Consider the following 72,089-nt stretch of genomic DNA (forward strand, 5'->3'; position numbering starts at 1 on the left):
TAATTTCACAGTAATTACAAATGTATTTAAAGTTATACTTGTGTTCAATACATTGACTTCTGAGGGCTTAATTATTTGAATGGAAAAACTTTACTTATATTTTTCTTTTAAACAAAAGAAACTTCACTTTCCCTGATAGAGACTTCCCAATAAATACAATTCACTAAATTCTCAGTCTAGAAATAAAACCCTTCACTCCATAATGAACACATTTTTTTTCTGAATAGCAGATGGAATCACAGGACCAGAAAAGACTGCATGGCTTATGATATTCAGTAATTACAGACATCAATAAAGCAGATATTTAATTAGAAGTACTTACAGAACATACATTGTGTAAAACATAAAACACGTGTACATTGCTGAATACATTATCAAACACAAAACCCAGACTGTGTGATTTATTGACACCAAACTTTCAATGTCTAAACAAAGGCAAAAGGTACTGCCCACCTAAATCCGTGTCCAGACAGCTTAAAAACTGTCACTATTTCAAAGTTACTGAGAATCTTCTGATCGCAATAAAACCAGAAGTTACTAGATACTCAGTGTACCTGTCATCAAAATTGCATAATTATGTGCCACAGTATGTTTTTACTGTTCATTAATTGTTGTCTCCTTCTCAGATATTTTGGCCATATATGGATGGTTCTTACCCCCTGAAGCTGTATGATAGGTTTCCTTTCTCTTCCCAGAAATCTTTATCATACCTTCTTATACACTATTAATGACAAAAATAAAAAAAAAAATGTTCTTTTCATTTTGGTTGCAGTTAAGGAAACAACCTTCCTTCTTCATAAATGCAATTACACATTTGCTTAGAGTCTCTTAACATGAGTACAAGCCTTCTATAGATCACATACTGGATCTAAAAAATCATAGAATCATAGAATGGTTTGGGTTGGAAGAGGCCATCTAGTCCAACCCCCCTGCAATGAACAGGGACATCTTCAACCAGATCAGGTTGCTCAGAGCCCTGTCCAACCTGACTTTGAATGTTTCAGGGATGGGACATTTACCACCTCTCTGGTCAACCTGTTCCAGCGTCTCACCACCCTCATTTTAAAACATTTCTTCCTTGTATCTAGTTAAATCTACCCTCTTACTTAAAGCCATTATCCCTTATCCTATCACAACAGGATCTGCTAAAATGTTTGTCCCCATCTTTCCTGTAGGTCCCCTTTAAGTACTGAAAGGCTGCAATAAGGCCTCCCTGAAACCTTCTCCAGGATGAACAACCCCAAGTCTCTCAGCCTGTCCTCATAGGAGAGGTGTTCCATCCCTCCAACTATTTTTGTGTTGTCCTCTGGACCCGCTCCAACAGGTCCATGTATTTTCTGTGCTGAGGGCTCCAGAGCTGGACACAGTACCCCAGTTTGGGTCTCACCAGAGTGGAGTAGATGGGCAGAATCACGTCCCTCGATGTGCTGGCCATGCTTCTTTTGATGCAGCCTAGGATACAGTTGGCTTTCTGGGTTGCGAGTGCACATTGTTGGCTCATATCCAGCTTTTCATCCACAAGTACCCCCAGGTCCTTCTTGGCAGAGCTGCCTTCATCTCTTCATCCCCCAGCCATATTGATACTGGGTGTTGCCCCAACCCAGTTGCAGGACCTTGCAGTTGGCCTTGTTGAATCTCATCAGGTTCACATGGGCTCACTTCTCAAGCTTTTCCAGGTCCCTCTGGATGGCATCCCTTCCCTCAGGCGTGTTAACTGCATGTCGTGGTTTAGCCTCAGACGGCAACAAAGAACCACGTGCCGCTCGCTCGGGCCTTCCTAATACAGGAAGAATCAGAAGAAAAGGCAAGACTCTTGGGTTGAGACAAAGGCAGTTTAACAGGACAGCAAAGGGAACAAGCAAACAACAACAATAACACGGACAGAGGCATATACAAACAGATTACGGGACCGCCGCTCCCCGCCGCTCACCGACCGGACCCGGGACGCCCCCGCCCGCTCCAAGCGGGGACTTCCTGCCCCCTCCCCCGGCAGCTCAGGGTGGGCATGGCTCACATGGCATGGAATACCAGGGAAAATTAACCCTATCCCCGCCGGAACCAGGACACTGCACCACTCAGTTTGCTGTCATCTGCAAACTTGCTGAGGGTGCAATTCACCCTGTTGCCTATGTCATTGATGAAGATATTGAACAGTCCTGGTCCCTATAGGGACCCCTGAGGGACACCACTTGTCACCGATTTCCATCTGATCCGTTGAGCCCTCTGGATGTGGCTATCCAATCAATTCCTTATCCATTGAACAGTGCACCCATCAAATCCATATGTCTCTAATTTAGTGAGAAGGATGTTGTGGGGCACCAGATGTGTAACTTGGATAATGAGGTGAAGTCTCTGTGCTCAAAGAATAACTAAGACTGGCCTTGCTATCTCTTGTGCAACTCAGGGCAGTGGGGACTCATCTGGCTATCACAGGATGCAGATAAGGATGGGGTCCTGTGTCGGTAGGACAGCCCTGTTTTTTGTCAGCAAAACAGGAAGATAACAGGAACCTGTGTAGTTCTTTGTTTCTTCGACAGGCTACCACGTCTGATGACTGACCTTTGCCTCATTACCTGTGAAATGCATATTAAAGTTGACAACCCTGCATATGCTAATCAAGATTATAGAGATCATGCTAAACATATATGACTATAGCACTCATCTCTCCACCCAAATCATACTACACATCACCTGGAGGAGGGAAACCTCATAATTTTGGGGATAAAAAGACAGAGAAAATGACTGTCAAATTGGGAGAGAACGTCGATACCTGATGGACCAGTCAATGGGCTGTGTTCTCTTCCTCACCCCAGGCAGGGCCGCCTTTCTGGGTAAGTATTGTGCCTTTCACCCTCTGATGAATGTTACCCTTGTGCTGTTGTATTATTCATATTTTTGCTAGCAATATTAACCTTAATTAGTAGTGCTATTGTAGTTAGTGAATTTATCAACGGCAATCTCATATTTTTTCTGTCTCTTTCAATAAAGTAACTAATTTTGATTTTTTTGTGAATCTGAGTCAGTGAAAGTCCTTTGCTGGGACTCTGATAGACAAATCAGTGAAAGTCCTGGGACTCTGACAGACATATATTGAAACTACAGTCCTTTTAAAGTGACACCAGGCAGCTCCTGCCTTCCTACAAAATGTGTACAAGCATGCTTCTAGTAATGTTAAAAAACATCAGTGCATTTTGGTTTTATTAATTCCTAGTTATTGACAGTCTCTGGTATTTCCATCCTCAGTAGGTGCAACTCTGTTATGTTGTTTTCAGGTGTGAATGTGCCTTACACCTGTTATCCACCTAGAGTGGGTGTTTTAGCACACCACTGGTGCACTCAGGTGATTTCCCACCTGCTGGAATCATGATTGAAGTCACTTCTGGGGCCCATCTAGGGCATACCACCACCAATGTAGATGCAAGGTTCTCCAGCACTTAGCTCTTTTGGATATAATAGTCATTCCTCGGAACGATAAAACAGACACAGACTACATCCCTGGTAAACATACTACACGAATGTATGGTCCTAGAACTATAATAGATGATGTCATCAAGCAGTGGTCCTTCCCACTTGGCAATGTAGCAGTTGGTTACGTAAGTGCAATAAAAGAGAAGCCAAATTATGCACTGAGAGGTAAGGAGTACAAAACCTCTTAATCCAGTTTGGTTAGCAGAAGAATACCCAAAATATTAGGTATTAAGTGTAATATGAATAACAAATAAGGACATTTACAGGAAGTATATCTAAGGACATGTGAGGCAATGAGTTCCTTGCATCTCATTATCCTGACTGAAGGGTCACTGAGTAATTTTAGCTGGTTTACAGTGAGAACTGTTCTTGTAATAATTGATAGTTCATGAGCAATATATGTCCACAGATTCTGTACTTAAATAGATCTCCTTCCCTTGTATTTTCCACTCAAATCAATCATGTTTTTCAACACTTATTTTGCTAGATTAAGCTAGCCATAGATTTTTACTCTCATATTATAGAACAGATTCTCCACTCATCTTCATTTCTTCCAGTTCAAACTTGTGCTTGCTGAATGTAGGTGACTAGAACTGAATACGACTATACATAGACTAACAATGTCTTCTGCAGAGATATTACTAAGATTTCCATGCTTTTTCTTTTCTTTGTTTCTACTCTTTTTTTTTTTTTTTTTTTTTACCTGAAGTTCTAGAACTTCACTGAGAAAACTGCAGTACATGGATGGTTTGTTGACATCACAGTTTCTCTTCTTCTGTCATGGCCTCTAGAAAAAAAGCCTTTAGTTTACAGTGATTTTATGTACTCCAAATTACATCACAATTTCTGTTATATCAATTTCCAGCTTGATTTGTTTTTTCCAGAGTCATGATCTGCTCTCCACAATATCGGTCAAACTCTTAAACCTTGAGTTTTACATGGATTTCAAGACCTATGCCTGGCAACATAGCCAATTATGAAAACATTAAATATTTATTGCAAGACTGAACTTAAGTGCAGTACAATCTCTCCTTCATTTCCGTAATCTCTATTTAACACCCACCAGAAAGTCTCTTTATACATTTTATAATTCTTTTATTAACCCATGGAAGATCTCCGACTTGAATAATAATTTTTTTAAAATAGTATCATACTGTTTACATCTCAAGTCTTTTATATTAACCTTATCTCAGAAATTATCTTATTAGGAAAGATACGTAATAACTCTACTGTGAAATATCTTTAACAAACCATTTGTGTTTCATATCATTGTTGATTTCCTTCAGCCTCTGATAATACTGATGTCTTTGATAGAAACTGTCAAAAGAAAAAAAATTCATGATCCTTAGAATGGAGTAACAGACTTACACTTGTCTCATTCTGCTTAATTCTTTTTTTTCTCAGTAATTTTTTTCCCCCCTATTCTCTTGCTATATTGTTGGAGTCTGAAAGTGTTACTTAATTTGTTAGTTCATTTAGTAGTCTAGATATAGATTTTTCAAACATCCAATACAATCATTGCAAGCAGCCCAAAGTTTACTCACAGCTCACATATAACATTCTAATACCCTTTTCTCATTGTCTTTAAATTACTTTTCCATTCATGTTATGCGCATCATCATCCTTATTGAAAACAGAACCAAAAGATGTATTTAGTATGTTGGCAACACTTATATCATTCCTGTTCTGTGTCTTTTCCTCCACAAACTCTGGTCCATTTCTCTTTTCATCCCCTTTCCATATATGTCTGTGGAGAACCTTTTATTTTCTTCCTTTATTTTCCTTCCTTCACTTTATTTTCTTCCTTTAAATTTTACTTTTTGAACTTCTGTGATAGAGCTGTCCTGATCATAGACTCATGGAATCACAGAATGGTTGTGGTTGGAAGAGACCTCTGGAGGTCCTCTGTCCAACACCCCTGTAAAATAGTGTTTCCTGATGTTCAGAAGGAACCTCCTGTGTTTCACTTTGTGCCCATTGCCTCTTTTCCTCTCAGTGGAGACCACTGGAAAGAGGCTGGCCCCATCATCTTTCCATACTCCCTCCAGGTATTTATAAACATTATCAAGATCATCCTAAGGTGAACCCCTTCTCTAGTATAAGAAATCCCATCTCTCTCTGCCTTTTCTCATAGGAGAGATGCTCCAGTCCCTTCGTCATCTTCATGGCCCTTTGCTGGACTCTCTCCAGTATGGCCAGTTCTGTCTTGTACTGGGGACCCCAGAACTGAAGAGAATACTCTAGGTACTCTGGATAATCTCTGTTTTTTATCTTTCCATTTCAGATTATCTATTTTAATTCCCTTTTTGAGTTGTTTATTCCTCCTAGTAATCTTTTAAACAATAAAATCTGTACAGATTTAGCGATTCAGTACCTAAAGGGGCCCTATAGGAGAAACGGGGAGGGACTGTTTATGAGGGAATGTAGTGATTGGACGAGGGGTAACTGCTTTAAACTGAAAGAGGAGAAATTTAGATTAGATAACATAGTAAAACAAGGTCCCAGGTATTAAATTTTTCCTACTGAGTTGGCTGAGAATGGACATAACTCCTGGCTGTCAATGAACCCTGTGAAAGCTTAGACGCAGACTGAGTTGTAAACCAGATGAGAGAAGCCAATAATTTCTAAACGTAATCATGTTTTGTAAACTATTGGGCACCTATGACTCTTAATAACTTTTTCTTAATGGTTGTCTATAAGCTCTTTCTTTCATTTAACTTAATAATGAGTTAAAAATAATGAACCAAAACCCAGAAGACCTGTTCCTGATGACTAGCTTGTTCCTGTCATTGTAAATTGACAATTATTTAGTATGGTATATATCTGAGTGACTGAAATCTTTTATGAGACTCAAGCTTTGACATTTACACAATTTTCATTAGGAGAAAAATTCTCCAGATATGTCCTAATTTGGAAAGTTTTCTGAATTTTTCAGCTTCTATTTCCCACTACTCATTTTTATGCTATTATTCTCAGTCTAATCTCCTTGAACCAGCTTACTAAAAACTCTAGGATACACATCATTAACCTGATGTGTACAAATATAATAATTCAGTGTTTGATGACTCATGATTATTCTCTTGATCAGCTCATTGGGGAATGAACTGGATAACTTTAGAGCTAAAGAATGCATTTTCTGGTCTCACTAGTGAAGAAAGAAAAAAAAAACAACGGATTATATACCCTGTGGATCAAATATTGAGAGAAAATCAATAGGCACAGAATACTCGATTAAACTGCAGGTTAGTATGAAAATTACTTTCAAGAAAGTGGTACAAAGACATGATCTAGAGGAAATCTCTTATCACTGTAATCTAGAACGATCTATCACCTAAAAAGTACTCCAGACTGGTCTGTTAGTCATATTTCGTTCTGGAGGATTTTATTCCATTTTAGAATCTATGTAAACACTGATACTCTTTGTGAGCACAGTATGAGGATTATCATAATTTTTGCTCCAATCCGCCACTCTGAGGAATTTGATCATGCATGTTCTTGTTGTTTTTTTTTCTCTCTTCTTGTTCCATCGTCAAACAGTTCATTATTATATGTAGAGATACTGAATGTCCTGTGTCTGTTAGATATTTTTTCTTATCAACCTACCTCTCCTTGTGTGAGAGAGCTGTACTTTTAAAATTTTCTTCTCTTAGTTGAAAAAATTCCCTGAAGCAACTCAAAATGTAATATTTTCAAAGGTTAGAAATATTTTTTCCACACAATTAACACAGAACTGCATTTTTATAGATTTGCCCTATGCTGGCACAAACTTTCTTAAAAGACTGCTTTGTATGAGCTAAACACATTTCTGCTATGGTAACTTTAACTTTCGCTAACATCTGACAAGAATAGAGGGTCTCTTTTGCAGTGCAATGAAAGGCATATATTTTTTATCCAGAAGAAACTGTTCCTGTTTACAAGATGATATTTATTCCAGACTCTTCTAGGAATTATTTTTCACTTTTGGAAGATTCTGACTTTAATTAGATGCACTACTGCGTGTTAAACACTTGACAGAGATAAGTCCATCCATAGTGCACCTCAGCACCATGCTGAGGATTCTATTTGCTCTTCATCTGTTGGAACCAAGAGGGCATTGGTGCTACATAGCATCAACGAGTCTAAAACTCACTAATGTGCATAGGTAGGGCTTTTAGGTAGAGTCATACTGAGGCTGAGGTTTCCTCCCTACAGTCTCATCTCCTGCATCATCTTAGTGATGTACTTTTCCAGTAAACTTCTTGCAAGGCACCTACAAGTCCTCCTATTCAGCGCTGTACTTTCATCTTCTTTATCATGTTTGTTCCTTCAATAAAGTCCCAGGGATGTGCATTCATCTCTGCATCTTTGCTATGACTCTGCTAGCAGCAGTAGGCTTTCCTGGGACCTAAGAGCCCTCTTACTTTCCTGTTATGTCTCAAAGGGTTCTGCAGAGTGACATAATTTCTGAGCTACTAATACTGCTTCAGGATGTATAACATTTTGTTGGTATTTTAAATTTGGTCTACTGTTCCTCTCATTATAATGATGATCAAATCTGATGCTTTTGATGCTACAGAAATGTTCTTTATCTGGAAGCATTATCTGAAGATATATTTCATGATAAAATGAATCCAAAGTACAAACACAACTGTTTGAACATTCATAAATAAGATTTTCAGCTTACAGGTCACCTTTACCTCCAGTGTTAGCATTTGATATTGATCTTCTTGTCCTGTACCCACAGCATATCTATCTCTGTTTCACGTGCTTTCAGTCTGTACAGTTAGCATCCTCCTTTACACAGGTCATGCAATGTGTAACCAAAAAGAATGTCACTTATGTATATTAAAGTGTTTGTGACGGTAATTCCAAATGTTCATGATCACATACTCATGAGTCATCTAAATGCACATTAAAAGCCTAGAGAGATCAGGGGAAAATAAACTGAGCAAAACATTGTATTTACCTCCCTGAAAAGGTATTTGCAATACTGTTACTCTGCACTTACTTTCCCTGTAACTGCTCTTTTCTGTCTCTGTGACAATGGGAATATGTAACCTAAGTTGTTTACTTTCAGGTTTGGAGATTTCCTCAATTTTACAAGTATCTATTATAAAGCGGATTCAATTTATGCTAGTTACTCTTTGTCTTACACTTTTAACCATGTTTAAAGGATAGTATAGAAAAGGATAAGAGGGATAGAAGGGTAAGGGATAAAGGATAATATGGAAAAAGACCATGTTAAAGGGTTTGCATTTTCAAGACACCTTAAGATTGAACACCTTACTTATACATTATAGTTGCATTCATATATTTTTAGTAGTTGGTTTTTTTTTTGGTTGGTTGGTTGGTTGGGTTTTTTGTTTTGGTTTGGTTTGGGTTTTTTTTGTTTGTTTGTTTGTTTCTCTTTTTTAATTTTAAGATTTGCAATTTAGTCAGATCACATTTGGTTAGACAGATGCTAAGCGTCCAATGGAAATGATCTTCAGTAAAAGTTGTTTGAGATTTTTTCCTAACCTTGATCTGAACTGAATTATGATGATGATGTTTATAGTAGTAGTAATAGCATTAATACCCTCTTTTCTCTAAACACAGTCTGCATTTCACTGTAAAACTTCTATGTTTGGTGTTCCTGAGATTCTTCTGCTTGGCTTCTTGCAGAAGATTTAAAGAAATCCTACAGAAGGAGAAGAAATCTAGATGTAAAGTTAGAAGTGGAATGTACTTAGCATTCACTAATAGACTTGATGTCTGGTACAGTAAATCAAAGAATCACAGAGTGGTTGAGGTTGGAAGGGACCTCTGGAAATCATGTAGTCCAACCCCCTGCTCAAAGAAGGATCAGCTAGAGCAGGTTGCCCGAACAAATGTCCAGTCAGGTTTTGAATATTTCCAAGGATGGAGACTCCACAACCTCACTGGACAACCCATTCCAGAGTTTGACAAGCCTCACGATAAAAAGGTTTTTTATTTTCTTATGTTTAACTGGTATTTCCTGTATTTTAATTATTTAATTATTTAATTTAATATTTAATTTTTTAATTTAACATTTAATTATCTCCAAATTCTTTACTGCCCCAAATCAGGTATTTATACACATGGATAAAATCCCCCTGAACCTTCTCTTCTTCAGGCTGAAGAGTCCCAGCTCTCTTGGCCTCTCTTCATGTGAGAAATGCTCCAGTGACTTAAACATCTTAGTCGCTCTTTGCTGGACTCACTCCAGTAAGTCCATGATTCTCTTTACTGGGGTGCACAGAGCTGAATGAAACACTTCATTTGCAGCCTCACCCACAGTGAGGGGAAGGACCGCCTCCCTCGACCTGCTGGCAATACTTTTCCTAATGCATCCCAGGATACCCTTAGCCTTCTATGCTGCAAGGGCACACTGCCATCTCCTGTTCAATTTGGTGGCCACCAGTGCCCCCAGGTCCTTTACTACAAAACCGATTTCCAGGTGGTCAGCAACAAGCATTTACTGGTTAGTTCGGTTATTTCTCCACAGGAATTTCCCTGAGGAAATGTGCGTTTCATTTTGCTGAACTTCATTAGATTCCTGTCTGCCCAAGTCTCCAGCCTGTCCCTCTGAATGGCAGCACACTCATTGGGTGTATGAGCCACTCCTCTTGGTTTTATGTTATCTGCAAACTTGCTGAGGGTACATGCCATCCTATTCTCTGGGTCATTAATGAAGACATTAAACAGTATTGACCCCAGTATCGATCCCTGGTACACACGACTGGTGACTGGCCTCCAGCAGGACTTAATTCTGCTGATCACAACCCAAGACCTTTAGCATCACACAGTACTCAGTGTATGGCTGCTTAGATACATTTAGCTGAAGCTTTCTCATCATTCCTAATGCCACAATGGTGTTTAATTTTTCACAAGAAATAAACAGCTAATTTAAAATACTTTGAAACACTGTTAATCATACTTGAAGTATCTAATTACACACAATAATTTTGTAATGTTTTAAACATAATGTACTTATGGAGTAATTAATTTATTTGTGTGGAAGTAAATTTAATCATATTAATTCTATAAAGACAAATTAAAGCACCATATTTCTTCATTATACAAATATCCAAACCCAGAATTGAAATAACCCCTAATGTAATTAGAAGTAAATGCAGCATTTTCCAAGAGGAAAATTACCATCACTAGCACACAATCTTGCCAAGTTATTATCATAGTCCCTAATTCTGAGCAAACTGTCACAGTTTGGGCTGGATTGGCCAATGACAAGATGACAGATACTCTCCCCCACCTCTCATCCCAAGGAGACGAAGGAGGAAGATAAAGGGATTTATGAGTTTAGAAGAACTAAACTATTTTAATGAAATATTAATAAGAAAATAAAAAGGATATAATGAAATAGATACAATATAAACAAATATATACAAACCCATATCAAGCTCCCAGGGAGATGTCATTGGCAGGCACTGGGGAAACCCCAGACTGGACCCCAGAACACATTGACGTGTTGACACATTGTCAAAGGCAGACAAACAGACAGGGTCCTCCTTAGGCATCAGTCATTGAAGAGAGCCACTGAAGAACTGTTGAAAAAGAAATTAACCCTCTGATCCCTCAGCTTTTATACTGAGCATAGCAGATGGGATAGAATATCCTCTTGGTCAGTTTTGGGTCCCCTGTCCTGTCCACTCCTCCCCAGAGGTGCATCCCTCCCCAGGGTAAACAACCAAGTCAGATGACCCTGGTTGCCACAGCAACAAGTATAAGCAAGAGACCCTCTCACTGAACAGAAAGTTGGCTCTGCTCCACCCCAAACCAGGACAGTAAACACATAATAAAATTCCAAGGGAAGAAAAAGATTAGAGAAAGCAGCTCTAGCAGAGCAGTCTCATATACTTCAACAGAAGCTGGAATATATCAGAATATCAGGCTATCAGTATATATGAACTTCTTTCTTTTCGTGGATATGGGAAGATATGAGTTTAGGCGCAAGTTCTGTGTAAGTGTCTCATAGCGCACACAGCAAGGTGTAACAGGTTACCATGAGGAAAACTGGTGGTTCTCCATCAGCTGGTCACCACATAGGTAGTAAAGAACAAAGGTAGAGACTTTCTCCTGTAACAACAAACTGTCTTATGTTTGCATAAGGGTTCTCTCCTTCCAGGTCCTGTCTGACAGCCAAACATGGGCAACCACAAGTTACTGCCCTGGTTCTTTGTCCAGAAGACAATTTTTGGCTCTGCATGAATATTTTTTTTTTTTCCACTGCAGTCACAAACTCCTCTGTCTACTGTGGGACTCAGCCCTGATGATTTCTTACTGCAGTGCAGACAAAACTGCAAGTTGTTGAGCTTTGCAAATCATGGTTAGAAGCATTGTCCAAGGAGCCAGTTGCACTTCAACTCTGAGTGGGCAGAGCAGGAGAAAAAGGAAGGTGGAAAATGGTAGCTGGAAGTTGAATGGCACAGAAACACTAATTGTATATCCAGTATGGAAAAAAAGTAATTGAAATTTACCCACATATCCATTTTATACCTAGCTGCAAGAGTTACCTTGCACAAAATCCAGGTTCAGGGACAAGAACCATTCACTCATACTGGTGATGCAACAAAGTGACTACAGAAATACTGTACTGGGTGTAACTTCTAGGCTGGCTGGGTAGCCAGTGGCAGCAGGATGCTCTCTATGGAGGAGGCTCTGAGCTGCTTTGGGCCAATCACAGCCGGCTTTGGTGGGCTCTGACACTGCTGTAAACACCCAATCTTGCACCAAAACTGCAGCAAGGCAGGGGAGCCCCCAGCGCCCTGATTCATAGCTGTGTTGGAAAGAGCAGCAGTTACTGGAGGCATGAGAAAATGAAGGAGAAAACACCTCCAGAGAAATAGAGGAGACACGCGGGAGGAGACACTGTTGGGAACACAGCTGGAGCTGCACTATTGAAAAGAAGTACTCCATGCCAGAGGAGCTACCTCTGATGGACTGCAGATGATGCAGTCAGGGCAGAGACACCGCCAAGGTGAGTGAATCATACATACAAATGGGGAAGCAGCAAGGACCAGCAGAAAGAAAACAATGCTCACTGACCGCACCCTCCCACGTGCCAAGAAGGACTGTAGACGGAAAAGTGCAATGTGAGATGAAAGCAAGGGAGGTTGAGACCTGGAAGGGGAAGAACTCAAATTGAGCACAAGGAGGAAAGATATTTCCTTGTTAATGTTTTCTGGGTTTTTTTCTCAATATATGAATCAATAATTACAGTTTTGCATTAATTAGCAATAAATCAATTGGGGCCTACAGGAAGGATGGGGAGGGACTCTTTATCAGCGAGTATAATGATAGGACAAGGGGTAATGGCTTCTAAACTGAAAGAAGGTAGATTTAGATTGGATATTAGGAAGAAATTCTTTACTGTGAGGGTGGTGAGACACTGGAACAGGTTGCCCAGGGAAGTCGTGGATGCCGCGTCCCTGGAAGTGTTCAAGGCCAGGCTGGATGAGGCTTTGAGCAGCCTGGTCTAGTGGGAGGTGTCCCTGCCCATGGCAGGGGGGTTGGAACTGGATGATCTTTAAGGTCCCTTCCAACCTGAACCATTCTATGATTCTACGAATCTATGAAATTAAGTAAAATTCCCCAAGTTGAGAACACTTTGCCCACCACACCATACCCAAGGTGCCTGGCCTACCATAGACACTGCAGAAGAGGACACAAATCTGGAAAAAGCTACAAGACTGTTGTTGAAAACTGTTAGAAAGACAAACCGTTTTGTTCAGTAACAGGAAACTTTCTGGTTTGCTTTGGGTTCTTTACCAGTGAAACAAGCCCAGTCATAGATGGAACCAGAAATTAGCAATGTGAACCATCAGGTGGCAGAAACATTCAAGAAGATGTAGAGCAACAGGAAGCTGTAGGAAATAAGGCACTACAGACTTTGGGTTGGTGATCTCATAACATCTGGTTTGTCCAACACTGGATGGAAGAACCAAGCAGGGAAACCAGGCAAATACAAGACAGAAATGTTGTCTTTCCCCCCATTCTAATGTAACCTTGCATAATGTTTCCTCTTACCTAAGGTAAATTGAAATCTGTCCTTGCTTTCAGTGAGTGATCAATTGACCTCTAGAGGTCACATCCCACGTAAATGATTCTATGGTTATAGTTTTTAAAATAGTCTTAGTTTACAACACTTACGACAATCATTATATGGAATTTACATAGATAGTCATGTGATTTAGTCTCACCTCTGTCCCTGGGAAGGTAATGGAGCGACTCATTCTGGAAGTCGTCTCCAAACACATAGAGGAACAGGAAGTTATTGGAAGTGGTCAGCATGGATTTACCAAGGGCAAATCATGCCTGACCAATCTGATAGCTTTCTATGATGTTATAACGGGTTGGCTGGATGAGGGGAGAGCCGTAGATGTCATCTACCTTGACCTTAGCAAGGCTTTTGACACTGTCCCCCATAACATCCTCATTAGGAAGCTGAGGAAGTATGGGCTAGACGAGGTGACAGTGAGGTGGATCGAGAGCTGGCTGAGTGACAGAACTCAGAGAGCTGTGATCAGCGGCACAGAGTCCAGTTGGAGGCCTGTAACGAGTGGTGTCCCTCAGGGGTCAATACTTGGACCAGTTTTGTTCAATATATTCATTAATGACCTAGATGAGGGGACAGAGTGTATCCTCAGCAAGTTTGCTGACGATACCAAGCTGGGAGGGGTGGCCGACACTCCAGAGGGCCGTGCTGCCATCCAGCGTGACCTGGACAGGCTGGAGAGCTGGGCAGAGAAGAACCTAATGAGGTTCAACAAAAGCAAGTGTAGGGTCCTGCACCTGGGAAGGAAGAATGCCAAACACCAGTATATGTTAGGGGCGGACATGCTGGGAAGCAGCTCTGAGGAGGAGGACCTGGGGGTCCTGGTAGACAGCAAATTATCCATGAGCCAGCAGTGTGCCCTTGTTGCCAAGAAGGCCAATGGCATCCTGGGCTGCATAGGGAAGACTGTGGCCAGTAGGTCGAGGGAGGTCATTCTCCCCCTCTACTCTGCACTGGTGAGGCCACAACTGGAGTACTGTGTCCAGTTTTGGGCTCCCCAGTTCAAGAGGGACAGGGAACTACTGGAGCGAGTCCAGCGTAGGGCAACCAAGATGATTATGGGACTGGAGCACCTCCCTTATGAGGAAAGGCTGAAAGAGCTGGGACTCTTTAGCCTGGAGAAGAGAAGGTTGAGGGGGGACCTGATTAATGTTTACAAGTATCTAAAGGGTGGGTTTAAGGAGGACGGAGCCAGGCTCTTTTCAATGGTTCCCAGCGACAGGACAAGGGGCAATGGGCACAAGCTAGAACATAGGAAGTTCCGTTCAAATACACGGAAAAACTTCTTTACAGTGAGGGTGACAGAGCACTGGAACAGGCTGCCCAGGGAGGTTGTGGAGTCCCCTTCTCTGGAGATTTTCAAGACCCGCCTGGATGCAGCCCTGAGGGATGTGCTTTAGGCAATCCTGCTCTAGCAGGGGAGTTGGACTAGATGATCTCTAGAGGTCCCTTCCAACTCTGAAGATTCCATGATTCCGTGATTCCGTGATTCCGTGATTTAGCCTGCACCCAGAAAAAAGTTCAAATACTGAACTGTAGTCCACTGTTCATCTCCTCTTAGCTCTCTCTGAGTGACCAGAGGTCTGTATGACAGACGTCTGCCAAGAATACTTCCAACATGCAAAGTATCTGAATCCAAAGGAATTGATCTTCCAACATGCAAAGTATCTGAATCCAAAGGAAGGGTCTGAATCCAGATCTCTAAAATGAATACAAAGTATATCAGGGTTCTCATCTTTAAGGCCACCAGAGATATTAATATTAAGAGTTTAGTATTTGGCAAAAGAAAATAAATATGGGGGTTTTGTCTCAGGTGCTAGCTACACATGTCCTCACTCCACTGCCTGCAGTATCACTTCTTGAGATTTTGGAGCCATGACTATAGAACTTTCTTTTCTAGTCCTTTTGTTTCTATACTAAAAAGTATTCTATATTTTAATACATTTTGTTGTTAACTTGATTTCATGGGTGAGCAGGAAATCTCTTCCAGAGATGTGGACACAAAATCAAGTGTCAAATATTCATTTTTGTCAGTCTGCTTACAGCTAGATGCAACTAGAACAGACTGGCCACATCCACACAGTGAGTTCTTGTCCCTGATTTTACTATGAACAGCAGGTAGTCTTGATGTGTTGGTTTTATTCTGATGTGGTTTTCCAATTCCAAGCTTTTTAAATAATATCTTTGCACACCACAAGGGCAGTGTTTTTATCATGTGATAGTACAATTTTGTTTTAGAGATACTGGAATGTGTTACAAATGCATGTGCACGTGTTCAAGGATACAAAGCCTACAAGGCTGACATTGAAGAAATGTATAAGATTAAAGACAAACCCTAGCTCGTCTAACAATTGCTTTTGGGAGTAATTATGCATACCTATTGCCTTTGAAATTGTCTGTTGGAACTGCACAAAGCAGAAATAGAGAAAAGTAGCACTGTGGATAGTCCAGGAAGACTTGCTTCCTCATCTTCTTTCTTTAGTAGCACAAATATATACTGATTTTTTTTCTCAAAACTCATGTTAAAACTGGATCTTTGAGGCAAAGGACTTGTTAACATATTCTGAAAGTGTTTCATACCAACTATTTTCAGAAACATTATTTTACTGGTTAAGTCTAGATGTAAAAAGTGGAAGTCTCACAGTCTCACTTGTATATGACTTTAGTCTTTACTATATCATATTCCATTTTCTATTAATATCCTCCAGTATTTTATAGTAAAAAAAAAATTGTGTTAATCTAAACTTTGAAATACTATAAGGAACTTGTTTTCTGTGGTATTCAATATCCCAATAAAGCAGACATCTGCAGACGTGCATTATGTATTGCCAGCAGTAATTTATTAGGCTTCAGGGATCCAGGGCACCAACACCCATGTTTCAGCACTTTCAAACCTACTAGGCTAAGCCTAACAGAATACTTTATGCCTGGTTTTATCCATTAGTTGCTGCCAATGTTCTGCTATGAAGACTACACCTTAATACCTGGCTAACAATGAAAATTACTACCTTTGTAAACTCTTTACTCCTCCTGCCCATATCTCCCTAAGCATCTGATTCTTTACTTATATTGCTTTATTTCTCCCCTTGAAATAACTTATTCCATTCATGGAGGACTTTGTGGTCTTCTTGGAGAGCTTTCTCCAGACTTTTTAGGGCCTTTTTCTCATCTTGAAGGGCCCTATTGTCCTCTTGGAGGGCAAATTTCTCCTCACTGAGGGCATTTTTTTTCCTCACAAAGAGATTTCTCCTCTTCCTGAATGCTTTAGTTATTGTTTTTTAAGAGCCTTATGCTGCTCCTTGAAGGCCTTGTTTTCCTCCCATGAAGCTAAAATCTCTTGCTGAAGAACTTTTTACTCCATTGCAAATACTCTTTCTTGTCCTTTGAGAGCCCTAATCTCTTCTCTGAGGGCTTTAATTTGTTGTTGGAGGGCCTTTTGCTGTTTCTCGAGGTGCTTTGTTTCCTCTGAAGAGTTTATATGCTTCTCTTGAAGGATTTTATTCTCTTCCCACAGGACTTTGTTCTGTCTTTGGATACTTTGATTCTCCTGATAATATGCTTTGTTCTCCATGCTATTGTTCCTTTCATGAAGGTTTTGTTTTTCTTACTTACACTTAAACTTGCTGTTGATGCTATTTCTATTACATCTGTCTTGATGCAGACCGGAGACAGCCTTGAATTTGAACTTACCTTTTCTTTCAGAGAGATAGACACCAATAAAATCTATACATAAAGTGACAAAATATATATATGTAACCCTTTCAGAGGTAGAGCTAATGAACTCCTCTTTTCATAGTCGATTATATAACTGAGATAAGGTGCAATTAAACACTTTTTGTTGTGCTTTATTCCTTATTCTACCCTGCTGGGAGAATGTTACATTGTTTAGATTGGAGAAAAATACAGGCTAAGTAAGATTTTTAGGAGCTTAATTTCTATACATTGGACAATATTATAATATCAGGCATGTTTTGGATATATGCCTGGTGTTTGTTAGGAAACACTAAACAATTGGCCACTATGCCACTTAATCATATAATTTATATATACAGCTAAATACATATACATGTATGTGTATCTAATGAAGAAACCCCCAGATGTTCAGAGAAACTATATTATATCTGTGGAGTATCTAGCAGGAAAATTATGATAAATTAAGGAAATCATTCAATACTTACTGTTGTGCTGTCCTTGAATCAGTCTGCCATCTGGCAGCTCATGGCAGAGCTGTCAGGTGAGGCTATTCTCAATGATGTCTTTTCAAAACTCATAGCATCAGTGACACAATAACGGATGGCACTGGTAATCATAGAAGTTGTGACCTCTGAAGGTAAGCATAAGAATATGTAGGGTTAGAATTCTCTAGCCAGACAGTCTTTGTATTTCTCAATATTTTTTTCATGTTTCTTCATCCACTATGTTTGTTCAAAACATTATTGTCCAGCTGGACGAATGGTTCTTGCCATTGCTATTGAGGGCTGTCATTCAATATTTTCTTACATAGACTCTGAAGGTGAGTTTGTACTCCTAGCTACCTTGACACAAATTTGGGGCAGCTGTATATGGAGTTGTTATTAAATTACTGAATTTACATAGTTTAAACAATATATGGTGTCTATATTATAAAAGTTAGTCTAGGATTAGTATTTGCAGCTACAAATGTTTGAGTAAATTTAACATAACAAATATACATGGAAAGTGAGAGCATGATGGCAGGCTTCCTGCAATCTTCATTGCCATACAGACAATAGTCTTGTTTGCCAACTCAAACAAAATCCATGGGTTCTATGACAACCATTTCGCTGTGTTTGAATAAGAGGATGAATTACTTAAAACACATGCACATCTTAGATTATACCTTGTAACTTGTAATTACTTGTAATTATACCAGTAACTTGTCCACTCTTTATGAATTTTTGGGGGCAGAGGAATACTATATTCCAACTAAAGTATAAATCTGTTTCCAATATTTATTAGCTGATCAAAGCACCCGATATGCTTTTTTTCGTCATCCACTGTGTGCTCAGGATATTAAAAAAAGAGGTGGACAACGCACTTTCAAGTCCAGCAAGCTTAAAATGAGATTTGGTAGTTTTGTTTAAATCACTGCACACATCACATCGTCTCTTTGTGCTGTGTCTCAGCTCTGTTCTGTATGTTAATTAGGTAGGGAACTGAAATATGGCATGTAAAATGCTCAGTAATCCCAGGAGATGAATATACACAACTCCTGCTGAAAATTTTACAGGATGATCACCCCTCTGAATCCTTTTCTCCAGGATATTTGATTCCCCTGCCTGCTTATGCAAATTAAATAGGCAAAGCAGATGAGTAATACTGAAACCTATAATATCAAACAAGATCAGTATCTTGGGTTCATGTGTCTTTCCCAATGCTTTTCCTCACTTTAGCTCTTCAGGAACAATTTAAAACATATTTCTTCCACACTTGTCAGCAATATAAGTCTGAACATTATACCTCAGTTAATTTTCTCTTCTGGTCCTTTAAAAATGTCATTTTCATTAAGCAAAAATAGTTCAGGTAAATCAGTACCTGTTGTAGGTGTTTTCATGTTTAAATCTAAAATTTAAATTAATACTTCCTTTTATAATTTAGGAATATAAGAAGTAGGAAAAAGCTGACAGTTTCAAGAAGTGACAAAGAACAAGGCAATATTTCCTCTTCAGGATCTCCTAGGTCTTACACCCTTGATTTCTCAGGACCCTGCATAGGAAAAGGATAATCTGAGCTTGGAAAAGAGAGAATTTTATGAACCTAGTCCATAGTTAGAGTAAGACAATGCAGCTGTAATTACACCAATAATAATTTACTCCATTAGAAATTCTTAATGTTATTTTCCCATTAATGAAAAAAAATTACTAAAATATTAGGTATACCATGAGTTAACAATATCTATCAGAAAATATGGAAATGCAGGCTAGCTTGCAATAATTTTAAAAAGTTTTTTAAAGAAGTGTTTTAAAACCTTTTCTAAAGGTTTTTCTTGAACATTCTTGTATGATACCTGTATGTTCACACTGCTGTTTGCTATTCATAGGAGATGTGAAATATAGCAGAATTCTGAGTTAACTCAAATAAAAAGATTAAAACCAGTTTTTATAATCTTTCAGACACTACATTATACTATTATAAGTAATTCTTGTAGTGAGCACTACGAGAGAAGGCAATGGGAGCATATCACTGCAAAGTAAGGTGCAGATGTTGATTTCAAGGGGACAATGTGTGTTAGACCTAATATAATAGTGAAAATGCTGGCCTAAGCAAACTATGATTTCAGTTTACCAGTTCTTAGTTCTGGTTGTTCTGTCCAGAAAGAAAAAAATATGTTTTTCAAAATAAGGGTTTAGTCTAGAAATTTTACGTTACAGTGAAATGAAACAATCCAGATCTGTTTATGAAACCCACTCTGAGTGGATGTATAGCACAACTGCATACATGGCATCCACGAAAGATGAAAAGATTTGAGTTCCTGATGTAAGCCAGGCAAAAGCTCAAATACAAACCAATTTCACTTATATCCTTTTTGAATGCCCTCACCATGCACATTTAGCTGTACTACTCAGTGGAAATGAGTTAGCACAGCAGGCGTATTCTTAACTTTTCAGGTGACGCTAGCTAAGAATTCTGAGCAATCTCTTACTACTACCTCGGAATAGCTAGGCCTACAAAAAAGTCAAGTATGTGCAAAAAAACCATCATAGTTCAAAAAAGTAAATTTCTAAAATTGAAATCACACAGATTTCGTAGCTTCTATTACATATGCCAGTTCCTGTTGGATAAACCTAAGAACTCAGACTGGAACCTAAAAACCTAACTAGCATATTTGGCCCATCTGGCGCTTTTACTATTCTGACAATTTTATGCTGATGTGGCTTCTTTTTTAGGTCATTCAAACTCATGATTTTCTCTCCCAAGTGGATATAAAATTTATGTTGTTGCTTCCAGGAGACTGAAAACCTGGACTAAGACAGATCTTTGCTCTACCTGCCAGAGATTAGCGGAGTACCGCAGAGAGCAAAAGTTGATGGTGCTGTACATCTGTGCATTCAACATTCAGTGGCACTAAGCCACTAGTCTCTTTTCTGCATGACCAACTGACTAATTACTGTACTTGGCCTTTTTGAGTCCCTTCAATTAATGCAATGTGCAGTTGCACACGGTGATGGAGTCACCCATACAGAACAGAATCTGGGCCAGAATTAGGCTCTAAGTCCCAGAAGCACCTGTTACAAATACAAAGTGTCCAGATGGTCTGGTCTTTGTGGGAAAGTGTCAAGAATTGACTTATCTGTCTGTCTTACTTTTGGTTTAAGGTCATAAACATGATTCTTTTGAAGCAAAAAGCCAATCACATTTAGAAAAAAAAAAAAAAAAAAGGGAAAGAAAAAAGAAAAAAGAAAGGAACCTTAGGATAAATACAAAACCCGCTGCATTTGTAAATCTTAATAACCCAGTGGAGCTCGTTATTATCACGTTCTGGGCAGGCAAATGGGATCAGCCTGTGATTACAATGCAGCCTTCAATATAATTAGATAGATTTATTTAAACACAGCTGTAAACCATAAAAATGTGAAATATTTAGTGACCGTAAAATCCACAGTTTGTAAATTCAAACTTAAATCTCTAATTAGCTATTTTGCTTTGGTTTTGTTTAGAAACACTAGAAAATATTGCTCTTCTTTCACTCTCTTTTTATGGATATCAATTATTTGAGTTTATAACAGTGAAGACTGTTCCCGAATGCTGATTTGCCTTCTAACAGTGCATTGCTTCATTCATTAATGTTTTTTCTTCTTTGAAATGTAACATTTGAGGTCAGTCACTCCATTGACAATAATCATAGAGTTTGCATCCTCAGCTGCATGAGAAGGAGGAAGAAATACAGAGTTTTATGTCAGCTCCTGAAAGCAGTGAGGGTATCTCAAACAAGAGCTAGGAACAATGGCAGCCATGGCTTCCTAATAAGACTGTTTTAATAGAACAAATAATGGACAATATTAATAGCAGTAAAAGTAATAACTGTCGGTTTCATGCTTTGCTGAAAGCTCTTCTTTTCCTACTTTACATCTCTGCTTCTTTCCCTCCTTCCATGCTTCCTTCTGTCCTCTTGCTGCCTCTATATAGCTGCTCAACATGGGAGAGGAGAGAGGGGTAAGAAAGAGAGACAGAGTCCACTGAGGAAGGGAGAGAGGAATCTATTTCAGTAGAAGGAAAAAGGGAGAGGGTAATAAAACATATTTTCTGCCCACCAATCATTTGGCCTGTATCAAATATTTATTTTTTTATTAGGTGTCTGTAAACTTTAAAGACCTTAAACCCAGACTTCTATATCTCTGCATGTTCACTTAACACAAAAAGAAACACATCGCAATTAGCTTTCTGAGTTCCTAACCCTAATTTTAACAGCACTAACTGAATTCAGGTCAGTCACGTTGAAACCGTGCCTATTGTTATTATTCATAAGTACTGAGATAATACTGGCTACCATAAAATGTGTAAGATATATACAATATTTTTAACCCTTAAGTACAGTAAGTAACAGCTACCACCAATAATTATGGATTCGTTTTATTTTGTAGTTGATGCATTATTTTCCTTGGATTTTTGGGAAGCCATAATGTATACTGAAAAAAATTTCTGTATTTTCAACGGCTCAAGAGACATATGCTACTTTAAATAAATCTAAGTGAATTGATTCAGACAGTGTTTTAAAATAGGAACATTAATCAATATTTTACTGGATTTTGGAAGAATCTTTTCACAGAACCAATATTTGAATTTTAAAACATGAAAAGAGTGTGGAAGTGGCAGAAGGAAAGGTTACTTTTCATATATCCCAAAGACACAGAATGCAATATTTGCTCTTAATTGTAAAAAGTGATAGGAAAGCTAAGCTGTTATTTTTGTTAAACATGTGGAAACACAGTACAGGGCAGAAAGGCTGAGTCGTACTTCATTAATCTTCATCCTTGCTTTATTTACTTAGGAAACTGATGAAATATTGCATACCCTAAGTGAATCCACCAGTGAAGGGCTACAGCTGTGGGTGTTTACCTGGGCACTGCCTTCTAATAGCATTTCTGTACTTTCACCTGGTTGTAACTGAGCAGTCAGATGTGGGGCTGAGCTGCACTTCAGAGTCACAAATGTAGGCAAGTGTGCATCATAAGGGAAAAATATTGGGCCAGATCCAATGACCTGACAGAGGTGAGGCTGTTGCGGCTCCATGCTCCCAGGTGCAACCTGTAGTGAGGCTGAGCATGTATTCCCAGTAGGTACATGCATATAAACCACACGTATTCACCACATATATACACAGATATATATGGCAGACTTCACAGATCAAAACAGACAGACACATTCAGCCCTCATACAAACACAGACACCACCAGCAACCTCATTCTGCTCCCATCCTTGGCTGAGTAGGATGGTCCACTAGTGAGAATGTATATATATCTATGCACATATGCACACGGTGGATCCCTCCGGCAGCTGGGCTCAAACACAGTCAGTTCGGTAGCTGTCCCTGGATCCCAGTCTCCCTGGTTGCTGGCATTTGGACGTATGAAACCCTGAGGCCCCACTCATGTCTAGTACAGACCCTCTCACTCTCTCTCATACACACGCACACACACATACCCACCTGGTCAGAACTCTGTTGGTCCCCCAGTAGTCAGCCTCCCGTGATCTTGCTTTTGGAGACACACGCACCTCCCTGTCTCCCAGGCCACTTCACCTGCTCGCTGGCTAGTCCAGCATGATCTTTGCTAGCAATCACACACTCGCTTGTGCTCCCACACTTTCTACAGGTGCTGGCACCATTAACACAGAAGCCTCATGACCTGAGGTCCCATTCCAATAGCTGGCAGTTAAGTCTTGTCAGACCTGCCACATGGGCCCTCCAACCTGTGCTCTGACCTCAGTTGCTGCACTAAGGCCCCCATACACATACATACACACACAGAGAGAGTCTCTCACCCAGGAAAGAGTTAGAAAGGAATTTAATAAGAAAGTAGAGCAGACCGTGCTGACCAGGAGCAGGGCACAGCCAGACAACTGTACTGACCAGCGAACTGTTTACATGACTGGGCCCTTTTTATCCCTTTATGCATCTATTTTCCCACCCTTGTTGCTCCCCAAATTACCTAAATCCCTTTTTCTTCCTTTGCTTCCTCCTCAAAATACCCCATAATAAGTCCTGCGCACTCCTGAAATGCTTTACCCCTGCAGCCAGAACATGTCCAACACCCCCAGACAGCAACCCACTTCAGACCAAAAGGCGCTCCAACATTGTCTTATCTTGGTAGGTTTCATACATGAAACCTCATACATGAAAGTCTGAGGCTTTCCTGGGACAGCCCTGGGACAGGGCCAGACAAGGTGGTCCTTCCTCTGAGTCCTTAAATTGGGTTCCTGCCTGCCATGATGCCCCTGCACTCCTCTGGGCTTGTGGAGATGGGCCTTTGATGGGCTGATGGCTCTTGTGGTGAGCCAGAGAGTAGCCAGGGCAGAGTATTATCTGGGCTTCCCCTCCCGCTATCGTCTTTCTGTGCTCTGTTGTGGGTGTGCAGACAAGCTCTTACCACATAACCTAATATGTATATCTGCTACCACGCCCACACAGTCTGCTCAGTAGAGTCTGCTTCTAGAAGGCAGCTTTCTCTATTGAAAAATGCGAACTAAGTGCAACTGTGAATAATCATAGCTGAAAAAACATGTATTTTATTGGACAGGTGTCATTCTGTTGGAAACTCATATTCATGTAATCACAATTGTTTTAGAGCAAGGAATATTACAAGAATTCAGCTGTACTTTAACATGATTAATTATGGAAAAGACAGCTATTTAACTTCCTAGATAATAACAGATAATAAATTCATCTTCCCACTTGCTAACTGCAAACAATACATATAATATAAACATATCTATATGTTTCTATATATATACTATTTTATATAGACACAATGTAATATATAGATATGATTATGAATGACAAATTAGGTGGTTTCACATAATATTTTTTTGTTGTTTTCATCTCATACTGAGTGAAATTCATCCTACCTAACTTCTGATGTCTAATAGCTAAGCATTAAATCCAAATAAGTCACTTTAGACTTTCTTGATAGTCACTTCAGACTTTCTTGATAGTCACTTCAGAGAAATACATACCTCCAGGGGGAGATTTATCTCCTGTTAACACAGGCATCTGAGAGAAGTAAAATGAATCACTATTATCATCTAGATGTCCTTACCTTTGTTCGTTAATCCAAGCTGACTAGCTAAAACTTAGATACCTATATTTTTGGTAAATAAAGAAGTTTGAATCCAGCATCATGTAAGGCAAAGGTAGAAAGCAGCTGTCAGAGAACATCTCCACATCCATCTCAAATGCGAAAGTTTCTTTTATTACATCTTTTCTATAAGAAGAATTTCAATAAAACATCAAGAAATTAAATGTTGATAGCATTTTTCATTTCCTTTGAAAATGACTTTGCGAAATTCATAGTCATGGGCACACAGGTCATTTAAGAGAAAAAGACCTAATTTACTGGAGCACACAAAATCAGTACCTGACAGAGAAAAGGCATTTTTACAGTCTCTTCGTAACCTGATCCGACATAAATATGAAGGAAGAATTAACATCCTGAAGCATGTCATGCCTCCATTCCTACCTGTTCAGTCAGTGACAGGGTGAAACTGTAGCTCTTCTCATCATTCTTAGTAATAGCATAAGATCCTTTGCTCAAAGACACAGCTGAAATCAAAATCCTCATTTAATAATACTTCCTTAAAAAGACACATAACTTTTCTAGGAATCATTAACAGTTTGCCACACTCAGAGCAGATGGTATCTCTTCATTCGCTTCTGCCTTTCCAAACAAACACCATGACAGAACTTGAAGTTGGATAAATAGCCTACATTTGGGTTAGTTACATAGAATATTTTCACAGTAAAATGGATACTTACAGCATGTAATTCATCTCATCCTAAATTTGTCATCTCAAATACACCATATCAATTGTCCCTCATCAGTTGTCCACCTTTGAATACAGAAGCCTAAACCGACTTGTTCAGCTGTAGGTATGTGCTTGGAAACTTGCCCTAACTGTCCCGAATATTCTCCTCTGCTTCGTATAAAAATCAATATCAGACTTTCTGCTTGCTGAAATCAGTATTTCACTGAACATGAAATGTGACTGACACAGTCAGTCATGGGACCAAGAAAATACATGCTTGGTTGCATATAGCAGACCAAATTTATGTGGTGTACACAGACAATATAGAAGTCTAACCAATTTTATTAGGAAAGTTTTTGGATGAAGATTTTCTACAAAAAAATACTTGAAAAAAGTTTTAAATTTGATGAAACATAAGGGAAAATGCTGGCAGACAATTCAAGGTCACTTCTAAAAACTTTAATGAAGGATGAAACTTAATTGATTTTTAAAGGTGATTTCATGTTTTAAACTCTTCTGTTTTATACTGGATTGATATTATAAAAACAAATATACCTAAACCCAGGGTAATTACATTCAAATCCAATCTGTACTACTTACTGCATTGCTTTTATGTCCATACTCCAGTTTTCCAGTGCTTTTCACTGCTCACATTTAAGTAAAAAACCAAAGTAGTATTATTTAGCTTTAGAAAAGCTGATGAAATTTATATGCATGGAGTCATATATATAATTAATTTGCCTGTAACTGCTGCCTTAATTCATGTGTATATTTTTCTCATATCAAACTGTTTAAAGTAAGGAAAATTTAGATCTGAAACTGGCCCTTTCAATTCATCAATACTTCAATTAAAATTATGGGGAAAGGGAGTTTTGAATTCCTCTATAAAGTAAGCTGTTTTATATTAAAAACAGTAACAATTTATGAGCTGTCAGTATTTTGCAATATATTTTACTGCCACTGACTTTCTATGACTTGTACATTTTGAAAGGATTTTCAGACATTGAAATCATTGAAGTGGACCTTCTCTGTTCCTGTTTCCTTCCTCAATAAACAAACAGACACAAACAAAACCAAGCAATTCCCCTTTCCTTTAGTTAAGGAGCTCTTCTTCCATAACTCTTTTATGAGGGAAAAAAAAAAATCTAGTTAGTCTTTATTATAAAGGACTTACCTTTTACAGAATTATTTTCTGTTCTGATTTTTTTTCCAGGTCTGCAGCTGTAGAGTTAGAGAAATCAGAGCTATACATCTGAATCATTTAATAGCTAACCTGTCACCTTTATTCTCCTGAGTCCTTTTTATTTTTTTCTACAGTTTCTTTGTACTGCTGCTGGAGAGAAGGCAAGCCTTATCAAATGTTGTATTCTAGAGCACCTCTAGTTCTCCTACTGTGTTAAGGGCTGTAGGCATCTAACAAGTCATCTACTCCTGCATAAGCAGCACACCTTCAACATATTAACAAACATCTAAGAAAACTTTAGGTCATTTCTGATAAGACTTTTTAAGTGGTTAATAACAACAGAGATACATTCTTAAATCTCTAGTTTGTACTGGAAGTTTTAGAAACGTACAGATACCATATACAATAAGCCTTCTGAAATGTGGGATATTACTAAAGCAACTTGGTTTCCAGAAGAATTTTTTACACTGTTTTTTAAAGGTTCAGAACAAGTAACTGTGTATGTGTTCCGAGGTCTGACATCCATTATTTCTGTTTGGCTGAAGATGTCAGTACTTCCTCCTTCTCTAGGAGAAAGTACGATGCAATAATTACAGAGGTGAAAAGGAAAGGACTGTGAAAATTCTGCTTCTGTTCCTGCTTGTGTCAGGCTCAGAACTTGCAGCAGAAAGTTCCTTTTACCTCTGCGATGCTCAAGTATATTCAGTGAGATATTTCTGATTACCAGCCCCACAGTGTGTCTCACAGGAGAGGAAGACGAAAGAGGTACTATGAAAACCTGGCTTTTTTCTACTGCAGCTTTCTTTTTTAATTTTACCATACTGGAAAGCATGTCTACATTTAAAATATTCCCATGTATTTCCTCAGTCCACCCCTGCAGGCTTAGTATGCTTGTGACCCTTTCCTGTCAAGGAGCAGGTAGCATCTCGTATACCATCCTGAATCCCATACCCACTCGCACGTTGCTGTGTGTACAGCAGCTGAAGGAACTGGTGTTTACAACTGCACCAGGTGCAGGTTGCAAGGTGTTGGTAGCAGGGGGCTGCAAGGGCGGCCTCTGTGAGGAGAGGCCGGGGCTTCAGGGCGGCCTCTGTGGGGAGAGGTCAGGGCTGCCCCAAGCCGGACACAGCCGGCGATCACAGTACGATCAATCATTGCAATGTGAGAAAGGACTGAAAAAGTCATGATACCTGATTCCAGAACATGATTCACTGTTATAGGATTTCAGGCTATGCTTAAAATTGCCTGGTATGTAAATTAAAAGCACTGAAATTTAGTATTTTAGTAACTAAGATGTTTCTGTACTCATGAATTAAACAGTGGCAGAGAATCTTCTCAGGCACTGAAATTTCATAGAATCATAGAATTGCCTAGGTTGGAAGGGACCTTGCAGATCATCTAGTCCAACCATCACCCTAATGCTGACAAAACCCATCACTAAACCATATCACTAAGCACTACGTCTACCCATCTAAGTACCTCCAGGGATGATGATTCCACCCCTTTCCTGGGCAGCCTGTTAATTTGATCATCTGCATTCTTATAAGTGTCTTTGACATGGGTTATAATCATGGGCATAATTCAGAACTAGGCATGGGCCATGGAGCATCTTCAGCTTTAGTTCTTGTTTTGGAAATTCACAGAGTTTAAGACTATTGGCATAGGCTGCTCTATGCTAGTTTGCCTTGGTGTTAGCTTAGTTTGCTAGTACGGATGCAGCCCACGCAGTTTCCCTGAATATTGTCTTATTTCATCTGAGGGTGGCTGTTTAAAACATTCTCTATGTTTTATTCTGGTTTCAAGCCCATCAAGTTAGACTTTGTGGATCACAATAATAGATATCAAAATATTTTCTTGTATTTTAAAGGGATCAAAAGCGCATGACCCAAGTTTGTAAATTCGACTCTGCCTGTCTCTTTGTGAACTGGAGTCATAGACAGATAAGCAAAAGTTAAGTTATGACAAGGAATAGTATAATATTCCAATATAATTTTTTCCTTTACTCTTCCAGACTGAAGTCTCCTGTTAAAGATATTTTCCTTACATTTTACTAAATGTGGGACTTGTAATAATTTTGAGATTGGTCCTGGCTTAGGGTACAGCAAATAATGCACCTCCCAGTTTTACTACTTTTTCTGTATAGGAGTCCCAGAAAGATATTAATATCATTAACTCATCTAGGATAGCTAGAAACCATCTTGTCAAACTTTTCTGATTTTCTATAAGTTCTTTCTGTTATTCTGAACTTTTCAAATTCAGTCTTCAAACACATTACTCTAACTCTCCTGGGAAAGCTAGTGTTTTGAAAAGGAGATATCAAATTGATGACATTAGTGGCTGGGGCAGAATAGACTGCATCTGATTATCAAGATTGAATGATAGCATTATCTAGATGACATAAAATCCTTGGATCCAAAAATAGATCTATTGCCAGTTGAAAATGTTATACATTTTGTTGATATGTTATTATTTTTTTTCTGGAAGAATATTAATCATCAGTGGCACAACATATAACTAATTAATTATTTGGGGTCATATTTTTACTTATTATACATAACCAGCAGAATATAGTCCTTAACATGGAACATAGTTTGTTTAGCAATAAATTCATAACCTCCTCTATTAAAGGGAGTACATAGGAATGCATGCAGAGTCTTGCTGAAATCTTGAACCATGTGCAATTTGTTGAGAAATGTTTAACTCAGGAAGCAGAGGAATAGCAAGTGCAACAGAACTACTGCTTTTACACAATTCATTAGGCCTGTTTCTTTTTTCTTCTGCCAGCGGATCAGATCTGTGTGACCTTAAGAACTTCAGTGATATCACCCCTAAATTACAGTGCAATGTGATAAGTCATGCCATCATCAGTACACTGTGTCTGTCTGAAAGGTTGCCTTACAGGCTTTAGAGCTGAAGTCCAAATAGCTTTCTAAAGAGATGCCTTCTTCCTATGAGAACCTTGCAAACAGCAAACACCCTGTCTGGGCATACCTTATGGTCTTAATACTAAACTGCAGCATGCTCTCATTCTGGCCCAGCTTGAGCAGACAAATTCCAAACACAGAGCCATCCTAGCATAGTCACTATTTGCGGAATAGAAAATCTAATATTCAGGGAGATCTTGCGGGGTACTGAGGCTAACATATGTTACCTACATGATTCTTACTAGAAGTGAAGTAAGGGGTGTAATTCTAGTGCCTGAACGGATACTATATGTTAACACATGTGGCTGATACCTGCCACCCACAGATGGCCCAATTCTCCTGTAGGCCGTGTGTCATATCTGCCAGCCCCATGGGTATGTTGAGTACATTTTAGTAATTTCAGTGGTACTATATGACCACATGGCATTACCCGAATTGTTCACTTGATTTGCCATGTGAAATAATCTTGGGATGCAGACATGGAATCAACGTATAGAAGTTTAAAATTTTATGGGTAGAAAAGCATTCAAGCAGTGACAGATAATATTCTAAAGTTTCACAGGCTCTTTTTGGTTTGGAAAAGCCTGCCAAAGTTTGAGTATGTTAACAAATGTTATCTCAGCCCTGTAAGGCAGAAGAACAAGTTGGAAATCTCAGTGGCAGTCTCCTCAACTGCTTAACATATCAAACTTAGCCTGACTGCTGCCAGCATGGTTGTATTTATATATTTATTTACTGAAAACACTGTACTGACAATCTCACTGTCCTATTTCTGTTGTTATCAGAAGCAGAAACAGCAAATGACTTTATCTTCCTCTATTCCCCTTTAGTCTTCCCAAAACGCCAGAAGCTGTCTTTTATCACCTGTTTCCTTTATAACATGTTCTCTCTCCTTTGGCTTCTCAATTTTTTTTATTTTGCATATTTTTTATTTTAATTTAGTTTAAATTTCCTTGACCTACTGGATCTTTCAGTGGCAGTGCTTTTCAGCTATCATTCATTTTAGCAGCTAAAATTTGTCTCGTACTGCTATCCTCATTGTGTCAGTAGTCTCCCTTGAACATACAAAACCGCATGATATAAGCACAGGATTTTTCCTATTATCACACTGAACAAAGGAGTGCTGTCAAAATTGGTATTGCAATACAAAAGGTACATATGTACAAAATATTAGTACATCTCAGCATTTCATAGCTTCTTAAGAATGACAATGTACTAAACAACAATGCATGTGCAGTAAAAATAAATATTTTGGTTTGGTTTTTTGTTTTTTTTTTCTACTTAATGCTTTTCAAAGTCTGCTATAACACAAAAAAAGAAGATAAGGGTCAATTTGTCTCTGGGAAATGATCTTAAAGGAATCAGATATACAACAAGCCCCATAAAATCTGCTAGGCCAACAGGATCTAGCTTGACTTCATTTGCAGTCTGTGCTGGACATGGATTCTGGGCTGCTAGTGCCCTAACACCCAAACACAGCCCATGTGGCTGCAGTTATGACTGAAATACACTCAGAGATCTGGATAACTTATGAACATCTGAATAACTGATGCAAACCTAAATGTTTAACAGAATTTATGAATAATAACAATGGGTGTGCTACATATATTGTAAAATGCAATTGATACACAAGTTAACTGTGATAATTAAAAAGAGATTTTATTCTATCTTGGTACTGAATTGTTAAGTACTTAAACGCAGCAGAATGCCTCATGTTATAAATATACTTTCAAGGTATAAAAGATGTGGTTTCAGACACTTTCAAAGAGAAATAAAATAATATCTTGCAAAATCTTTCACAATTGCTATGTAGTAGCACAAAGGTATAATATTGTGTAGCTCTGTGAATGCAGTGAATTCATTGCTTCTAAATAGTCCTGCACAACAAAATTCTTCTGTTCAAGTGACGGATATTTTTACAGATTCTTTTTTTTTTTTTCATCTTACAAAGGACGGGAATTGCAAATTACACTAATAGCATAAATTTTTATAGTTAAAATCTTTATATTCCTCCAAACAATGTAAAATAGTTTTGAATGGCAGTGTGCTGACACAGTGGCAGCAAAGCGGAGTCACTAACTGATGAGAAATCTTTTGTATCCAGAATTTCAATGTATCCAACTCTGATCTTTAAAGCAGACATAAAATCATTTTGCAGAAGTGTGAATACTTGGTAATATAACTTTCATGTAATGCAAGAAATTTAAAGATCTATTATCTACAGATTACATAATGCATTTACTCTTGCTACTTCTGAGTGAGTGAATAAGACATGACCTTTAGTCAGGATTTTTGACAAGTATTCTTTTTCCTGCTGTACTTATTTTAATTCCTCAACGTACTATTTTGGAGGGCTGAGAAAATTGAATAACTTAAGTTTTCTGAAAGCTAGAATCTTTTAAAAATGTTTTACGTTGAGAACTCTTTACTTATGTTGGCACACGTAAAGAAGCAAAAGCTGTTAAACAAAATATTAAGTTCTTATTTTGTTTTCGTAATTTACAGTCCAGGTATTTATCTACTTCTGTGCAAAATTAGTGTAAAAAGTGAGTGGATCATAATGGTAGACTTTAATATAAATATCTAGTCTCTGAAATGCTAGCCTATCATATCCTAAGGAGTCTGGACAGATTTTCATCATTTGGAATTTCCACAGAGATTTCTTTGTCTCTAGATATTGGAACAGCTTGTACATGAACAATTAATGTAACACTTATTTACTGTGTAAGGTAAACATTAGCAAATAGTAGACTTAAGTCAAGAAAAGTTTATATGTGAAATGCAAAATGCAAAGATTAGATAATAATTTGATGTCATTTCTTTTCTAGCTACCAGCTTTGGTTGAGAATCTGTACATCTGGCTTCTTGCATAGTAGGGTTGTAATTATGTCCATGAGGATGTAATTCAAAACATCAGTAAGCTAGAAGAGAATGACATAGCCTTAGCCAACAGGAAAAAAAAAAATTCCAGGTCATAAGTAGATCTGAAATCTGATCTAATAGAGTTGTGGTGAATGGAATTAAATCCAGTTGGCGGCTGGTCACAAGTGCTGTTCCCCACGCCTCTGTAGTGGGGCCATTTCTCTTTAATATCTTTATCAATGACCTGGGTGAGGGGATCGAGTCCACCCTCAGTAAGTTTGCAGATAACACTAAATTAGGGGGGAGTGTCGACCTGCTTGAGGCTAGGATAGCTTTACAGAGGGATCTGGACAGGCTGGATCAATGGGCCACGCCAATGGTATGAGGTTCAACAAGGCCAAGTGCCGGGTCCTGCACTTAGGTCAAAATAACCCCGTGCAACACTACAGGCGTGGGGAAGAGTGGCTGGAAAGCTGCCTGGCAGAAAAGGACCTGGGGGTGTTGGTCGACTGCTGGCTGAATATGAGCCGGCAGTGTGCCCAGGTAGCCGAGAAGGCCAACAGCATCCTGGCTTGTATTAGAAATACTGTCACCAGCAGGACTAGGGAGGTGATTGTACCTCTGTACCCAGCACCGGTGAGGCTGCATCTCGAGCTCTGTGTTCAGTTTTGGGCTCCTCACTACAGGAGGGACATTGAGGTGCTGGAGCACGAGAGGTCTAGAGAACAAACGTTTTGAGGAGTGACTGAGGGAACTGGGGTGGTTCATTTTGGAGTAAAGGAGGCTGAGGGCAGACCTTATCGCTCTCTACAACTACTTGAAAGGAGGTTGTAGCGAGGTGGGGTTTGCTCTCTTCTCCCAAGTAACAAGCAATAGGACAAGAGGAAGCGGCCTCAAGTTGCACCAGGGGAACTTCAGATTGGATATTAAGGAAAATTTCTTCACTGAAAGGGTTGTCAGGCATTGGAACAGGCTGCCCGGGGAAGTGGTTGTCACCATCCCTGGAGGTATTTAGGAGATATGTAGATATAGTGCTGAGGGACATGGTTTAGTGGTAACTTGGCAGTGCTAAGTTAACAGTTGGACTTAATGATCTTAAAGGTCTTTTCCAACCTAAATGATTCTATGGTTCTAAATGCCTATAGATAAGCAAACAAAATGTGTCTACCTTGTCAATACATGTTAGGGTTTCCCTGATGACATTAAATGGAATCACCTTCAAGCGATCAAGTGGAGAAATACCTAGATGGACTACAGAAGAGAAATGCCAAATATTTACATCTATGTCAAGTTGAGATCACAATATTTAGTTTGTTGTCTAAATGAATATAAGCAGAGGTTTCCTACATAACTAGAGAACTTTTGAGTTAAATGGGAAGAGGTTGTCACCCAATAGTGGTGCAAACTCAGAAATTACTGGGATTTCAAAACTTGAGCTAGGTACTTCACCTGTACACAAGCCTTTCTTCAGTGTCATTCAAGGTGCTCTGAAGCTAACTAGACACATTGGCATGGAAGTGGCAGAGACAACACAGGGCCCTGGAGAGATCCTTTCCTTACTGGTGCAACTGCTGAACGTCATGGGACGTCTACAGGGGAACCTCAAATAACACTAGACACTGGTGTGTGGGCAGTTGAACTGAGATCCTACTGGTGAGATCCAACTGAAAAGCTCCTACTGAAATCCTCTGGGGACGTCAGCAATAGTGTCAGGTTGGGATTCAGCTGAAGAACAACAGGTATCCAATCGTTTCTGAAAAGACATAGCAGTATCCTACATGGTCTCCAGCTTAATGTGTGGTAAACAACAATCCAAATAAAATGTTGCATTTATACCAAAGATAAATTGAAACATCTGTATGTGTATTTGAAACATATTTTTAACAAAAACTGAATCAACCACATGACACTAGAAGCCTTTAAAGTGTGTTTATTAAATCTCATATAACGCCTTACCAATATTTAATCAATATCACAGAGTTACGATATTTTAAACAGTATTATTTGTGATGTAACATTGGGGGGGTTGATTTGAAGTGATACAGTAGTCTCACATTTTAATAACCTTACCCCTTAATAATTTAATTAAACCTACATGGGAAGTAGATGTAAACCACCAAAATACCACAATTACTGTGTTTTATTCAGATCGTATATCTGTGACTTCAAAAAGGTGTAAGGAAATAGAAAACTGGATTTTGAAGGTCAAATTATTCCACAGAATAACTTCATTGATGCCAGTAGAATTATTATGAGTACGCATTTACTTTCGTGTCATAAGTGGTATGAGGAAAAGAGAGAAACAGTTTTACAGAGCTTCTAAATTAGCTCCATCTCGCCTCCCATCTATTCTGTCCCAAATTAATTCACCCTGTCTTCCTTTGCTGCAAATAGCAAGAAATGAAAAACAACCCAAACTACCATTGCGCTTCCTGAAACGCATTTGTCAGTGGCAATTTTGAATGCAACATTTCCTACCTAAAGAGGTAGTTGATTAATTTGTTCATGTTTAAACAAGAACTCAAGAGGCAGAACCAAAATACATCTTTGTTTTTCATATTGCACAACCTGGAATAGACACAGTCCTGATCTAACTTGGAAGGCTGAATAGACATGCAGCCTCACCTCTATCATATGACATTGCATGCATGCCATAAGAGCCATAGGTGAGAGAAAGAGGGGTGAAGAATTCTCAGTCGTCATTTTCCCCTACATTGCTTTAATGCAGATTAAATGAGCTACATCTGCAGCTATCCAAGGTATTTCTGGTAAAATTAAAGATTCAAGCAATGTAATTTGAAGCACTCACTGGTATTTGCAAAAGGCAAGCTTGGGAGATGGAGATTTTCCACTTAAGACTAATTCTGAAAAGCTAAATCTAGTCTACCAGCTCTGTAAATGGTCGCACAATGTGATTAGGCATTGGACATTGCAAAATGGAAAGTTTGGTACCGGTTAGCTTGTTCCTTTTGCTAAGCTGTTCTCTTTGTTTCAGTACCAAGCACAAAAAGACACGTGTTGAAACAGCTTTCCCCAGCTCACTTAGTGCTTTTGGTCTAAAATTACTTATAGTCAAGAAGACCTCACATTGCTCAAATGACGATAACTATATTTTTTCCCAATGATCTGATATGAAATGTGTTCTAGTTTCTCTTACTGTGGCGGTGTGCTCTCCCCTTTTCCCCTTTTCCCCCCCCTGGCTCCTGCTCAAGCCATGGCCATCAGTGGGAGTTGTGATGAGTTGCACTTGAACTGTGGGGGATGGCTGGCAACATAACCAAAACACTCTCTGGAGTGGGAACCTAGGTATCTTGTTCCCATAAGAATATGACTATAGGTCAATTCTCGTACTCCATAAATAGCGGAGAGCCCAAGAGCCCTTTGAGCTCTCCTGCACAGCAGCAGGCTGCATGACAGGACCTCCCCTTGAGTGGGGACGCTCGCTTAAGATTCTTCTCCTCGAGGTTGAGAGATTCCTTGCTGCAACAGATTCTCAGTAAGTGACTAATAGCATGCTAAACTTTGAAATCTTAGCTAAGTGACCTAAGGATTGATTGTGCATATATAATCCTTTAGACATAAACCCTTCACCAAGTCTGGGACTAGGATTGGATCCAGCCTCACCTAGACTCCTCTCTGAGATGGAGTTTAGAAAGCAAGGGGGTCCTTTCTGAACCTCGTGACTCAATGGGAGGGTCTCCCTGACAACTTGTCTGACCCTGGCCTGTATGCAGTAAATAATCAAGTGTACCCTGGCATCGAATCTCGTAAAACAGTGTCGCATTCACTACTAACTTGGTTAAATCACTGTTTTATGTTAATAAACCTTTCACTGCTTCTCCCTTACAAGTGAAGTTATTCACTCTGCCCACGACACTTACTCCTATGGCTTTGCTTATGTGTTTTGATAGAAGCAAAATATATATTTTGACAAAAAATACAGATTTTTTTTTTTCTGTATTTATCTGTGGACCAGTTGTAAAAGTCTATCTAAATATACTGATTTTGAGAGATTGTGAGAATATTACTGACGAAAATAGACACACACAAAAGATATTTAGGAAACTCTTCCACAGTAGTATTTTTTTTCCTTACCTGGGAAGAAAACTGCAGTCATATTAGAAATTAAAAGCAAGAAATCATTAATCCAAATACACAGAAACAAATAAAACCAGAAGGAATAATAATTTTCTCAGAGAAAAGTAATGCTATAACAAGTGAGCTATTATTTAAAAATAAATCTGTGAAGCACAATGCAAGACAAAGCCAAATTGTATATGCAATTATTTTGTATGTGCAATAGAACTAGTTTTAAAGGTTGATTGGCAATTGTCTGTTCAATTACGCTTGTAGTACTGCGCACTCAAATACCCTGTGTGTAATCCTCATTTGGACTAATAGTTGAAATTGCTCCTGAGGCAGTATTTCCATGCGTTTGCATTTATGCGATTGCACATTACTGTGGCTTAAAATGCATGCTTTAAATGGAGTATAGCGTAGCCACAAGATAGTAGTCAGTCTAGAGGACAAAATAGTTAGCTTGCTTCATGTTAAGGAAGACTAAAGATAATCCAGAAGAAACTATAGGAATTAATATGAAGAAATGAATAAAGATGTAGAAACTGAGACACCATAATAGCCAACACAGCCTGGCACAGTCACTGAGAGGTGTTTGTTTTTTTTTTTTCATTTTCATTGGAAAATTTTAGAAAATATTTTGTTGTTGAAGAATTTTGATTGAAAAGTCAATAGATTTGTCCTGGAATAAATGAAGTCAAGACATCTCACAGATTGTTCATTCAAATATTTTATGTTTACATTCTCCACTAATCTTGAGACCTGGTTAGAATATGTCCTATGCCTTTTTCATGGAAAATAAAGTAGTGTTAAAGAATCATAGAAACAGTGAGTTAGCGGATGTGGCACATGGAGGAAAGTATAAAAAAAAAAAGACAAAATGTTGTAACATGTATTACATCCTTTTTAGCAGAATTCACAAAAACAAAAAAAATGAAATTACTGATGAAAAATATAGTTTTTTGATTAACAGCAATCTTTGCAGTTTTTAAAAAAAGATTTCAATAACAGAAATGTTTCCTGAAATGTTATTTGAAAGAAGATATATACTTTGTCTGTTTTCTCACATTTAAGAAATTAATCTTCTGAAACAAAATTTATTTTAAAGAATCTTCAGGTTTCCTCTTGGTTTAAGTGCTATCAGTTGAAGAAAAATAAAACAAAATTCAAGTGAAGATAATTTTTATACTGTGAAAATACCACTTCCCATTAACTTTATGGCAAATGAAGGTCACTTGAAGCGAACATACAAATAACACAGATGTTACTTCACTCTGCTTATTTTCTGTATATTCACAGTTAAACTGACCTCAAGTTTAGCTGCTAAATATTCATATATTTGACCTATACTAACTACTGAGAAAGAGACAGTGAGAAAAAGGAAGGAATTACTTCTGATGGGTGGCTAACTTTTGCAGTTGAATGCTGCCCTAGACATCAGCTCATTACAGTAGCAGAGTACCTGCTTTTCTCCTACATAGACACCTGCACTTGAGAACTACATTTATGTGTTTATGATTTGGACCTAAACCCCATTTAAAGTTCCTGGTGTTGAAATTTTAGAATTTAATAGCGTTGGCTTCTGATTAATATATACTTCTTATCTGATGGTACTACAAATGTTAAAGTAGAAGCAACTCTCCATCTGTGGAGGCAGTCTGTATGAAAGAGTTCTTGTTTGGTTATAGTTTATACTGTTTGGTTTTTTATTTTCTGCATTTAGAAGACTTAAATTTAATCATAGAGTCATAGAACTATGAGATAGTTTTGATTGGAAGGCACCTTTAGAGATCATCTAGTCCAACCTCCCCTGCAATGAGCAGAGCCATCTTCAACTGGATCAGGTTGCTCAGAGCCCTGTCCAACCTGACCTTGAAAGTTTCCAGGAGTGTGGCATCTACAACCTCTCCGGGCAACCTGTGCCAGTGTTTCACCACCCTCATTGTAAAAAATTTCTTCCTTATATCTAGTCTAAGTCTACCCTCTTTTAGTTTAAAACCATTATAACCCTCATTCTAACGCAACAGGCCCTGCTAAAATGTTTGTCCCCATCTTTCCTGTAGGTCCCCTTTAAGTAGTGAAAGGCCGCAATAAGGCCTCCCTGGAGCCTTCTCCAGGCTGTACAACCCCAAGTCTCTCAGACGGTCCTCATAGGAGAGGTGTTCCATCCCTCTGATTATTTTCACATCCCTCTGTGCCCGTTCCAACAGGTCCATGTCTTTCCTGTCCTGAGGGCTCCAGAGCTGGATGTAGTACTCCAGGTGGGGTCTCACCAGAGCGGAGTAGAGGGGCAGAATCACCACCCCTGACGTGCTGGCCATGCGTCTTTTGATGCAGTCTGGGATATGGTTGGCCTTCTGGGTTGTGAGTGCACATTGTCATCTCACGTTGAGCTTTTCCTCTACCAGTACCCCCAAGTCCTTCTTGGCAGGGCTGCTGCCATTAACCATGAATGCCACAGTAGTTAATCCTATACTCAAGCTGTAAATATATCTAGAAATTGTGGGTAATAGTCTACTCCTGTGTATTTTATCAGTTCAATAAATATGTATACAATATTTTTTAAGTTACATAAACACTGTCTATACACAAACACACAGTCTCACACATGCACATATTTACACTGTAAATATTTAAATAGTTACTTCCCACTAGGTAATATAGAGCTCAGTAAAGTAATTTGAAGTATTACCTTAAATTTTACAAATACTCTTTTGACAGGCCTAATTTTTAATTTATAAGCTGAAGTATAATCAAGACTAATTTAAGTTGTAATTATTCAGCATAATGTCTGGAATAGATATTAACATCCCCAAAAGTTATATTTTTAGTAATCTCCTTTTAGCCTGTTAACAAAAGCAGCAGGCACACTTTGTACTATGCTATCCACTAGAAGGTGATACCAAAAGTATTATAAAATACCATGGAGTTTTATTAAAAGTAATATAGTAAACAGAGATACTGTGAGTAAAAGGACATTGATCTGATGTCTAGTGGCTTTTCCACTTTAAGTCTACTTTTCTGGGTGCAAGGAAATATTAAAAAAAAACCCAAACTTTAAGATTTCAAATGAGAATAAACTACCTGTCTATCTATGAAAACTAAAAAAATTGTAGGTGCTTGGGTACTGTGTGTGCTGTGAAGATGGGGTCGTCATTTTTGCCCCAGATGTGTTTCAGCTGTAATTTCAGCAGAAGTTTCTTAGGGTTTCTTGATTTCATTATTTCTTGCAAGTTTTTCTTATAGGGGGATAATTGTAATGGTAAATCCTGCTTCAGATATCAAAATGTAAACTTATTTAACTGCATATCAGCCTATTTAAAGCAGGCAGTTCTCATTGTGAATACTAAACACAGCAATTATGATTATTTTTAGATGTCATACAAGTTAATTTCCATGAATCCTACCCAATGCAATACTCTACTTGTGCTGGGAAAGAGATTTTTATATTTTCTTTTCCAATTCCCTTTTAAAAGTAAGTAAAATATTGAGAGTCTTTCTTTATAACGTAAGGGAAATCTAGCCACACGCATTTTCTTTTACTCAGTTTAAGATGCGTCCTGATGGAAATTCTTTCTGCTGAAGAATGTCATTTTTATCTGAATTTGCGAAGTCATAATGAGATTGGTGTTCAATGAAAAAACATTTTATACAACTTCTCACTCACAGTAATGTTTGTACTCTGCTTAGAAGTGTCTCTGCTGAATAAATCATATTTCTAAGCTGATTTTACTGGTTTCTAATGCTTATAAAATGAAAGTAGCGATGGATAGAGTGTTATTCAGTCTTTCCAGGCTCAGTTCAGGAAATGTTGTGGCTAGACAAGAATGATAGAACAGGGGAAATAGACACCACATCCTCTTGCAAGGCCTGATGATGGCAACCTGTTGTTCCTGAGATGATGACAATAGTACTGTACTAAGCATTATTATTATACTTAGGCCAATTACATTGTTAAATTAGTTTTTATTTTACTTTTTTCTTCTGTATAAATTTAAGAAAAGAGGTGAGATTATTATCCTCTGAGCCCTTTGCTAAAAATGTCAATTATTCCACAGTTCTACATGTATTTCCTTTACAATAGTGCCTGCAACGTGTTAGATGATAACCAAAAAAATGAGGAAAAAAAACCCCTTCATTTTAAAGATTTCTGTTCCTGACGACTTTCAATCTTACAGTTAGTTGGTTACAGAACAAGACAAAGTGGAGAACTTCATATATATTAAGAATGTAAAGAAATACCTTTGCAGAGATGCGTTTAGCTCTGATATTTTTAAACAGTGTGTTTAGCTCTGATATTGTACTATAAATATCAGGGGGTACTATAAATATAGGGGCCTGTGAAACTTTGAATTTCCAATTTATCAAGAATTTTCTCTATATATCTAAACTAAATGAAAATATATAAAAGAAAGGAAAACATTGTAGAGTTGCCTTTCTTTTAATATCGCAAAAGTAGCTGTCACTGTCTTATGTCCTATGTATTTCCATTTTCATCCCTTGAAATCTGATGGCTTAATTCCATTTTAGCAGAGATGAATTTTACATTCTTTTAGTTCATGGAGTTTGTGACCTCAACAAAGCCCAAGCAATTTGGAGCATTTGTTGATCTTCCATATATCACCAACTAATTGTAAATTTTAACTCTGAAACTTAACATTCTAGTAGAAGTAGGTTTAGACATGTACCCTGTAAAGGGGTCAATCTTATTCTTTGAACCTCAATGTTTACTCCTACACTAGCTTTGCTTTTGCTTTTCTAGAAAACAAAAGAAACAACATATTAAATGCTTGGCAGTAGTCATTACAGCATAGTTTGGAAGAAGGTAGCTAATACTTGCTTGTAAATTGAATAGTGTCACCATCCTAACACATTTATTAAGGAATTTGAAAAGAAAATCTATATAATTAATACTGATTATTTTCACTGAGTTCGTAGAATAGCAGCAGTATAATTTGCAAAGAATATCAAAAGCCTGTCTCCATGGCAACATCAGTTCTAATAAACTACTTGAAATTAATAATGCATTAGTTCAGGTAAAGTATTCCTGTAATTTACAACTGTTGAATTCACAGGCAAGATAGGCAATGTTTAAGGAACTGTCTTAAGACACAGTCCCATCTAAAGTTGGGCTCAGTGAACACTTAATAATTTAATGTACATAGCAGCCACAGTTATGCCTTCTATTACTGTTTCCTGTGTGCATATTAGAGAAACAAACAAGCAGAAGTTGGGTTTGTGTAGATTGGTACATATTAGTTATATCACCCTTCAGGTACCAAAGATGGAGTTCTTTGACAGGACAGCTACTGCTCCAGGAGGAAACAAATCTCCTTTAGTGGAGGTACCGTCTCTACCACTCTCATGCCAATGCCCAAGATGCTCCAGGAACTTTTAGATGGCACCATATACAGTGCCTGGGTAGCTGAATCATGCCCAGAAGACTGCAGGAGACAGCTGTTGCTCTCTTTGAACTTCTGATTACACATGATCCAGAGTTTTTTCCTGGAAAATTCTGCCTAAGGTTGCTTGGAAACTGGTTCCGTAAGAAGAGGGATAGCTTAGGCTTGAGAATGGTCTGGTGGGTACCTTTAAGAGGCACACAATGAAGAGTACTTGTTACAGACTGCTTGAAGTTATCTCACAAATGTAGGGCAATGCCACGGCCTGTGGACCAGCTGCATCTGACACATGGAATAAAAGAGTGGTTGCGTCACTTGGGTGTAATCAGTGATCATGCTACTCATGAGAAAGTCCACCCTGAAAACAAAATCTACCCAGAGGAGCACAGCACTGTTATTTGTCCTTCATCAAAACATCCCAAATTCAAACACAGGTCAGACATGTAATCTTGTGTTTTGAGACAAATAATTTTAAAGAGCTGTTGACAGTTGACTAATGGTGACAGAATCACATGCTTCCATTGTGATTTTATTTGTTTAAATTTGTGGACAGCTAGCAGTGTAATTTTTGGAGGAGGCCATATTTAAATGGTTTATTTGTTGGTTTGCTTGTTTTGGGGTTGTTTTATATCAATCCGACAATATTTTTCTTCTCCCTATCCCATAGACTCTGCTATCTATTTTGTTCTTTTTCTACTCATGGTGACATACCCTGCATCATCTGCCAGGGTGAAAATTGGAACAAATAGTCTCTGATGGCAGAGCCATAGCGTAAGTGAAAGTTTTTTGTAATCTTTTAGACTATTCTTCACGTTTTACATTTCTGTCATGACAGCTTCATTTAAACCTTATGCAATCTTAGGGGAAAATGGAAATAGGTTATCTTTATTTTTTAAATTATGTGACAGGATTAAAATCAAGGAAATGCATTCCCTGACTGCAAAATCATATTTTCAAGAAAAGCTTTTTTTTTTTTTATGACAGCAATATCAGCTATATGTAAAAAGTTTGAGATGTCATTTCAATTAGATAAATGAAAAATTAAATATAAGATATTTCTTAGCTGTCAGTATTTACTTGATATTCAAGCTTTCTGTGCAACATGTCTGTACATTCTACATTTTTGTTATAAAATGTACAGAATGGTTAAAATATTTTTTAATCCTGTGAATGAAAAAAAGATGTATGATTATTATACCAATGGGAATGATAGAAAATATAAGAAGATAAATGAATCCTCACACACTCTCCATATTAGTGAATTTCTTGGTGTATGTTGGAATATATAACCTGCCATGCTTTGGGTCATATACGAAGAACATAATTTCCTACTAGGGTGTTTCCAAGGGAAATAAAAATGGTTTGGGTTGGTTTCATCTAATTTAAGTTTCGTAGTGCTCTTGGAAATTACTGTAAATTCAATGTGGAATATTGCTGACAAATTAGAATTTGGAATTTAAATAAGTTTGAGGCTATTCAGTATGAGATATTGCATCTGTGGTATTTCATTAGTAAGTGGAAATGTGGTAATATCTGGTAAGGGAGAACAGTGAATGTCTTCTGCCTTATGAATCATATGTCTGCCTACATGGTAGAATTTCAGCTTGATTAATAGATAAAGTTTGTTTTAATTTGTTTACATGCAATAACATTTATAGGGAAATACATTCATAGAAAAGCAGCAAACTCATCAGAAAATACCATGGGTTTTTTTCCTCTCTAATACTAAAGAGAAATTCCCACCCCAACCCCATACTGCTTGGACAGTACACTTTGTGACAGCTTAGTCTCTGAAATTATGAGTGAGATGGAGGAAATAAAATTATGCATTTTAAAGGAAAAATCCTACTCTAACATAAATAATAGTAAAAGCTGATTAGATGCTATTACAGGAAAGAAAAAAAAAAAAACCAAATGTTTTTTTCAACAGCTAGTAATCCATTCAGTCCTCCCTCCAGACCTACATTGTCCAAAGCTGTCAATGAAATTTTATTTTAAACCTGGGTGCCTTCAATGAAGGCAATTGCTTTATTCCGTATTTACTCTGTTGCAAGAAGAAAGGACATATTACAGACTTCTCAGGGAAGACTCTAATTTAGCCCTGAAATAACACAATGTCAAAGCAGAAACATGCAATTGTAAAATTAAACAAATGCATTCTAATTCATGTATTTTGCCTGTCTCTGCCTTGTCAAAGTGGGACAACAAGGTATGCTATCAGCAGGTGTAAGACTACTATTATCTGCACAAGATATGAGCAAGCTGTTTCAAATACAATAATGTATAGATTCTGGTTGCAGAAACACATTAGATTGCTGTGTTGAAATTCATTGTTCTAGGATAGAACAGAATAATTTGCTGAATTCAAGCAGGCTTGCTGTGTCTGCACTCAGGTCAGAGGCCAGTCAACTTCCTATAATTTCATGAAAGCTCTTCCAATGGGCTTGTTTATACTGCTAAACAAAAAAAACCAAAAACAAACAAACAAACAAAATCCCAAAAAACAAAAACCCACCCAAACAAAACAAAAAAAAACACAAACAACCAGGAATTGAGTTTAACCACTTGGTTTACTCTTTGGCTCCAATTTGGACAGCACTAACATTTCTATTTTGTACAAATTTTGCCCAGGAGTAGATAGTCCTTAACAGTGTAGATATGAGTGTCGTGGATGAGATAGAGTAAATGACAACCTATAGTGGATTACGATGCTGAGATTTATTTAAAAATAAACAAGAGTACAGCTTTTACCCTACCTGATCATCACATGCAATTTCTCACTTACTTCCCCACTCAAAGTCACATTCCATTGGTCCTGACTTCCCTTCTGTCAGGGAGATCACTGCTGGTCTAGGAAAGTCAGACAGAAAGTCATGTTGGTTTGTGCTGCACAGCTGCTTGAGGTTATCAGTCTCAGACATCACCCATGACGTCCCTGGGTGCTCCATGACATTCATCTCCATGGATTTGCCTCCGTTTCCAGGATCTTTTTTTCTAGACCTTTTTTTCTTCTGTCTAAATAGCCTGTATTCAGAGGCACAATGTGTGATCAGCCTCCTAACTGGTGGTCTCTTTATTAATTGGGAGTCTCAGTATGTGCCATTTCTTCATAGCCTAGGTGTTATCAAAATTTGCAGCCAGGCCTTCCTGGTTGCAGGTAGCAAGTGTCAGGCTCATGCTTGAGAGTTCAAAAGTTCAGTTTCCAACATTCACCCACACCCACAATTATCTGCTGTCTGTCAGAGTTCATGATCTAAGCTATTTCTTGTCTACCAAAGGGAGTCAGTCAGAGGCCCGTCCGGGATTCTACCTTTTTTGACTGTGGAGACATGGCCTTGTCTGTATGCTTATATTGACTTTCTAGCACTAAAAAATTCCAGGTGCTCTGTTCTTACAGACCACCTGTTCTTTTAGGTGAATCATTTACCTCATTGCCCTTGGAGAAGTTTGTCTTACTATTACGCCAGTATGAAAAAGGAGCAGAGTCAGACACAAACCATCTAACTTCTCCCTGCTTCATGTCTTTAAATATTCCCTGGCATTTACTCAGTCCTCTAAAATCCAACATTCTCCTGGGTATAGCCTGTCCTCCAAATAATAAAAAATGCCTCTTCATTGCTGTCTTCTAGTGTGCTTCTTTGTCTTTTATGTTTGGAGAAAGACTCTTACTATTAACTCCTTTGTGAGCAGGGATAATGGTTGGCTTTAACACTTAACTGGAGTCTCGACTGCTTACTCCTTTGCTCTCTGTCGATTCATTACTTCGATACTCCTCTATCCATCTTTTGCATTTCCATGTCACTGGTGGATTATCACAGTTTTACCATCTTTGTCAGCAAGACATAAGGTTCACATTCCATAAGTAGGCATCTACAACTTATGCACCTAAAGCCAGTTAATTTATCTCCTGTTTATACACATAAAAGAGAAAAATCCACCTCCAGAAGGGGATTCATAGTTATTTAACGTGTGCCTCTGGATAGCTAGATAACGGATTGTGGTGTTTCAGCAGAGGATTTTCCTCCGCTGACTGTATTTGAAAATGTATTTGGTGAGTACTTCAGGCTTAAAACACGAAACTTATGCTGTTTACCACCTAATATCAAGGGGGTTCTCTTACGTGAAAACAAAAAGCTGTCTTGGCTTATCGTGACATTTTAAAGCACTAATAGATGGACACTTTATGTCTCTTACCCTGTTTGTGACATTATTATCAATAAGTACAGGATACGCTAAGTTAATATATACAGCAAACAAATAAGGCTACAGTTAAGCAACATTTGATTATGTCATGCATTTCTAAAATAGTTTCCAGGTTCTTGTCTTGTTTTGCCACTCTTGTTTTGCCACTCATTCTTCTGCCAAGGATGTCTGCCAAACATCCTTACTGTTTGATGCTGATCAATGCTGTTGTTTTCATTTTTTCCTCCATTTCCCTCTCCTTGTTACTCAGCCATGTTTATTCTTCTAGGAGCTACTTAGTTATTTTTCTACTGTCCAACCAGATTTCAGATGTGCCGTAGTCAGTCAATCCTCAATTTACATTTCCATTAACTTTTTGCAGTTTTCAAACTGCCTTGACCCAGTTTATGTTGTCATTGAGTATGCTTAAATGTCTTTGTTACAAGGTCAGCTTTTCCTCAGTTCCTTGTATGGGAACTAGCTGGCTGCTTGTTTTGGGGCATATAACACTGTCTGAATAACAACCATTTACTGTGATTATGTTAAAAACATTCAGCTTGTAAAACACTGCAGAAGATTTTCATGAATCTCTGACTGCGGCCTAATCAATAGCCATTACCTTCTGGAATTTCGATACAAACCTCCAAAAATCATAACAAAATCAGAGGAATTCAGAAATCAAATGGATTCTATATTCTAAAGATTGGCATATATACCTGTGCATAATAACAAAAACATTATATAAATACTATGCAGAACTCAGATGCTCACAAAGTGAAGTGTTTCATGCAGCTTATAGTGTATATAGGCAGATGACCTAATGCCAGTAAAAAATGAACAGACTCTCAAACCAGCCATACCAGAACTATTTTCTGATAATTTTTTAGCAGTTAATCTTATTCTTTTATTTTAGAAGAACATACAATGAAACCCAGAAAAGGTAATTTCATATTAAAAAAGCCCACATTTTTGAAGGATATTTAGATGAAGATCAGCTTGAGACACAAATTGGTGAAATGTTGTTCAATTGCGAAGAAATATACAGGGTATATTCAAAATGCAGATGAAATCTGGAAGGCAAAGGCAACTTTTGTGGGGGGTCTTTTGCATGAATGTATTTTTTCCTTCTTCCTTTCCCTATGGTTCTGATGTGCTTCAGATGGGGCTGCTCCTGGCTTAGCTTTATGTGTCAAGGGTAAGACCCATGAAAACAGTTCTGTCCAGGTCATGGTCATAGAGGGGAATTGGTCCCTTTTTTTCAAAATGAAGGATATGATGAGGGCATTTACATATTATATTGAAAAAAACCCACATGTTTCTGAAGGATGCAATCACTATGGAAGATATAAATCACTATGGTTACCTCACAAACAGCAGATAATCTTCAGTCTTCTTGCATTTCACAACCATAATGTCCCCTCTGGAAGAGGCAAGGAGTGGATGTTTGAGAAATGAATGCAATCTACAGCTGTTATGGTTGGACCATTCTGCTCTCTGTTATTAACCATATGTCCCTATTCCAGGTAAGCTTAAATCCTAGTTCAGTGAGTTCCTTTCGGCACGTATGGTCTGAAAACCCCATTGTATTCACTCAATACGAACAGTTAAATCAATGTTCTAAAGTACCCAAAGATTACTTATCTTCTTTACGATCTGATTTTTAACCTAGTTGTTTATAATTTTTTTTTTCCAGATTTAAAAAAATAAAATAAACCCAAAAGGAAATCATATGAGGGGTGAAGAAAAATCCATTGTTCTCGAAAAAATCCATTACTAACAGGGCTTGGAAAGTAAAAATCACAACAAGATATTCACACCTTAAGATCTCAGAAATCATTGGTAGTAGTAGGAAATTATTTTCAATATGAGGTAGCTTTTAGGTAAAAGTAACACCTTTTCACTCATCTATAAAAAAGAGCTTGCATGCTTTTCTTTTTTTATCCATCATTGAATTCAGCTGTTTTTTTGATTCTGAGGAAAATAATTAGTACTTACAGCTCTCATAATTACACAGACTTTTGATCTTGTGCTTCCAGTTAGCTTTTTCCACTATCTTTTTCCTAACACTGAACTCTGCCTATGCTAACTGAAACTCCAAAAGATTTTGTCTTCTTCACTGCCTGCACTGTCCTCTCCTTTAGCTGTCTTCTCCTGTCCAGCACTTTCAGTGGTAATCCCCACTCTCACCCTTCCCTCGTTCCTTCCCAGTACTCATTATGATCTGTAAGTATTTCTTCGGAATTTCCTTTTTAATAATTTTGTTGATAATTTTTTCCATCCTCCCCCCTTTTTGTTTTCTTCCTAACAAATTCTGCTGGAAACTTTCATGTAAATTAGAAAACTTCATTCTAAATGGCTTATTCTTAACAAAGTTACATATCAACCTAGCTTTTCTAACAGGGATCATTCAATAATTTCAATTATAGGTCCAATAAAAACTCCACATACAAAATTTGCTTATTTGGGGAAGTTAAAGTCTTTTATTTTCTTTAATTGTTTTGGAGGAAAACAGGAACCAAATAATTTTGATTGAAAACATCTACTATTCTTGGTTGCATTCACTAACGATAATTTACTAAGAAATAAATAAAAAAAAATCTGCAAAAGACTTCTGATTTTATAAAATGCACAAAATATTAGCAAAATTTAAGATTGTTACTGGCATCTCTGCTAGTTTGTCCACATATATTTTTCTCCATTGCAACCTTGATAAATTTTATGGCTCTGAACACAAAAGTAAGCTAGCCAATTTTTCTGTGACTTTTGTGTTTTATTAAGGTGTCAAGTACCCTATGTTATGTTATTTCTGTGCACTTCAGTTTTCCCATTTGTATTACTTTTTTGATCTATTTGGCTCATAGGAAATTCTATGCATATCAGAGTATATGCACTTCACAGTCAAGTTCCTGAAGTTTTCTAACATAGCTTTTGAATTAGCAAGGCCAGAAGCAATTATTCCAGTAGCCAATTACTAAACTGAGCACAGAGGCTGGTAAGAATGTTCTGAGGTTTTGGTTGTTGTGTTTTAGACTTCAAATTATTGATTGCAAATTGCTGATTACAAAGTTTGTAGCTGACTGATGAGAATTGTACCATTGAACAGCAACAGATTACTTTAACTTCTTTTTAGAGATCTCTGTTTTATTGAACACTTCAGGCTACTTTATTAAGACTGAACACATTAACAAGTACAACATGAGTGCAGAATGCCTTTTGACCTGTGCAGTCCATGCCAGTTTAGTCTTGTTAGCTGGAAAACACCTATAGAAAAAATACGAAACATAGTCTTGTTCCTAAGATATTGCCAGCTGTTACTGAAGAAGCAGATCTGCTTATGAGCAAATGTAAACATTGAAACACGTGGTAACAATCTTGCATCCGCAGTGAAATACCTCACAACTACATTGAGCATCTGCTAGTTTGCAAGTTTAGCAACTTTGCTAGTTTGCAAGTTTGCAACTTTAACAGTAGTAAGCACATGAAAAGTTAGACCTAAAGTCCAATAAATCTTTAGTGACTACTACCTAAGATTTGCAATCTGAGAAGCAATCTTTCAAAGCAATCTTTGTTATTAGTAGAAATGTTTTTTCAGGTAAATATTTATACATCATGCAATTCATAACGCTAAAGAATTGCAAAGGCAATAAGACATGTGAATGTGAATAATACTTAGATTTATATATTTAGCAATATATATATTTATATTGCTAATATATATATTGCTATATATATTGCTAAATATAAATATATATATTGCTAAATATATATATATAGCAATATATATATTGCAATATATATTGCAATATATATATTGCTATATAATATATATATTTATATTTATATATATAAATATATATATATCTAGCAGCCTGTCCAGGTCCTTCTGTAGAGCCTTCCTACTCCCAAGCAGAGGGGTAGGAACCCCCACTTAGTTTGGTGTCATCTGCAAATTTACTGAGGGTGCACTCAATCCCCTCATCCAGATCATTGATAAAGACATTAAACAAAACTGGCCCCAAAAGTGAGCCCTGAGGGACACCACTGGTGACCGGCCACCAAGAGGATTTCACCCCATTAATCACAACTCTCTGGGCATGGCCATCCAGCCAGTTTTTAAACCCAGCAAAAAGTACACTTGTCTATGCCATGATTCGCCAGCTTCTCCAGGAGAAAGCTACGGGGGACGGTGTCAAAGGCCTTACCAAAGTCCAGATAGACAACGTCCACAGCCTTTCCCCGTGTCCAGAAGGTGGGTCACATGGTCATAGAAAGAGATCAGGTTGATTAAGCAGGACCTCTCTTTCCTAAACCCATGCTGGCTGGCCCTGATCCCTTGGCTGCCCTGCACTTGCCGTGAGAGCTCACTCAAGATGATCCTCTCCATGATCTTTCCTGGTACCGAGGTCAGGCTGACAGGCCTGCAGTTTCCTGGATCCTCCTTCTGACCCTTCTTGTAGATGGGCGTCACATTCGCCACCCTCCAGTCACCTGGCACCTCCCCTGTTGACCAGGATTGTTGATAAATGATGGAGAGAGGCTTGGTGAGCTCTCCCGCCAGCTCCCTGAGTACTCTTGGGTGAATCCCATCCAGCCCCATAGACTTATGTATGTCTAGGTGCAGAAGCAGATCATTGACTACTTCCTCCTGGATTATGGGTGAGTTGTTGTGCTCTCCATCCTTATCTTCCAGCTCAGGAGGCTGAACACTCTGGGGATAGCTGGTCTGACTACTGAAGATGGAGGCAAAGAAGGCATTAAGTATCTCAGCCTTCTCCTCGTCATTCGTTGCAACTTTCCCCACCGCATCCAGTAAGGGATGGAGATTCTCCCTGGCTTTCTTTTTGTTGATGCATTTATAAAAGCTTTTTTTGTTGTCCTTAATGTTAGTGGCCAAGTTGAGCTCCAGCTGGGCTTTTGCCTTCCTAATTTTCTCTCTGTATAATCTGATGAGATCTCTGTACTCCTCCTGAGTTGCCTGTCCCTTCTTCCAAAGGTGGTAAACCCTCCTTTTATCCCTAAGTCCCATCAGAAGTTCCTTAGTCATCCAGACTGGCCATTTTCCCCACCCTTTAGACTTGCGACACTTGGGGACAGCCTGCTCCCGGGCCTTTAAGATTTCCTTCTTGAAGAGCGTCCAGCCTTCCTGGACCCCTTTGCCCTTCAGGACTATCTCCCAAGGGACTCTCTCAACCAGTGTCCTGAACAGGCCAAAGTCCGCGCTCCAGAAGTCCATGGTGGAGGTTTTGCTAACCCCCCTTACATCACTACAAATTGAAAACTTGACCATTTCATGATCACTAAACCCAAGACGACCTCCGACCACCACATCTCCCACTAGTCCTTCTTTGTTTGTGAACAGTAGGTCTAGCAAGGCACCTCCCCTGGTAGGCTCCCCTACCAGTTGTGTCAGGAAGTTATCTTCAATGCACTCGAGGAACCTCCTAGCCTGACTGCTCTCTGCTGTGTTATATTTCCAGCAGATACCTGGCAGGCTGAAGTCCCCAACCAGAACAAGGGCTGGCGATTGCGAGACTTCAGCCAGCCGCTTACAGAATACTTCATCTGTGTCCTCATCCTGGTCGGGTGGTCTATAGCATACTCCCAGGACAAGATCTCCCTTATTTGCCTTCCCCTTCATCCTTACCCATAAACACTCGACTTTATCATCACTGGAATCTAGCTCTGTACAATCAAAACATTCCCTAATGTACAGAGCCACACCCCAGCCTCTCCTTCCTTGTCTATCCCTTCTGAAGAGCTTATAGCCATTCATCGCAACATTCCAGTCGTGACAGTCATCCCACCACATTTCCGTGATGACAGCTACATCATAGCTGTCCTGCTGCACAATGGCTTCCAGCTCATCCCGTTTGTTGCCCATGTAATAGGCAATCATCCAATAGATCATGTTGCTTAAAGCCCCATCCAACCTTGAATTCTTCCAGGGATTGGGCATAGTCATCTTCTCTGGACAACCTCTTCTAGTGTCTCACCACTCTCATCGTAAAGAATTTCTTCTTTATGTCAAATGTAAATCTACCCTCTTTCAGTTTAAAATTGTTGCCCCTTGTCTTGTAAATTAAATTTATGTTCCTGCTGTGTTTTTAAAATGCCATGCATGTCTTAGCAAAGAGGGACACTGAAGGATCAGTAATAACACAATGATCACAAAAGTACAATCCGGATTTTTAAGGTTTTGGAAATTATGGACATGGCCCCTGTCTGCAATGTGATCCTATGTGTTGGTCATATATAAATGTGTGTTGGTCATATATAATCAGTATAATTGGTATTCATTGTTTATATACAATTAAAGTAAAAAATAGTACAAAGAAAGTTCATCCTGAGTGGAAACATTACAATTTCTGCTTATGTAAGTTATGAAAACTTCTAAATCAACTTTAGTTGATGTGATCTGTCCCTTTTTATGTCAAATTAAGTATAAGTATAAAGTTCTGGTTCTGTGGTCTGGGACTGAAGTTCTTGCCTTTGGTGGGCTTTAAATTGTTCATCCAAATTGTGCTTGGTTTGAGTTTGCTTAGTCTCAAGAAAAAAGAAAGCAAAGATGTAACTATAGAACTGAACAGGAAACTGGGCTGAACAGGAAACTTTAAGCAATTCCCCCCCATCCCCCAGATGTCCACCTGAACAAGTCAATCCCAAAACCAGAATATACCCTAGAAAATTCAGTTACCACAATATAATAAATTAGTACTAGTTTTCAGTTTGGTGGGTGATTTTGAGTTTTAATTCAGTGTTGGAGGATCAAAATTCTTATTAGAATTTTGATCCTCCAACACTGAATAACTTCTGTTATTATTCCTGGGTTTAAAGAAGCTTCTCAGAGCTTATAAATGTTGCAAATACTTAAAGGTTTAGTAGTCAACATGGAGAAGATACATCTGACTCTTTGGTTATTGTTATTGTTTGTTTGCTTTCTAATTTCATTCATATCACTGCATTAGAAAAGACAAATTTATTATAGTTTTTGACACCACATATATTTTTCCTGTCATTTTTTCCATAGTGAATAACTTTCTGTTTAGATGAAATGTATGTGTTGTGTCTTGAAAGCAAAAGCGAAACCAATGGAAAAATTGAATGTTAAAACTTGAGTTTGTTTTAGTCTTTGAAATAAACAAAAATATATTTTGAGAGGAAAAAAAAAATTCTCCCTGAAGTGCTAACGCATAAGTACTGAAATATTCCCAATATACAGTATTTTGTAGCTGCTTGTTGTAAAATGCATAAGAAGTTTGTACTCTCCAAACATAGGTAACAAATTCTTATCATTCATAAATTCACATATGACATAATCATCTGAAAAAAGGTCAATTCTCCTGGAAGATACTTGCTCAATAATCCTGAAGAAGGTTTTCATAACTCACCTTATGGTTATCTAACTCATGAAATGTTTACCTATTTGATACAACTGTAGACATTTTGATTAACATTGCTCAGAGATTAGTGCAATTTTGGTAGCACTTTTTTCATTTGACAAGCTTTATTCTACTCTGCATTTTATTCTGTTGTAATGAATAAAAGAGTTTAAATCTCATAAATGGGTCTTATATTACTTGTGTTAAATATCATAGCTATCAATCTATGGCATGCCATCCCAGGATGTGTATATGGCAAAATCTAGTGATTATATCCCTTTTCCTTCTTGTTTCATATTTTGTTATGCTGTAATTAATAGAGGACTGGGATCTTCAGTCACCTAATCTATATTAGATATGTGTCAGGACAGTTGTTTCTCAGACCATTGACTACATGAAGAACAAACCTTAGATTAAGTGCTTTAATGAGAGGTTAATGTCTCTGCATTGCACTGTGCCAGCAGATGCAAAAGTTTTCTATATTCAAAATATCTCTAAGGTTTATTCTGGAATAATCTTTGTCAGTATCAGTGATAATTGGGAAGAGAATAATACATTTTAAATACTTTTATCAGTCAGAGCTATCATCAGAGCTTTACTCGGTTTTCATCAGTGACTTATTATCAAACATTATTACCAGAGATATACTGACTTATAAAGATCAAATTCAAATAATGCAGAAAAGTCAACATAATATTTAGTCCTGAGTCAGCTTCTTTTTTTTTGCCATTGATAACCTCAAATTAACATGTATTAGCATATATTTTGTAACATGAATCTTACTATATGGAAGAAATTCAGACCTTCCTGGAGTACCTTTTAGGTGAAACAGTTTCCTGTTCCTTCACCTTCAAAACCTGGGACCAAAGCATCTTTGGTCTTTGTGTATGAGTACTTTACCTCTATGGTGATATTATAAACTAGAACATGTTCCTTAATAGTTAGAAGTAGAACAGCAGGGTTCCATAGATCAATATAATAAATTCTCTTTTTTTTCTTTTTTCTTTTTCTTTTTTTTTTTTTTTTCCTGGAAAACGATGAGAGACATTAAGAAACAGTGTAGAAGTGAATGAGGAAGGAAAGTAACATTGTCAGAATCCTTAGTGAAACAAACAGATGAAATAAAAATAATAACAGACAGCAGCAAAGTCTACTAATTTGCTTTAATTAATTGAAAAATTGGAAGCTGACTAGGAAAAGATAGTGCTCTCCCATTTGCGAGGATTAGAGGCCATGCCTCACTGCACACCAGCACCATGCTCAGTGCTTCTTGATAGCCAGGCAAGGAGAGGAACACAGTATGTATTGCCTATGGTCTTCACAGCCAATATAAAGGGTGGGATTCAGCCTTTCTGGAGGTCTTAAGACTGAGGAATCTACTGAGACAGTCATTTGTGAAACAAATTTACCATTATTTTTCCTTCTAGTGTTGTAGCTCAGCTCTTTGCCTTGAGACACTAAAGTCTCCTCATATACAATACACAAGTCAGAGTGGCCCTGAGCGTTAGGTGCCTAGAGCTAGTTGTTGTGGATTCCATTTTTTTAGTTTGTTCTACCCATTTAATTCTTATTTTCTTAAGCATGTGGTCTGTTGAGGTTCAATTAAGGTCTTGTATAGGTCAAGGCACAAACCAGCTATGTGATATGTCTCCCTAGTCTACCTCTTGTTAGCCAAATTTGAACTGAATCAGAGACTTTATGTTCCCTAACTAAACCACTATGTTACTGTTTGTGGGATTAGCTGGAGGCTGGTTTTTGTAACGCGTCTAAAATAGCAAAGCTTCATTTGGATTTCACAGGCTGTACAGGGGCATGGCTGAAACTGGCATTTGGTCTTATCATGATCATTCCCATTTACAAACAGATCAGAATATACAGCCAGTATATCTTAATTCTCTATTTTCAAATAAGAAAAGAAAAGAAAAGAAAAGAAAAGAAAAGAAAAGAAAAGAAAAGAAAAGAAAAGAAAAGAAAAGAAAAGAAAAGAAAAGAAAAGAAAAGAAAAGAAAAGAAAAGAAAAGAAAAGAGAAAAGAAAAGAAAAGAAAAGAAAAGAAAAGAAAAGAAAAGAAAAGAAAAGAAAAGAAAAGAAAAGAAAAGAAAAGAAAAGAAAAGAAAAGAAAAGAAAAGAGAAAAGAAAAGAAAGAAAAGAGAAAAGAAAAAAGAAAAGAGGTAAGAACTGTAAATAGTTCTAATTAGCAGACTCAGAGTAATATATATTTTCATTTGCAGTCTATAACATATTGCAAACTTTTTCCAAACACATTTTTTTTCAGGTATTTTGAAGTTCCACAAATATCACCATGGATTTCAGTTTCTTTAACCATATGCGCTCTCAGTGGTCTGTGATAATTATGGACATAGTTATAAAAAAGGGACATTTTCTTTTTAGATGAAGATCAAGTTAAACGTTACAAAACATACACAAGTTTGTCTAAGTGTAACATAGCATAGAAACATTTTGATATCAAATGCTCTCACAGGTTGCTACTTAGTCTCTGTACCCCATTTTACTGTTCTGAAAATAGAAATGATAACACTTTCTGGACTCATAGAAATATTAACTATCTAAAATCTTAATAAAACTCAACCTCAACTGGCTCATATGTTGGCATTGTAGGAATGGAACAGGCAGTTCTTCCTCAACTGTTAGAGACAAAGCTGACTAACTGTTCTTCTGGACTCCGGGACTTTGAGAGTCAACAGTGAAATAGGTGTAGGGAAGATATTAACAGAAGGTGTGAAACTGACATTATCAGTTTGTAGAATTAAAAGGCTTCTATAAAAGATGATGTAATGGTTTTTTTATTATTTTATTTTTAATTATTTTAAAATACATGGTTACTGACATTTACTGTTGGTAAAATCAAGTTAATATATGCCCTATGTTGAACTGGTACTTCTGAGAAGCATCCTAGGGGAGACACTTAGTTCATCCTAGATTCCTGCCAGATTTCTGCATTTTTGAAGCCTTAAATGACATTTCATAATTTTAAGAGAAATGTAGCAATCACTCAAACTTAAATTTTGTTATTGTCAACGATGTCCACTTGTGAAATTGTATATGAAATAGAGAGCTTTGGGGGTAGCTGAAAATAAGAAATTTACCCAATAGAGATCCACCTGAATACAATGAAACAGTGTGTCACCGTACTGAAACAAGATCAGTCCAAATGCAAATAATTTGTTGCTGACTTGTAGAAAACAAAAATACAAAATAAAGGAACAAATTAAATTAATGGTACTTAAAAATAATGTGGGAGTTTGGTTTTTTTTAATCATTATTATTTGTTTTCCAATTCAATTTCAAACAGCTTCCTGAATTTTGTTCAAACAATGTTCGCTTTTTTCTGTCTTTTTTTTTTTTAAAGTAATAATGAACGTGAGGATATATTGTTTGAAAACAATTTTCCTTTAGAATCCAAAATTTGTAATTCAAGTTGAGGGACTGGACTCCTTCAAAACATGGAGTTTCAGCTTATGCCATAATGATTAAATTGCCTTCACCATCATTTTCTTTCCTTCTTACTGTCAGATTGTATAAAGTGGCAAAAATAATAATTAAAAAAACCCCATTTTTTAAAAAATGTGAATTTATTCAGTATCAATTTTCCTTGTGTATAGTATACAATACCATGTAAAACTACTTTTTTTTTTTTTTATAGGAGAAACCTGAATAGACAAATAAAAGGGCAAATGTTGCACTTCTCTTTCAGATTCCCAATTACCCTTCTAAATAAACTTAGCGCATTTCATACTGAATGCACTGCGCTATATACATTCACATTCTGCACTATATACAAAATAAAAAATCAGGGCCTATTTTTGAAATGCCATATATGATCCATAAAATTGAAAACCTGAATATGCAAAGCTGTTACACACAGGTTGCATTACAAAATGAGTAAGATGTGAGCTTTCAGCACTGGAATGTCATTACTCCAAAACTTTTCTTCTAGAGAGCCGTATGCTTGGGCTGTCCATGCTACAGATGCCAGGAAGATGAAGCACCTCCCTGTTGTCATCCCTGACTCTCTTGATGCTTCAGGTACCCAACCAAAGCCAGACCTGATTCAGGCTCTGCATGTGCATGTAAAAGCTTGCATCTCAGCCAAACCTAAGTTAACCTTGATGGTACAAATGGCTTTATTTCTTTTAATTTGAATTCTTTTCCTCAAGGAATGTCACCGGATCAGCAAAGTGAGACATTATAGAAAACATCACAATATTTTACAAAAGGGATTGATAAGCATTATAAAAATGGGAATTGGAACAAACTTACACTAAAATGTCTATTCCTTAAGATTCTGTTGGATAACAAAACATAAAATTCCACTGTTGCTGTCCTTTTCCAGAGAAAGTTTCAGTAACTACTGTTCTGTTTGTTATGATTAGTACATGTTTGACCTGATTAAATGTTTTATCATGTGTCTGTTCCTCAGCCCCAGTTGTCAACACTGCCTGCATATAGAATTGTATGCTCTTGGGAAATCCCTGTGGACCTATGGCCACAGCAAGGAAAAAGACTACAGATGTTGCCTGTTCTTCAGTCTTGAATCACTGTTAAGATGTTTACTATGTAAGTTTGTGGTGTCTCAAGCATTTGGATTTTCGTATGGCAGAGCAGCCTATCTTTTACTAAAAATAGAGAAGAACATCAGCTCTTTTTTTCATCATCTTGATTTTCAGTATTCCAGTGTCGTTTTGTTTATAGATGCATCTCAGAAGGAACGAGTAGCGCATCAGACAAAATTTATAACACCGCAAAAGGTGGTGGTGAGTTTTAAGCCTTAATACTTTTACAGTGATATTGTAGTATTGGCTGAAATAGAGTTATATATCGAGAAGAATTTAGAGAAAATTAAACTTCAGAACTATAAAACTTGATGACAATTTTTTTTTTCCTGATGAAAATTGTATTTATCACCCTCCGTGGATTTATTCTTGTTCTAATGTAAAGTAAGAAAACATTATGCAAATCAGAGCTAATGAGATTTTTTTCCCCTAAAGGGTTAAATGCAGTGTGTTTAACAAAAGTAATATCAAATCTGAAATATTTCACAATATTTTATGAGCTTCATGAAATAAAGGATATGTCAAGCAAAACAGGAGGCTATGTGTACAAACACAAAATCTAAATATAAGTTACTGAAAAAAATAATTACTGGGATATGATTGCTATGCTCTGGATGTTACTCCTCCCTACAAAATATTTTATAAGTCCATCCTAAATGAATATTCGTGAATGAATACTTTGTCACAGTTTCACTTTGGAATGTCTTTTTCTCCCTCTAACTGAATTTAACTTTTACATCACAGCTTAGTTTAATCACTCAGTGAAAAATAATTTATAATTTCCTTTAAAATAAAAGAATAATGAAGCATTACCAGCTATTCAGTTTGATTTCATTTCTATATAATGTGTAATTTTAATCCATAAATCAAAACAGTAAATTTTGATAAGGAGATTTTTATCAACCATGTTGAGCCCCAAGTAAATGATCCTTTGGCATCTTGCTGTAAAGTTACACACCAAAGGATCAGACACATTATGAATTCAGTAACAAAACTCATTTCATTATAATTTGTTGCCTATCAGATACTATAACCTACTTTGGAAGAAATTTTGGAAGGACAATCAATTATGGAAGACACCATCTGACAGTCTGCATACTGTTTACAACATTAGTCAAAATATTATGTTTGCAGGGCCTGAAGTCAATTCTTTTTCAGAAATCACAAGTTTGGATCAAAAGATTCCAAAGCTTTATGGGAACATGTGATATACAAAAAATTTGTATATATGTATATATATACTCACACATTTTTAATTATTATTATAAGTAATGGAAAATAAAATCTTTTGATTTAAGTAAAAGTATATTATAAAAATATATTCTAATGTAAAAAATGTGGCTATTTACGTGTAGGAAGTTTGAAATACTGTAGTTTTCATCATCTAGCAATGTAGGGATATATCTGTGATGTTCAAAGGATATAAGGAAACAAAGCTTGTAAGACTAATGACTTTTATTTGTTCAAATATAGTGAAGCAAAAAACTTGCATTCCTGAAATCTTGCCTACTCTTCCAAACTGATATTTATTCCTCAGAAGAGACATAAAAAAAAAAAAAAAAGTGTTTGACTTATTCTATGCTCAGGAGGTAATGAAACTCCAGTCTTTTGTTTTCTTAGTTGAATAATAATGGATTCTTCCCTGAAAATCGTTTCCTTTCTGCCATAACACAGGCTGATAGATATGCTCCAGCAACAGGATTGTTCCGGCTAAGCTCAGAGAGCGTATAGAGGGCATAATCAATTGCAGTCATGATTAGTATCATGATCATGATCATTTGTGACAGCGACATATTATTATTTTTTTAATATTTTTCTCATTCATGTACAAATCATTTTATGATTTGGGAATAATGTAAACCTAGAACACTACAAAAACTGTTTGAAAGCAAAGTGAAAATTTCTAAAACAAATCAATATTATCCTCTGTCAAATTTTAAAGTTTACATTACAAATGTTTATATTGATTTTGAAGAAAACATATTTTTATTATGAACCAAGGGTATTGCCAAGGTGACGGTGGTAGTGGTGGTGATGAGCAAATTGTCACTAAGGAAGAGAGAGTAGTATTAATAAATATGATCTGTAGGTCTATATTCTCGTGATATTTAGAATAGATATATATACGCATATATATATTATTTATATAAACAATTATATAAAAATACCTGTACATAAAGACATATACAAATATGTCTGTCTTAATTCCTAGCTTCTAGAATGATTTAGTTACAGAAGCATCTCTGCTGTCATGAAAAAAAGAGTATGGTTTCTAGTGCTTAGGCTAGAAGAAGTAAACCTTTGAAAATGTAAACCCTGAAGGCTCAAAACCATTACACAAACAGAGAATTGAAAATGTATTTTTAAAATGCATGTTGTTAACAATTCCAATTCCTCTAGCCATATAACCCACATGTCCAGCAGGGCTTTTTCACAGAATCCCATTAAAAAGATTTTCCTCTTGGAGAAAAAAGAACTTTTAAGGCCTTAGGACAGCATAAACTCTAATTTGCAATAGAATCTTAAGGCATATTCCTCTTCTGCCTTTACTGCATAAAATATATTGCTAGCATTCAAGAAGTAATAAACTTACCTAAACCACATAGTAAGAGCAACAGATGTATCATTTAGACTGAATCAAATTTATGCTTAAAAGTGTGGCCACACAGTTTTTAATACTTAAAAGTTAAATTGTTTAACTTCCTGGACCAACAGTTTTGGTAAGTAATATATTCCGTGATCTGTCATTAGGTTATATGTTGTGTAAACTGCATACTTTATGAACATTTACAGTATAAAATCATGGTTAACCTCTGAGGAAAGTACTACTTTAAATAAATAAATAAATATGTTTTTATATACACACACAGAATTAGTGTGTGAATATATATATATAAATATATGTTATTCCATACTTTTTTTCTTTAGCACTGATTTTCCTATTGCAATCTGTAAGGTAACTTTGTAAAACAGTACTGGTGTAAGTAAATCTTTTTCAGAAAATTGTTTATTCTTCCCTCTCATGTTGTGATATGTAACTTGGACAACCACTAACTGAGCATCTGACTTACTGAAAAAAAAAATGATTTGGTATTGCATAAGGTCCAGGAAGACATCATTTTTTCTACTGAATATAGAAATTAGTTGGAAAGTACTTTGCTGCAATGTGTACCAAACTGTAGCTTTGTCAGTTCAACATTTTAACAGTTCAGAGGAGTGAGCTGGCTGTTGGTGAACACTGGAGTTGCTTTGAAGGTAGATAGTTGCTTGATCTCTCAGCCTCTGGAAACTTTTCTGGTTTTAATAAGCAGAAAAGGAAACAGCAGGTTTGGGATTCTTTGACACAAAATTGTAACACGGAACTTACTGCAAGTAGCAGTTTCGTGATTAATGCACATGCCAGAATAGTGTTTCGTCAATACTTTTTCAGCTACCTTAGCCCAGCAGTGCTAAATTCTAGTGAAAATCCAAAGACAGTGTTATTTCTGCTCAGATCAGGAGATAGTGCAGTGCATAGTCAATATTAAGAACCAAAGGCAGAGACATAGAAAGATAGGTAAGAATTAATCCAACATGATGAACAAAGGTACCTCACTCTCTAAATAGACTCCTTGCACAGGCACGTTCAGAAGTTTTCTGGGTCTTTTTGAGGCAAAAGAAGGGATGCAGCAGGAAATTCAGGCCACTGAATGGAAACCAGGCAGAAGCAGCAGCGATGGAATACCACAGCCAGGGCTAACCCATCAGCTGGACAGAGTCTCAGCATGTCCTGTGTTGGCAAGAACAGTAACTTGAGCCAGGATCTGATAGCCCAGCAGGTCACTGAGGGGAATCAGTACATCAGCAGATGTGTGTTAGGAGAGACCTGGCAGGCTATGTGAGATTCCAAAACTGGCAGGAAAGTTCACCGAACAGAGCCAGGATATTGCCTGGGAAACCAGTGGAAACATAAAGAGGAAAAAGGTTATTTTTTCTGACTGCATAGTCAGATTTGAGCTGTTTAGCTTTGTTTTACTCTCTGTGACCATAATAACTGAATATAACAACTACTAATAAATTAGTAGTGAAAGAGAATTCTCCAGCACATACCAGACAGGCTCTGGCCCTCTTTATTTTGAAAATAAAAACATATGCTGTAGGTACGTACATTTATTAATGCATGGTAGACTTCCTTTACTTGATAAAGGGATTTCTCACTGTTATGGGGGAAATGTTTACTTCCTAGATGTTTAGTGTTTGTCATGCTAGGAATAAAAATAGCTTTTGTGAAGAAGAAACAGCACTAAACAAACTACTGCCTTCTTCCCCCTTCTTGGCTTACCTAACTACCTGTATTACAAAATCATTCCCTCTGTTTTATAATTCTTTTCCTCCTGGGATCTGTGCATATCAGATATTTACTGTCATACTGACGCCATTTTTCTCTTCCCAGAAAATTGCAAAGTTAGCGTATTAATAACATTTGCTAAAGAGATCAGAATATATAAGCCATGCAGAAAGAATGTAGTTAAAAACTGTTTCAGAAAGGTTTTATTGAAACCTCCCAGCCCCCCAAACCAAACAAAACACAAGACATTTTTAATTCACCTAATTTTTAATTGTATTACACAATTTTTGACCAAGATTCCACACACACACACCTCAAACCCTCATCTAATATTTCTGTAGTTTGTATTGTCCTGAAAGGGCACAGAAGCTGAAAGGGTCTGTTGGACAAATTTTGATTTGAACATAAATAAAAAAATTTAGTTGACAGATGATAACTATGTTAATCTTACTCTGAGGGTTACAGGTGCCTTATCTCAAGGTCAGGATGTAGTCTTTCTATAAGAAAGGATGATTCTTTGCTGCTATCCAGTCACACTATAAAATATAAATATGAATCTATAAAATATAAATCATACACTGTAAATAGAAAGTACTGACTCAGTACCCTATAGATATTTTTTTCAATTTTTTAAAATTCTGTCTGTCAGAAATAATTTCCATTTTGCCTGGAGTCAGCTGCTTTTCATTCAGAAGCTGACTATTTGCATCTTAGTAATGACATTGGTTAACTCAGTGGGAAGATATCCTAATTTACAGTTTTTGAAAGTAATCATAGAGATATCTTAAACACCCTCAGGTATCCAGTTTTGCCTCTAACTGCTGCTAGAGAGACAGTGTGAATCTTTTGTAGCCTCCATATCATACCTACCAACAGCAGTGAAATGTCTTGAATAACCTTAGGTGTCTCTGGTAGCATTAGCTTTAGGCACATAAATCAGTTCCCGTGTGTCTGCCGGAGGATAACCTGATTACTGCATAAGGTCATGCGCCCCAGAGGGGAAAAAAAAAAAAAAAAAGAAAAAAGAAAAATCATCTTTCTTTTCTACTAAGGTTTACAAAATGGTCCCTCTGCAAACTGGGATAATTTTGGGAAGACCAACTGTAGTTTAAGAGGTTAATTTTCAGTCTTCATTAAGATAATTAATACCTCAACTTGTTAGTAAAAAAAAAAAAAGATGTTTATTTTAATTATTATTTCAATTTCACTAGGTATTTTATGAGACACGTGGGGTTACTTAATTATTTTTCTTCTCTAGTGAGCTCTGATCAGAGGAAAAACAGGAAACGTACATGTTTTTCTCTTGCTCTACAGATATTTTCTTCAGAAGCATTCACGAAGATCTTGAGGAAGCTGAATCTTAGAAACACGGATAGTTTAGAGTTTGAAACTCTCACGCACATATTCCTCTAACTTTGTAGACGTGTGTCAATGATTTATTTCTTTGTTAAGCCTATTTGATATGGCTATTTCTTTTTTTTTTTTAATCCTCTTTCCCAAATAGAACTAATCAATTTCACCTTCTTTCTTCTGTTGAATGGGTTATTATAAAATCAGCTGTTGTTACACTATCAATCTCTAAAGATATAGCATGTTCAAATACAGTATTTTTATGTATGTGTGTATTATAGTTTAGTACAGTAATTTCCTCTATGAATTGATTTTGTCTCCTTGAACGTTTGCATTTCATGAAAACTGAGAATTTTACTCCCCGTTTTACCCAGCTTACTGTATTATCAGATAATAAAATTTTGAGAAGTCTTGTCAGAGTATAAAAAGGAGACATTAAAAAGGCAAATGTTTCTTTTTAAATAATATAAAAGCATTGACAGAAAAGCAAAAATTTAAATAAGAACTGTATCCACCTTGATGTACTTACTGCTAGAATATTTTTCATGGAAACAGTGAGTTGTGGTAACTTAGTTATTCCATAAAGATGGTTATTTGAATGATGCTTTGCATTTTCAAAGTAAGGCTTGTGCCAGGATCTGCAAATTCAAATTTACTTTAAAGTCACTAAGTGTTTTTACAGTTATCTGTTCTGAACTAGACAGCAGTGTTGTTTGGGCTTCTATTTTTCAAGATCAATCTTAAAGTTGTGCATTCACTTACAGTTCATAAAAAGTCATAGTCATATAATCAATCAAAAAATTAAAATCATAAACCAATATAAGTTGTGTTTGAAAAGAACTTGGACTTACATGGAATATATGTTCTGGTTTTGTACTGTTATATATATGTATTTTCAAGATTTTGCTATTGGAATGAAATGTTTACTTACACCAAACTATGTAATATATGTGATGTTCAGACTCATTCAGAACTGTATCTTTAAAGATAGAGAGATAGAGAGAGAGATAGAGAGATAGATATGGAACATGTCTATTTCAGTCAGAATACATTCCAGACTACAGTAGTTTAAATGATGTTTAAAAATTCTCGAATAGTTTTTTTTTGCTTTTTAAAAGTTTGTATTCTTAAAATCTTTGAATCAGTTTAGTTCTGTTGCTTTGCAAACCTCCCTATCGCATGTTAAATATCCAGTATACTGAAGGAGGTGTTTGATTAGCTTAGTATTTGAAAATTAATACTAATTATGAATACGCTTTCCATTTCTCTTAAAATTAGTTATTTGCTATTCTGTACTTAAAGTCATTATTTGAGAATAAATGTAAGTACTATGTTCTGTAAGTTACTTCGACAATTTTCCAAAGATACAGTTTACAATAGGCAATGTATTCATTAACATTTCACTTGCTTCTGTGACAGAAAACTCTCTTCTCATTCATGTGTGGTCTACGTGTTACTATATGTTACTATGGTCCTTTTTTTTTTTTTTTTTTTACAGTGATCACTTAAATTAAAAATTATATAGGGAAATCAGGAAAAAAATATGAAAAATATATGTGGACCCTATTTCCCATTGACTGCAAAGTGTGTTTTCGCAAGAGATATTTACCCAGAGTTCTACCACTTACTCTCACCTATTCATACTATAAAACTGCATCCAGGGTCATATATTGCTGGAAAATTAAGCCACATGAAACTAATTGCACATATAAAATTATGTCACTAAGTGCTTTCTCTATATCTATTTGTCAAACATTGTCAATTGATACTATTACATTTCAAACTGGAAAAATTGTTGTGGCAAAGTAGCCACCTATGAGACAGAGAAACTTGGAGAACAGCTGGGTCCAGTTATACGGTGCTGTTGGGAGTATTTGGATGGAGTAATAATTAGGCTGCAGAATTCCCTGTGGGCTCTTCTAAAAACAACTTCTGTGATTCACACAGTAATACTGCAGCATTTATTTATTTAATTCAGTCAGTCATTCAAAAAGTGAAGGAAAAACAGCGTAGCGGAATTGCAATTAATATCTGTACCTAACATATAATATATATACAGAACAGGTCAAGCAACGATGGAGAAAGATTCTGTAAGATATATCTTAAATGTAATCAGTCGACTCTTTGAAAAAAATGTTCTTATTTATTCATTTACAACAGGGTGGTCAGTTGGTAACCAGTGGGCCAGATGTCTCCTCTGGGATATTCAGAACACCAAAAACTACAAAAATCCTCCATTATTCAGCTGTTTTATCAGATTCAGATTGTGAATACCATGGGTGCTAAGATATCTGAGCTGGTTCTTTTTTGAGTCAGCCTGGATTTCATGGTTTTTAATAGTTCATATGTCACGGGAGGGAAAAAAAATAAATATATATATATAATATATATAAAAAAAATCTGTGAAATTATGAATTTCTAGTATTGTCTCAAAGGTTACGTATCAAGAGATCTCAAGATACTCACTGGCAAGGTATAGCTGAGGGCACCTGGAACTAGTTTTTAATTCCTGCTGTTGGCTTTGTCCTTCAGACATTTCCAGTTTCATAGTGAGGAGACACCCAGGGAGCACCAGCCACACTGTACAGTCTCATCTGCTTAAAAAGCCCTTGTCCTGTTTTGAGGACAAGCCCTAGTGCATGGTCAGATGGGCCCAAGTGATGTCCTTTCCGAACAATTTTGAGGGTAGGATCATGGGAGAAAGCACTGTGTGACAACCTGTTCAATTAGCAGAATATTTTCAAAGGTGCTAAAATTCAGTGGATTTTGCTATACAAAAGCCCATACCTTAATTGTGAGGTTAAAATGTATTTACTTCTTTTTCTTTCCCTGTGAAATGTCCTGAAGACCTACTCCTGTTTTATGGTTCCCCAGTTAAATGAGCGAAGGTGTGGAAAAAAGGTAGACTTTGAAAAATATCAGCATGTATCAAACATTCTTCGTGCTTTTACCTAGCAAGGCTACTTATAACCAGATGCTGAAGACTGAAGTGGTGTTTCTCCTTGAAGAGGTGTTTCTTTGACTGGAAAGGGTGATGCCAGTCAGTGCTGGAGGTGAGCTAACTCTCTAAACAAGTCCACGTATATAGATATCTTGCATTTTCTCAGGTAGTCTAAATAGAATTGTATGGAATTAAGAAATTAACTTTTCATGAAACCTGTGTTTTCTCAGAGGTCTCTTCTATTTTCATGCAATATTTGTTTATATGCAGTACTGAAGCCACAGATCTTGGTTAGATTTATGACACCTAAAACCTTACTTGACATCTAAGATTAAGTTGCCTAAAAGTATACAGCTAGTGCACTGTGGAACTTCCCAGAGGATAGAGAGGCATTCACATGGAATAATGGATATGGCATAAAATCCATGGCTAATATCCTCTTGAAGCAGCAGGTAGAGGCCAGGGGGAATACCTTGTGCCATCCCAGATGTTACTAGAAAGCTCTGTGTGGGCATGCGAATAGAGTAATAGATGTTTTTAAGAGTGAGATGAAGCTCTAAGCTATACTAACTACAATGGATGTATGAAAATTGACATGTAAAAGTAAAGAATCCCATTTTTTGTGACATCCTGCTTTACCTTTATACAATACAGTTAAGAAGATCGGAAAAGAACCCAAGACTCTGTGTGTTTACTGTTAAAGATAACAAAGGAGTGTTTCCATTAATGATACAGTACTGCGTTACGGGTACTGTTCACCACTTCACATGACATACAACTTACTTTGCCTACAGCTACTCATACTCACCCAGTATGGTGCTTGTAACAATTGTATAGATATTGCAATGAATAGAAGAAGCCATTCTTTCAAAATAAGCATACAGAAAATGTTTAGTATTCTCAGCAAATATTTTTTCATGCATTTTTCATTTTTGAAACAGAATTTTTTTACAAAGGATTTTTTTAGAAGACAGTTATGAGAAATCAACAAGAAAAGAAACAAGACAGGTGACATGACAGAAAATCAACCTACAATACCTGCAAATGAAATTAGTTAATCTGTTGAAATGGCTATTGGAGAGAAAAAAAAAACATTTTTTACCTCTGATTTAGTTTAGAATGTATTTAAACTTAGAGTTAGGATGTCTTTTTGTGATCCAGAGATGAGACTGAGTTAATTTTCCAAAGCAGAGAAATCAGAACATCTACTGCATTTGTATAAAAGCTTATTTTAATGCTTTCTATTTCCATTTCATTGCTGAGATTAAGAAATGAAAATGTTCTGTTAATTTTTGTAGGCTTAATTTAGACACGTTAAAAATAATTTAGCTTGTAATTAACATGATGCAGTATTTATACACATAAAAATTGGTTTTGGTTTTGCTTTGATTTTCATACCACTGACTCGGCATTCTTGTTGCAATTATTAACAAGTATTGTTTTCTTACTCAGAGACTGATTTCCATGCCAAACAGATTGATAATCAGCAGTCTTTCACTTTTCTAATTCTAAACCAGATACATATTAAATATAGTTAAGGTTGGATTTTGATATTTTTTCTTTCTAAGCAGTGTAGGGGGGGTTGTAGTGTATATTAGTTATCCTTGATGACTGATTACTGTATTAGTTTTCAAACAGGACCCAAATGTGAATTGTAGGCATTGATTTGTGATTGTCAGATTGCAAGATTTATATGAGCTGTAGTTTTTGTTCTGAGAAAATACTTATGTTCAATTTAAGTGTAGTTATGCCAGGTAGACAAAAATCATCTCCATCGGAGTTAATAATGTTACTAGTTTATTTAAATGGGTGGGTCATACCCCATTCTGAAATAAGATGTCTTTGGGACTAGTTGCATTCATTAGTCTTGTACCGCAATGTACTACACTAATATAAAACAGCAACCGGTTATGACAAAATTCTGAACTTATTAAAGTTGTACCTTAAAACTGGTTGATGGGTCAAAACTGTATGTTACAGTTGAATTTATTTGTTTACTGAGCAGTGATTTCTATCTTGTGGTTTCTTTAATTTATTTATTTATTTTTATGGCCTTGGTGTCCCTGGTGTCATACTATGCCTGTACTCTGCTAAAACCTTGTTCTTCTATTATTGGGGTTCCTGCTATAGCCCCATTTTCATTTTCTTGTTTGTGTTTGAATTTTGCGTGTTTTTCTTTTTTTTTTTTTTTCCCCTAATCTGATACATGATAAGGATGATTTCAAAGCATTCTATCACTCTCGTTGTGGAGACCCCTAAAAATGGAACTGCTTTTACAACACTCAACCATGCTGTAGATTGCTTCAAGTATCTAAAAAAAATATGATGGTCCAACTTAGGTCATACTAGATTTTTTCCAAAGGTTTTTCCAAAAGTTTTTCAATGTACTGAGCAGTACAATATAAAAGTATTTTAAATATTTTAAATAGAATATGGCAAATATTTAAATAAATAAACTTTGCTAATTCTGGGTGACAGAGACCAATAGCTATTCTGTAAATACATGTATGAAAGCAAAATATTCTCCCTATCACTGATTACATTATGACTTTGGAATATGAAGTCATATCTTCACAGATAGAAATTGATAATATGAGGTATTTTTATTTCCAAAAGCTGTACACAGTTATTCTAAAATGTATGCATTATCTTTGTGTAAAAAAACCCAAAACCAAACGGGTTTTGGCATATATCTCTTGTAAAATCACACAGGGTCACTTGTATTCTTTCCTCCCTTTGATAAAGTAATCTATTTTATTCTATTGTTCGGATATATTGTTGGGAAAACAGCTTTGATTCAGATAGTTTTTTAATATTTCCTTTATTACAACCATTGCCCTGAATTTTCTGGCTGCTCCAAGTATCCATTATCTCTCTGCATTTGGTTCAACAGCTTTTGATCACCAGCACCAAGATTCTTTTATTCTTCTACTCCTAATAATAGCTTTGATACCAAGAAGATCAAGTGTGGCTTTTCCTCTGGCTAAATTCTTTACCACCGTGTCTACTAAGTAGTACAGCACTCTCTTTCATAATTCCTGTTAGCTGCATTTATTACTGAGTAAATCAGAATTTAAAGCATATATTCACCTAAAATTCAAAAAAGTGCCCTGAGGATTTTTCAGAAATGTGTAGGAACATATGTCTGAATATCACATACATATTTTGGGGTGTAAATAATTTAAGCAACTTACCATCCATTCTTTTCTTCTTTTGTTTTTAAGCAGTACCATATGAACAATGTAATTTCTTCTCTATTTTCTCAAATTCCAATTCCACTGGCGTTTCAAAACTTTAGACATAAGTGTTTGCCCTAATCTCTAGCTTTTCCCTGTTTTTATCAATTATGTATGGATCTTGCTCTCTGATGATCAAGTGATGTGAAACATCAAACTAAGTTTTTATTGTGCTAATGAGATAGAACTATCTGACATCTAATGACTTCTATGTCTCCTTGAATTATTCTATATCTCACTTCGTGTACAGATAATTTAGCTGATTGATAATCACTCTTCATTATTTCTGCATTACAAAACTGCTTCTCTCCTTTTGCCTGTAAATATAAGTTGATCATTGAATTTAGTGAAGGTCTGTCTTCCTTTCTTCACCTACATTAAGGGATGTATTAAATTCAATTTATTTTGAATTAATGTATAGCCTCACTAACATTCAAATTCCACTTCAAATATGCTAGCATTGTACAAATGATGTCAATACTCAGTATTAAACATATTTAATCACAAATAGAAATATTTGAAAGAACCTAAGGGGGGATAGTTTTCCATGTTATTTTTCAGGTATATGAATGTCCCTTACACATTGCAATTAATCTCAAATGAGGCAAGAACACAACCTCAGGTGTTTAATCTTGAGCAATATGCTTTATTTTGTCCTGGTGATGTGGTAAATAGAAGGTAAATATCTTACTAGAAGAGGGTGGCAGCTCCTGAAATGTAAAGATAAAAGGGTGACTGATTTGAACTAGAGAGAAGGGGAAAGGTCAGTTGAGACACCAAGATTGTTCTAGTCAAAAATTACATCATAACAATAATTGGCAAATGGATCTTGAAGTTTGGGTTCATCTCACCCAACTTACATATCTCACGACTGAAGTTTATGTTAATTGGTTAGGTCACTTTTAATGCAGAGAAATTACCTCTTGCAGAGACTCTTTACAAAAATATGTTAAGAAAGCAAGCTTTGGAAGTACTTGTCTCCCTTCATTGACTGAAACAAGAGCCCAGGCAGGTGACTAATAGTAACCTTAGGTTAGATAAGACAGAAAACTGAAAAAAGAAGTCCAAGAAGCACAGGCAAAAGAAGAGGGAAGGTTTGCAATTTTGAGTCAAAAGAAAACAAAACAAAAAACAACAAACAACTCAACTAAAAAAAAAAAAAGGAAGAGAATAGATTTTCAAAGCAAGAAGCCTGAACTTCATGCATGTAAAAAAGTGGAAGAAATGAGAAGATTCTGAGAAATGAGAAAAGAGATAGCAATGATACTGTCAGTATTTCATTCTCTGACATATTCATTCTCATCAAACAAAGCTATTTGCATAACAGCACAACTTCCCTCAAATGGAATAGGAATATAAATACAGGCCATGCTCTTCTCAAACAACTACTGCAGAAGTAAGGAATTTTGCCAAGTGACATCCATTTTACCATTATTTGTGTTAACATGACAATGATGATACTTCAATACAATCTTTTGTTCTTCTTATCAAACTGTTCTTTAAATTGCTTATTAAGAAGGCTTACAGCTGTTAACAGAGGGGAATGAGTTTGTTTAAGAGTTTGTTTAAGCATTGGATTTTCTGAATGCCTATCACCCTCCTTAGGCAGTCACAATAGACAATGATTTTTATTTTTTTTTGGTATTTCACTCTCTTAATTTACCAATATCAATTCAACTTTACAAACTGCAAGGAAGAAATCTGTCATTTAACACGTTCACAATTGAAACTGTTTTTTATTTTTCTCAATGTAAAATGTTTTATAAGTAAAGTTATATTGGCTTTTTTTTGAGGTTAAAATTATTTATTTAAAACTTCTTATGACTAAAATCTTTTATTCAGTCCAAGATAAGTGTCTTAAAGAAATCTGGACTGTTTGGGTGCTTCAACCAGGAAGCAAGGGAAGCTCCTTCAGTATACAGTTAAACTACTATTCAAGAACGTTTTTCCACTTGCACTGGAATCTTTATAAATGGGCAAGGACAATAATTATACAGAGACTGCTGGGTAAAAAGCTCTTACGAGATTTTCCAAGAAGTGATAATTTAGGTTCCATTTAAAAAAATCAGGAAAAAGGGAAAGAGTTCTTAAAAATTAAAAACTTGTTTTTTTCAAGGATTCAATGTTGCTCAGGAAGGAATTATTTTCCTAAAAA

This window comes from Larus michahellis, chromosome 1 (genome assembly GCF_964199755.1).
Source record: "Larus michahellis chromosome 1, bLarMic1.1, whole genome shotgun sequence".
Lineage (NCBI taxonomy): Eukaryota > Metazoa > Chordata > Aves > Charadriiformes > Laridae > Larus > Larus michahellis.